The sequence below is a fragment of the Desmodus rotundus genome, chromosome 9 (assembly GCF_022682495.2).
Source record: "Desmodus rotundus isolate HL8 chromosome 9, HLdesRot8A.1, whole genome shotgun sequence".
NCBI classification, from domain to species: Eukaryota; Metazoa; Chordata; class Mammalia; order Chiroptera; family Phyllostomidae; genus Desmodus; species Desmodus rotundus.
The window spans coordinates 98455658-98527746 of NC_071395.1; positions in this window are offsets into that span (position 1 = coordinate 98455658).

The window sequence follows — 72089 nt, forward strand, 5'->3', positions numbered from 1 at the left end:
AGTTAATAGCTAGGAAATTTATTATAATTTTGTAGTGGGCATTGAAGGATCTTGGCATGGGCGAACTGGAATATTTTCAGGCCCCAGTGCATTCTAAAACTGCCTTCCACCTGACATCAGTAAATCACGCCATCTTCCTCCCCGAGCCTCCCACAGCCTCGTGCACAGAAACAGACATCGTTAACACTCGGTGGAAACTGAGCTTGTCTGGATCCAACGAAAACTTGAACTTTTTCTCTAAGTCAGTGGTTCTCCTACAATGTGGTCCTCAGACCAAGCAACACAGTAGCACCCGGGAACTTAGTTGAAGTTCCCAGAATTATGTGGGAACTCAGACATTTTGCCCCAGAATATCTGTGGGTGGGGCTCAACAGGCACCCCCAGGTGATTCTGGCGCTTGACAGAGGGTGAGAAGCACCATCTAGGGAACATGAGAGTAGGCAACAATGTAAAGGGAGAACACAATTCAGCATTTCCCACAGAGGCTCTGTTTAGGTCAGTGACCTTTGCAGCTCTCCAAACACTAATAACCATCATCTAAATAATGTACAACTCATCCGTGATTGTTTATGTCAATTGGATAATTGACGGTCATCTTTTCAGTATTCTTTTTTATAGGATCTGTAGACTCTTAGCCACGAACAATACAAAAGCACTCATTTAAGTCAGCTTCTTCCATTTCTACAGGTGTTTGCATCCCTTTGCATAGTAGCTCTCTCTAGGTGTCTTTAAAACTTACTTCACACAGACTTTCCTCCAAACAAGGAGCATTGCCATGTTTTCTGTTCATTTTTGGTGTTGAATCTACAAAGGAATATGGTTCTAAAGTCACTGTACAAGTCTTCAAGTTCATCCTGTAAGTTGAAGAACCAGAAGGTGCAGCACTGGAGTTCAAGAGTGCATCTCAACTGTGCCCAGCACTGGGGGAAATTTCTGCTTCTTCGGTTGGACATGGGATGATGCCTTTGGCTGGAGGATATATTGTACGAAAAATGCATATATTTCCATACAGTTAAACGCAGTGAGATGCTCACACTGTGAGTACAGGGAAATGGATCCTAACAAAGAAACTAGGATATTAGCATTTCCCTGCATGTTTGTTTCAGGAAATGTATTGATTGGCCTACTGGGAAGAATTTCCAGCACAATTCAAATTATTCTTTTTCTCTCTTTCCCATTTTAAACTGAGTGTGTGTAGTTTAATTCCGGTAAGTGAACTGCCCACGTGATGAATTATTCTGGCTATGGTATCTGACTGTGTGCTATATTATAATAAAATCTCTTATTAAGAATAGATTTTTTAAAATGTTAAACTGAGGGTAAGGAAAACTAGTTTGTTTTGACAGTTTGTTACTCATCTGGGGAAATATTTCAAAGTTATACCAGTACTGCATATAACATACACAATAGAAATATAAAAAGCAAAAAATTATATATTCTGGAAAATATAGTAAGATGCCTATTAGAACAGATTAAGAAAACATTTCTAAATGCAAAGAGAATAATTCAGATATAAAAAGACCAAGAGTTTTGAAAAAAATAAAGTTTAAAATTTCTATAAGATACCATAAAGAATGTGAAAATAAAAGTCAAAGATGACAACAATATTTGTTATGTGTTAATCATCAAAGCATAAGTATGAAAAATATACTAATAATTCTTAAAACATTAGGAAAAAAACAAAAAATGGGCAAAAGATGTGGCGAGAAAATGTGATTTTCCTACCCTCCACTCCCCCCTCTCCTCAGACAAAGACCTCAAAGAAAGAACAAGTGATTGAGTCCCATTGGAGTGACAAACGTAAGTGTTTGACTAAACCATTATTGGTAAAAATATGGCAGAACACAAACTCTATATACATTGCTAGTTAAAATAAACATTGTTACAATCACTTTGAAAAACAGTGTCACAGTATTTGTACACACATGTTGGTGCGTTCGGCAATCCTATAATGGAATACCAAAGAGAAGTAAAAATGGGCGAACGGGAACTGTCTGTACTAGCAAGGATGACGCTCGTGAGCGCTGAATGAAAACAAACCTGTGTTTGTTCAGAAACACATAACCCCGTAGTGAAAAAGTGAGGAAATCCACGGGAATAAAACAATCTAATGGGAGATGCCGTAAAGCCACCTGCTGTGAACCCCTCCTGGTCACGTCACCCTCCTCGGCTTTCCATCTCACAGCTCCCCAGACACAAATTTCCAAACACAACGGCCAGACTAATCTTCCTGAAACTGCTCTGTCTCCTTCTCAAAAACCTCCCACAATCCCTCCCAGCCCCAAATTAAAATAATGTCCAAACCACGGGACTGTAAACTCACTGTGGGCAAAGATGGTCAGTCTCTCTCTGTGTTTCCACGCCAGAGCAATTCCCTACAGAGACTCATACAAGAAATGCACTGGGATTAAATAGCCCTGAAAGGATTGGGTTTCACTAAAACTATTCAGTTTGTGAGTTATTTTAACAGCAAATCTCATTTTGATTTGTTCGCAAGTAATGTGAAATGATTGGGAGGAAAATTAAGGTTATATCTTAAATTTGGTGAAATTAGATACAGAACATGAAGCAGGAAGCCAGGCTAAATGTATGATAGAAATAATTCCATATGCTAGGGTGAGTAGTGGTTTAACACAATGTCTTCTACCAATGCTGTACTGGAAGAGTAATCAGAGAGTTGCCACAGGTATATAAACAGAATGAAATGATGTTTGAATAGCTGAAGCAGAAAAAAATACATTAATTATCGCCCATTAAAAATGTTCTTTCCTGGAAAGAATATTTGATGAACTTGGGATAAAAGGATTGTTCTCCTCCAACAGTAGAGAGTACAAAACCTTGAGTGAAATCATGTCCAGAATGAGACAGACTTGTTGAGAAGTAACCTTGGTCTTGAAGCTATGCGGAAATCGCATGCCCTGCCAGGAGCATCTTGGGTCTGCTCTCTTCAAATGATCTTGCAATTCAGACTCATGTTCCCTCACAATGATATATTCATTTGATGGCAAGATGCATACAAACCCCAGAAAAGCTACTTCTTGGTTGACAGAACAGCATAGTAGTTTAGCTGGTAAAAGTCTCAGATGTGGAAGACATAGAACTTTAAAAGGTTTGTTAGTATTGCAACCTCATTTTTAACTGCACGTCTCTATTCAGCTAGTTCTTTCTAAGAATGGCACTTCTTTCTGAAGTTTCTTCCTCCATTCCACAATTGTGCCAGAACTCTAGTGCCTTAACCATTTGTCCTGGGAGGATGGGGGAGAAGTATGAAAACTAGCTATTAACGCACCAGGTTGTGGCTTAGACATCTCGTCATGTTTATCTACCAGCTTTCAGCTCCCGAGAGCTGCTGCTTTGTGCTAAGCATGAGGTGCAGGGATCATTTGCCTTGTCACCGTTGATCTGGCCCAGCTGGTTGCCTAAAGCAGAGATGCCCCTCTTGAGTCTGCAGCACTCCCAGGAAAAAGGAGGGATGTCCGCTCAGCCACCCTCCCCCTGCCCCCCTCTTCAGAGACTTTTCTTCCTTTCTTGTCTAAACTTTGAAGATTCTCATTCTCTTTAGCCACTCTCACTATTGCCTGAATTTCCTTCTTGTTACTTCCTCTTAAACTCTCCTCAAAGCTCAGGTTTGGGGAAATTAGAATTCTAATGACTTGCAGGCTGTTTCAACTTCTTTCTCTGTCGTATCTTGCCCCTGAGGCAGTGAACCTAGAGCATTCTGTCTCCTTGAATGGGAGAAAGAAAATGTGGCAAAGTCAGAGAAAAATATCACAGATTCATATGTTAAAAGATTACCCTTTCAAAATAGAAAGAGCGTGAGACAGACATAGATTGGCCTATCCTTTCTAGTGATGTGGACAACTTGCCACAGGGCAGAAGTTCTCAAAAACTGCACTGCGTGTTAGAATCACCCAGGGAGCTTTGGGGGAAAAGAAAATACCATTGCCTGACCCAGACTAATTGAACCAGAATAGCTGGGAGAGTGGAACCCAGAAATTAAAGATACTAAAAATATCATGAGTGATTCTAACATGCAGACCAACTTAAGAATGACGGCCTTTGCACTGTGCTGCTAAAAATGTGGTCCCTGGTGGGGTGGGGGAAAGTGGTGGGGGGAAAAAAATGTGGTCCCCAGAGTTGCAGCTCCATCATGCATGGGAGCTTGTTAGAAATGCAGATCTGGTACCCTCAGACCTAGGGCACCGGAGTCTCTGTGTTTTCACAGGTTCTCCAGTTGATTCCTGTGCACACTCAAAACTGAGATGCTTAGCCATAGAGGAAGTTAGCAGAGATCAGACCTAGGGCCGTAACTTCCCTTGTGATGGGTTTAGAGCTGTGCATCAGAATAGGATCAAATTAGAAAAATAATCTTCTGTGGCTAGAGATTTTTGGGGGCACGAAAAATGTTCCAGAGTTAGGTAGACTTGAAGGGCTTTCTTGAATGCCACATTCCTCCTCACAGATATCTTTATGTTCTGAATCTAATGTTCTGTTATCTACCCACAAATTCTTAGGAATAAATGTTGACATGCACAGCATCTAGCGCTGAGATAAGATGGTTTGATATCCCAGTTGTCATTTAGCAGCTAGGCACTCTATCTTATAATAATGTTTTCCTTACATTTCATAGTACTCTGCAGTATAAATTGTTCTGCATACGGTCGTGCCTCTTGATCTAGAGGGCGATGCATTCCAAGACTTCCGGTGGATACCTGAAACCTCCAATAGTAGTGAACCCTAATCAGCTCCATCTCCGCTGGAAATGTCAGCAGCTTCTTCATCGGCAGACATAGCCTCTCCAGTAATTCTGTGTTTCCGTTCAAACCCATTCCCGAATCTGTGTAATCATCCCTTACTTGCAGGGAACGGCCTGGCGGCACTGTTTCAGGGGGTCTCTTCCCGAAGTCTTTGCATAGGCTCCTTGTTTTCTGGTGCAACATGTTGTCATCAATCGAAATACGTTTTCTGTTCGTGTCGTCCCCCCACTGATTTAATGCTGTTTCCATCGTAACTTCGCTGTTGTTATCACGCACGGTGGCTGTCGCTTTCGCAGTGCGTACGACGCCACAGCAAGGCTAGCACAGATTTCCTTTTTCTTCCTCCCCATTTAATGAAAAGAAGATTTGTCCTTATCATAGATCTTAGCACCCTTAACATAAAGATGTTTTCCTTTTCTTATTAAGGCAAGACCTTTCACATGTATGCTCAAAGGAAGCACTCTATGGCTTTTCTTTGGCATTTCCAAATTGGCAGCATCCCTACCCTTGTGCTTTGGGACCATTAGTAAGTAGAGTAAGAGTCACTTGGGACACAAGCGCTGAGATGCAACTACAGCCGACCTGATGGCTACTAAGCCACTAATGGGCAGGAGCTAATACAGGGTGGGCAGGCAGGAAAAAGGGACAATTCCCATCTGGGGTGAGGGTGGGGGACAAGGATTGCATTGCGTTACTTGGAACGGCACACAACTTAAAACTTATGGGTTATGTTTCTGGAATTTTCCATTTAATATTGGTTGATTGCAGGTAACTGACTGAAACTGTGAAAAGTGAAAGTGCAGATAAGGGGGTCTACCGGACATTATCTCATTTAAGCTGTAACATATCACTTAGTGGGTGATGGGACTGGAGTTATGAGAACCTCCGACTCGGGTTCTCTAAGACCGAGGAATCGGTAAGTGTCAAATGGGAATTACTATACCATGATTCTGAATCCAGTTACGGAACTTTACCCACCTCTCCCCCGCCTCCTGCCCAATAAACCAAAGGTGTTTTTGAGTTTGGCTAACTTCAGTTGGTTCGTCATATCTTGTTCCCTTTTTATGAAAGGAAAAAATCTTCAGTAAAGCAGTTTGGGGCTATAGGGCTCACCCAGTACACAGATACTTTTTGCAGCCGTGCTGTTGAAGGTAGTAAAAATAAATGAGCATCATTATATAATGAGTTCTATACGAGGCAGCTTTGTTTGCTTTTCAGATGGTGGGAGGTTGGAGGGGGAAGTTTTGTCAGGAAGAGAAAAAGGGACAGCATAAGATGGGCAAAATAATTTATACCCTAGACATATCTTTGAGATCCAGATGGTGAAGTGGACATCAGCATGTGGAAAGAAGACCTGAGGATATTTCAAATTGAGTATGAAACAGTGTCCTTTAATGTTAATACTATAGAACAATACCACTAGGACATAATTGACAATACAGCACAGGAGGACTTGAAGAGTTTTCGCAACAGTAGCATGCACTCGTATAAAAGCTACTTTTTCCAGGTTATAAAACCCAGCTCTGTGCATGCTTGAGAACAGAAAATGAAAGAAAAATGCATTTCCAGGTTGGGAAGCCATTAGAATACCATTTGCTAAACTACATTATATAAATTATTAACCTTAGGGAAAACTTTGAGCTGTTACCACACAAAATATTGTAGGGTGGATTTTTTTTTCAGTTCATTCATTCCAATTATATACATATTTTTTCTTTGTAAATTCACTGCCTTTGACAGCTTTATATATCACTTCATTATTAAACTAGTATAGAACATGCAGTAGGAAGATAATGTGTTCTGTATCATTTGTTAATTCCTACTGTGCAGCTTGAGTAAATTTAAATCCTCTTGGCCTGAGGAATCTTCTTGGTTCTCGGTGTTACATAGACACTTTAATAAAACTATAAAACCTTTTAGGTTTTAGGAAAGCAGGTGTGTCAGAAGATAATATGCTATCCCATCAGCTCAGTTTTTAAAAATATACTATATGTTTAATCACCAGGATATTTTATGATCTAAGAAAGCTACTTTAATATTTAAAATGTTACCTTCATTCTGGGAATTCTCATCCTGTGTGATATGCTACTTCTTAACTGTGGTGTTTCAAACTGCGTTTGCTCAGGGGACTAAATTTTTAGTTTTGATTTATCATCTCATGAGTCAAGTACTTTAATTGCTTTCCTATAAGATAAAGGTTTATTCAATTTAATTTTACAAATAATTCATGAGGGCTCATGAATATGCATATTCTACCTTACATAGCATAACATTATTAATCAACTTTTTCCTTAGAGTAATAGATTACATAAAATGGGATTTACAATGAATAATGGATTATAAACAAAATGATTTACAGAAAATAACTTCTATCTTTCTTGGTTGTTTTAGGAAATACATTCCAATTGTCAAAAGAGAAGGTCAGTTCTCTAACATTTGTTATTATCCATCATTTTCCAATAAACAGTATGAGGGGGACCCAAAAAACCCATAATTTTCCTCTGGAGGTCGGGCCCCTTGTAGTACAGGCTTTCCCCACTAGGTAAGTGTTCTGGGAACCCATCTGTATCCAGTGTACCAGATGGTGTTGTTGTGAGAGGCTGCGTTCGGCTTCAGTGAATTTTTTTGAAGGCTCCTTCAATGTGTTTGCACATTTTAGGATGGGTGGTTTACAAGTTCACCTGCCCACACCATGGTGAGTGTTCAGCAGTTTTTGTCCAAAAATGGCATGACCCCATACTCTACCCTCCCTATTCACCTGATCTTGACCCAAGCAATTTTTTTTGCTTCCCCAGATAAAAAAAGTCCGCAAAGAGAAATGTTTTGCCACTGTGAAAGAGGTGAAACAAAAAATGGCAGAAGCACTAAAAGGCATCAAAATTAATGAGTTCAAAAGCTGTTTTGAGTGGGGGAAAGAATGTCTCGATAGGTGTATTGCATCAAATGGAGAGTACTTTAAGGGTGACTTAAGTTTAAACATGTAAGAGCAAGTACATCATTTTTAATAAAATTTCACTCATATGTGGAATCTAATGAACAAGCTGAACTAACAGGCAAAACAGAGACAGACTCATAGATGGAGAGCAGAGGACAGCTAGTGGAGGGGAAAGAGGGAGTGGAGGGATCGAGCAAAAAGGAAAAAGGACTCATGGACGTGGACAACAGTGTGGTGATTGCTGGGGGGAGGGGTGTAAGGTGACTAAATGGTAATGGAAAAATATAATAAAGATTTTATTTTTTAAAAAGTAAAAACAATTCCAATTTTTTGCCCCTTCCTTGTCTATGTTGATTTGTATACATAATAGGGATAAAGATATAAAATGGACAAATATGTGAGCCTAGAAGAAAATTAACACACATTTAAAAGACTTTATTTATTTATTTTTAGAGAGAGGGAAGGGAGGGAGAAAGGGAGAGAAATATTGATGTGAGAGAGAAACATTAATCAGTTGCCTTTCACATTCCCCAACCTGGGACCTGGCTTGCAACCCAGGCATGTGCTCTGACAGGGAATCGAACCAGCAATCTTTCAGTTTGCAGGGTGATGCCCATTCCACTGAGCCATACCAGTCATGGCAAATACATTTATTAAATATAGTATCATTTAACCATCTATTTGTTTTATCTAAAACATCTCATTCCCCTTAAAAGCAACTGTATTCACTATCACATTTACATATGTATATGAGCATACTTCTAAAATGCATTTTTAGAGCTCAAAATTTACTTTTCACAGGTAAGAATTAAGTCTACACTGACACCTGTAATTACATCATCAAACTCAAATTCACTTAGGGTTAAAATCTGAATAACTTTTAGCAGAACGTGTAATCTGGTATTCCCTTCTACCCTCCCTGACTGTTCATAGGTAAGCAATAGAAGAAATTTTAAAAGTTATTTTGTTAGTCTTAGATACACCAACTCAAATGCACGCAATAACATACAAGCATGTTTATATAAGTGTCTGTTCAACAGCAGTGTTGCCCTATGCTATAGTATATTACACTTAGGTAAGTGGGAGAGTTTAAAAAATGTTTCAGTCTAATTTCCTGAGCTGATCATGGTGCAAATTTTATTTCATTTCTGTTGGTGACCCTGTCTGTTACCTTCTTTGAAGAACTCTGCATTCACATCTGCTCTTCTGTGGTAGGATAATGTAGTGGTGTTATTTATTTTAAAAAGTCCAGGACTAGTTTGCTTCTTAAGTTCTCCTGCCTTACTAATTGGCCAAAATAGAATTACGTGGCTCGGAAGAGCTGTCTCGTGTGTGGTTGTTCCAGCAACGAGAGAAATTCACCACCTAACGTCAACCATTTGGCAAAGAAAACTCTCCCAGTTTATAGCCCCTTTTCATGCAAGGGTTAATAAGTTTGAAGCAGAATCTCTCCTCTGTAAGGTTTTATGAGGTTAAAACTCTCAGGATCCTTTAAAGAGTAAGATAACTAGGAATATCTATTTTGTTTAATAATTAGGGAAATAATGACTTTTGGGAGATAAATGCACACACACAGTTTTCTCTCATTTTTCCCATCTTTGCTCTCTTCCTTTCTAACTTTTGTAAATTGCTCAAAAAAAAAAAAACTGTCAAAGGACTGACTACATGTAAAAAGTTATTGCTTAAGAAAGGTCTTTAGGATTTTTTAAAGCATGGATTTATTTTTTTCTGAACTTCACTGGAATTCTTCATGCTTTGAGACACAAGTAATGATTAGGTGAGTAGCTACCATTTTTTAAGAACTTTGTATAGTAATGGTCTGTCAGAGAATTTAAAAATCTGTGGTGATTTCCTGTTTAATATATATTAGACTCCTGGGTACGTATGTAAAAGTGGAAACAGACTTTGACAAATATATTCAGAATTCAAAAAGAAGGCACACAAAAACCTAGGGTAATAAATACTAAGGAGTTCATTTGGGAAAAGAAATAACAGTCACCATTGAACTGAGGAATGCACAAAAAGCAGAAATGAATTCTGATATTTAAAGAGAACAACCATATTATTAAATGAATATAATAGTAGTATTTTAGAACTAAAAGGGCTTTCAAGGATTATCTGATCCTTAATTCTTAATTCTGTTCCTTGAAACAATAGTTCTACAGGCTTCGATATTCACTTTGAAAAATAGTGTCTTAAGAAAAAGCTTCATAGAGAGAGGGAGAAAGAAGAAAAGAGAGAGAGAGAGAGAGAGGGAATGTGTGTGTGTTTGTCTTTAGGACTCTTTAGAATCTGTAATTTCCTTACAAGAATTGTGAATTAGCAAAGTAAATACCACATTAGTTGAGGATAGCCAAATCGTTTATAAAACATCTCAGAGGTCGTAGATTTTGTTCCCACAAAACACAACTTTTGTTATTGTTAACCAAGTATAAATTCTCTCTCTCTCTCTCTCTCTGTAGCTTTTGTCACTTTCTCAATTTATTCTTTCTCCCCTAACTTTCCAAATAATGTGAATGACCAATGTCTGGAAAAAATAAAACCAGATTGACCAAGGTAGTCTAATGTTCCCCTCAGGGTGACCAAATTTTAGTCAAATTTCTTCCAGATTATAAGCTGCTGACCTCCCTCTCCTTAGTGCATTTATTGGGTTGGCTAAAAAGTTCATTTGTTTTTTCCATAAGATGCTCTAGTAGCACTTAGTGGTCTTTAACTGCATTCGAACCAATTTTGTTAGATTGTGTTGTGACAGCTGTCATAGCAGCATGCATTTTAAGAAAATTTATCAAAATTGCTGAATTTTTGTTAGCCATTTTAGCACTGAAGATGAAAGAAAATAAGCAACATTTTTGGCATATGCTTTATAATTTCAAGAAAGTTAAAACACAGAAAAAGATTTGTGCAGTGTAAGGAGAAGGTGCTGTGACTGATTAAACGTGTCAAAAGTGGTTTGTGCAGTTTTGTGCTGGAGATTTCTCGCTGGACAACGCTCCACAGTTGGTAGACCAGCTGAAGTTGATAGTGATCAAATCGAGACATTCAGAACAATCGACCTTCTACCACATGGGAGACAGCCGACATACTCAAAATATCCAAATCAATAAAGTCATCGGTGAAAATGAAAAAAATGTGTCTTTTTGTAACAGTGTGTCACTGGAGAAGGCAGGGGACGAGAAGAAAAAACCCAAGGTGGAATTGAAGATTGAAAGCGTCTTGCCCTCCAGTGAACGGAGGGGCTCCCCGAGGAGGGAAATTGCTGGAGGCAACCGATCAGCTCCTGACTGGCAGAAGGGAGCTTGTACAGAGCGTGTGTGGGTCAAGACTTTGCCCTGTTGTTAAACGTGGCGGCTGGAAGTGGGGCAAAGATAAGTATGGCCAACACTTGCCCTCACTGGTTGAAAAGCTGGACATTCCCACAGGCTTCCGGAGTGCATGGGATTCTGGGAGAGGCCTTCTAATCAGAAGGCAGGCAGAAGCTTACACTCTCGGCTCTTGGCTCTTGCTCTTGTAGCTTCTTAGGCTCTCTTGCTTGCCCCGCCTGGACAGGAGCAGCGGAGACTGGGACCACTCAGGGCTTAGGTCTCACAAAGTTGGAAGCCAGCTCCCCAGAGGCAGGGTCCCACGCTGGGATGTGTGCCTGACCAAGCGCTAGCCTTTGGAAAGCTATGGCCCAGTGCAGCTCGGCACACGGGTCCTGGCCTGCTTCCTCTCTCTCACCCTGAGAGCAATGTATGGAGACTAAGAGCAACACATGGAGGCATGAGCTGGGAAGATCCTCATGCATGGTGCTTCCCCTGCACCACCATCTGGAGTGATCTAGCAGCACACCCCAGACCCTGAGAGAGAAAGAGAGAGCACTGCTGTGAGGCGATGACAACTCGGAAACCCACAGGTGCATACCCCAGAGAGGATGGAGACCTGTTTGCCTGGCCGACTGAAGCTACAAAAGGACAGATAAGCAATAGTGGGAAACTCTGGGCATGGCTTCAATATTTTGGTGAGCAAAGTGGCTGCTAGTTCTGTCTTGCAGAAGAGAAGGGTTCAGAGCAGGATGCTCCCAGCCTTCCAAACTGGAAACCCGGTTAATAAAAACCTATTTCCTTCCACACGAATCTTTATGTTACGTGTATATATGGAGACAAGGAGCCGAACCTCATACTGCCCGATTCAGTTTATTTTACAGAAAAAAACCATACAGACTTTTGGGCCAACCCAATACTTTAGAAAATTTGTAATTGTAATGTCTTTCTCTGCTGCTGTGAGATGTAAATCTTCCCACAGCCTCTTGTCAGTTGCATAGCTCAGGGATGTCTTTCTCAAGGACCTAATGACCATCCTTTTGAAATTTAATCATCAAGAAAGTACCCCTATTCCCAGTCTCGGGGAGAGGGTGGAAACCTAATTTGGACAAGAGGCAAACAGCACACACAGAGGGCCTGTTCACATTGACTAACCTCCCTCATACTCTCCTTTCCTTTTTCCACCGGCTCACCGTGGTGCCTGAAAACTCTTCCACTCTCTGGTCTACTGGAGTTGAGTTCAATCTCTCTCTCCCTTGTTGCAATAGTCTTGATGTCCATTATGGTAGTCTTATTTAAAGGTCGTCCTTCCTGTTTAACTTGCCCAACACAATTTTTCTTTGGCAGTCCTTAGACCACACTAAAATATACACATCCATGATGACATATTAATACTCCTGAATACCAACCACACGCTCATCTTATTACATGGGTTAATGTGTATGGTGTATCAGTTTGCTAAGAAAGAAACATTAAAGGTAGCAGTGGTTTGCCATCCCTCTGACTTGAGGACATTTCCTCTATTTAATCATTTTCTCTGGTAATTACCTGATTACCATATACTGTGTACCTGGATGTTTAATTCACATAATTACATTCTTCAGAACTATTTGTGAAACAGTTTTAGAGAGGTTCTTTCATGCCTCTTGTTTCATTTTATTTCCATATGGTCTGTTGGAAAACAGAAACAATTTTAAAGTAATTTTCCAATTAAAATTAGAAACAAACCCTGAAGGTATACACTCATACATTAAATTTCAATAAACGGTTTTCTCTGCTTTAACAAGCAACTTCAAATTTTCTGCAGCAATTTTCTTTCTATGACCTAATTTGTGTTGGACTATCAACTCAGATTTATTTTCCCTAAATCACAGTTTAAATACATGCCCTGTTTGGAGCCTACTAGAAACTTTCATTCACAGGCCTTGGGCTTCTTCTTGACTGTATTATTTTGTAACTTCTGAAGACCTAACATCTAAGGGTTATTCACTAGGTAGCTTATGATAAGTTACAGAGTAACTTGGAGATACTTAAAATTTAAAAATTTTATTGTTTCGCTTTTATTATTATTATGCTCTCACAAAACTCTGTTGATATTTGCCCTTAATTTTAAAAACTAAATTTGTTTTTAAATTGGCTGTTCACAGCAGAGAAATTAGAAATTGGATTTCTCTCCTTTATAACACACTACACACCTCATTTCTGCCTGTGTATTATCTGAAATTTGATGATCACATTATTTTACTTACCAAGTCGTGGTTTACTTGATACTTCCCATTTAGTGGAATGTGGAAGAATTCACAAGCTGTAAGATGGGGCGCAACTGTTTCCCCACTTTGGAACTGGAGACTAAGTCCTCCTAGAGTTGAACTTCCTACGATCACTCAGTCAGTACCATTACTGGGATGCCACCCTCTGACCGAGTCCTCGCCGTGCTGAACCACCTCCATGTGGAGCTCTGTGGCAATTTAATAACACAGTTCCATAAATTATTGAAATCTGCTAAGAATCTTCTTCAAATTGTAAGGCTGGGAAAATAACACCATAGATTACCTCACCTTCATTGCGTTGTCTGCTATAAATATGTTTATCTATCTGTTCACTTCATACGCTTTTGCTAACACTGATCGTTTTTGAATGTAAGTAAAAACAGTAAGGTAATGCACGGGGAAAAGTCAGAGGGAACTGGAAAAGTTTTAACGTGTGAATGGGGGAAGAGTATAATATAAATCTCCATGGAACCTGTTGCCGCTCTTCTTCCTTCCAGCTCCTGGAATGGTGTGCCCCGTCCGCTCTGCGCAGTTGCTGTGCTCAGTGAGGTCAGGCACACTGCAAAGGGGAGCAGAAGGTGTGTGTTTTCTGGGCGACGTTCAGTTCTGCCTGACTCATTCAGCTCTTCCCTTGCCCTGTACCCCCAATCAAGTTTGTTCATTGACTCTCTGTAAACCTGCTGGCAAGAGTTGTGGAAACAAAAACCAACCATCTGCATCCAATCGAATAATGAAACACTATCTGCTCTGGCAAGATAACTAGAGTTTGTAAGGGCCTTTAAAAAAGCCATACCTGCAATTGCAGTGAGTTTATTCACAGACCTAAGTTAATCATCCCTGGCAATTGAAACTGTCCATGAGTGTATGAATAGACCTCAGTTAATTGTATCCAGCGGCAGTCACGTACCAGTTGGTGTCTAGCAAAACCTTTGCATTCTTATTTTTAAAAATTACTTGAAATCTTAGTTTTTGAAAACTAACCTGGATTATCAGCCTTTCTCAGTCTTAGAAATTGATTTTATGTGACTGGCACTGACTGTCAGGGAATGTAATTTGATTGAAATGCAAAGGAGAGAATTAACATTTTTGAGTTCCTGCTCTGCGCCTATATTCTACTGAGCATTTCATACCCTTTACATCAATATCTTCTCAATTCTGATAGTTGCTATGTATTATTACCCTATTGTAAATTGGGAAAGGGAAAGTCTGAGACATTAAGTGACTTTCCAGGGCTCAACATCTTACATTTGGGATTCTTGCCTTCCACATAAATACTCCTATTACACCGTGATGCAGGTTCCTGCATTGTGGTTTATGAAATCTCTTTTGCATGAGTGGAGACTATCTTTTCTGGATCTTCCTAACTAGAAACATTTACAGTCCCATAAAAAGAAATCACAGTTAACAAAATCTTTCATTTTTTCCCTTTTTGGTTTCCCTCCTCTGTTCTCTCTCTCCTTCCTCTCATATCACTCCTCCCACAGATCTTAGAAAATACGTAATAACATCCTAATCATTTCCCTTCTAAATTTTTGTTTATATTTTTATGTTAATATACAAATGCAAATGATACATACACACATATGGAGATATTCTTTCTTTTAGTATGAGATTGCATGCAAACTCTGCGTTCTGCTTTTCTCCTAATGGAAATTCCTCCAAGGCAGTGGCTATAATCCTGATTTATTCCTTTTAATTGCTGCATAAGATGTCATAGCGTAGACATATCCCAGTTTTTCAGCCTTTCCCATTATGACAAATACTCTTACCAAGGACGTGTGCATTTATATTTGAATACTTGTGTTTTTGTTTCTGTAGATATAATCCTAGAGGGGGATTAAAAGCTCAAATGGTACATTGAGTTCTAATTTTAATAAATGCTACCTGATTGCTTTCTAGAACGTCTGTAAATAATTCCAGTTTTGTTTCCTCCACCAGGGCATCCTTATGAGCATCCCCACCGCCAAGAAATGTTACTGCTCTCTTCCGGGGCGAAATGATATGTCAGTGTTACTTCATTTGCGTGTCGGCCTATCAGTGAGTTTGAACATCTATTTCTTAACCTTGGGATTTTCTTTTGATGTATTTGTTTTTCCACATTTCTTGTCCATTTTTGCTGAACTGTTTTCCTTTGCTCTGTCCATACTTAAGAGCTTTGCATTTTGTTAAGGAACATACACGGATGTCAAAAGTTTGTTACATTAGATACATATACATAACAGTGACTCCCAAATTCTACTCAGTGTGGGTCTTTGGGGAATAATGTTTATGCAGGACAAGAAGAAAGAAGTAAGTTCTTCACCAGGTTGTAGGACTGTCTGTCTCTAATCCATCGAATGCTGTCTTGAACTCACTGACCGTGGACTTGTGCTCAGACCCTAAACACAGCTCACGTCCACAGGGCACTGTGGCTTCTCTGTTTAGGAGTTGTGAGTGAAGCATATAACACTAAGTATGGGGAATATTTTCCTCTTTGCAAAGTCTCAATGCATAGATAGGAAAACTTTTTGTGTCGAATATTTTATAATTTTCTTTCCAATCCCTTGTTTGTCTGTTGCCTTGGTTTTGAGATCCTTGGCCATACAAATACTTGAAATATTTTATAGGCAAAAACGGCTATCTTTCATTGGTAGATTCTGGTTTCCTATCTTAGTTAAGAAGGTTCCTTTCATCTTACCAACGAGATATGCAACATGTCTCTCAGATTATTTTTAACATTTAAATCTTTATTTTATGTGTGATTTAATTTTGCATATGGCCTAATATTAGGGTAGACTTTTATTTTTTCCCCAGATAAATAGCTAGTCTGACACAATCTTATCAATAATTAATTTTTTCCCATTAAACTGAAATATCAGTATTAATGTACAGGAGATTCTCATATATACTTGTGCTCATTTTTTTCTCCTACATCCTATTTCACCCATCCATGCATCCAATGAAATATTAACTTAATTTTAGGGAATTTTTTTATATTGTGTCTGTTAAGGGAATTCCCTCTTCACTATTTTCACTGTTTTTTTCCTTTTTCTTACTCTTGGATATATTTTTCCTTCCATATGAACTTTATGATCCATTTATAAAATGCAACTTAAACATCTGTTAGCATTCCAACTGAAATTGTATTAAATTTCTATTAATTTAGGGAGAATAGTGGTTTGTGATAGTAAATCCTCTCTCAAAGAGCATGATGTGTTTCCATTTGTTCAGATATAATTTTATATTCTACAATAAGATTTTACTGTTTTTCTTGTATAGTTCCTATTTCTTTCTTGCTACATTTGTTTCTGTTTTATAGTTTTCAGTACATAGTGAATGGAATATGTTTCCCATTTCCATTTTTAGATTTATATTTACTTTAGTTCTGATATATACATGTTTCTAGAGTGGGTTTATGGATATAATACATTTATGGATATGATACAGTTCCTCCTTGGCGAAACATATAAAAAAGGATTAAAGCAGAAACTAAAACGCACTTTTGCTTTTAAAACTAGATAGGGCCGTTTTTAGGAATATATCTTTATTTTTCCACTAAAGGACAAATCCCACAAATTTAACTTGCCAATATAAGTGTGACAATCTTTATGGTGTCTGTCCTACATATATTTTCTCTGTATGCTCCTATACATGTGCAGAAATATGCATAAACACACATCCACACTAACTATATAGCTCTTTATGAAGATTTTTAAGTGGTAGCCTCACTTGAAATTTTCAATAATATTTATAAAGCAGGCTGTAAATTAGATTCTTGAACATATATCTCTCTGCATACTTTTCTGCTATTTCTCAGGATAATCTCCAGCAGTAGAATTCCTGGGTCACTGGCAACACAGTGATATTAATAGCTGAATTTGCTGCATGATTCCTGTGTGTGAGGGAGAGATCCCTTGAATGTTGCCTAAAGCAACTGTGTAAAGTATCATTTCAGGTAATATTTTAAATCATATTGAACTTTTAATTAAAAGGCGTACCTACTAACCAATGGATAGAGGCTCAAGCTGAGATAAGAGCAGCTACAAGTTCCCCAGACATTTGAATGACAGATCCATAGGATGGGTACATGCATGAATGAATAAATGAATGAAGCTAAACATTCTCATTAAATTGGACAATGCAGAAAGTTTGAGCTAGGATGAGGGCAGAGAGAAAGTGGAATACAGAAAACTTTTCAGAGTTTGTGTAGCCTTTCTTCTGTCGTTTTCAACATCAAGCTTGTCTTTTTAATTTGCTCTTGTGCAGTTACGTCTTAGATCTCCCTGTCCAACGCTTGGGTCCTTAATCCAGGAATATCGGAAGTCTGTATGAGGAATCATAGGCACAATGCATATTGCACGTGAAAAACAATGAGGTGATTTGGGGCCCGCCTTCTTGTACTCAGCCTCATTAAGTTATGGCAGAAAAATGTTTCCCGAGGTTATTACTAATAAGTAGTTTCCTATGAGATCTCTCCAGTGTATATTTAGAAATCACTGTCTAGCACTTAAGATGATGTCCCTGTTAGATATTTTGAAATGTTACATTGCTCCCCGTTCTTAAATAAAGTGGCTTATCTAGTGGAGACAAACACTGAAATAACAAACACAGAAATTATCTCTGATCCCCAGTGAAATGCGGCAGTAATGCTCCTAATTGTTGACAGGAGATCAGAAGCTTCTGGATTATGAAACTTTCTTATGCCTCATGGGAGCAGACTGGCCACCCAAAATGCCACAGTTACTGATTGCATCTGGCTTGGAAAGCTACAGCATGAAGAACCAGCATGAATTAGGCAGAAACAAAGTAGGTCAGGGCTTCCTTTGGAGACCCGTGCGTTCTGCAGCATGCTCAACCATGTCTTGCAAATGTTTCTGCGACTCTGTAGGAAGAAATCTCCTGCTGGGATGTAGTGTTTTGCTTAATAAATGTAATTTGTTTTTGTTTTCTTTAGAACTGTTTTTGGAGATGGTTTCCCTTTTCCCCTCCCAAATACAACATATATTTTAAGGTATCAGGTAATTGGATCTCTGTATTAATTGTTCAGGGCATGGAGAGTTTGATCTTTTTCTTTTGACTTTAAAAATTCTACTTTAAGGACAATGGGTAGGGCAAGGAGAATGCAATTGCGAAGCCCCCATCTCCACACCAATGTCAGTCCGTCAGAACTGTGTAGTGAAACAGCCTGAGAGAAATGTCGTTAAAGCAAAAGGACCAGCATACACAGTGATGCTGATAGGAAATCAACGGTATAAAGGACATTGTGGTGGCCGATTACAGTGGGAGGGCAAAGTTGTTCCAGAAAACTACAAAACAAAGTTTCAATGATATCAGTACAACGGTTGCAGCAATTGGGTGACCTCTTTCAACAAGACACTGACATGGGGACACAACTGTTTGTGTGGCAGAAACACCAACAAAGTAATCTAAGGACCCAGGTCCATCACCTTTGGTTCTGTAGCCCAGGCATCTTCTCATTCTTAAGAGTTCAATTCCAAGAGTTCTGTTGTTTACCCTGTAATGGCTAAGATGCTGAATTAGGCGTTTGTTTAAGTTAACAAAGGAATTCACTCACACTGAAAACAGTAGTTAACAATAAAAAATCTTCTTTCTTTTTTCTACTCTACCTCCTGTTTTCTCCCTCCCTCCCTCCCTTCCTTCCTTCCTTCCTTCCTCCCTTCCTTCCTTCCTTCCTTCTTCTCCTTTTTTTCTTATACATTTTTAATAGGTAAAGCAGTTAATGCTCCAAAATTCAAGAAATGGTGATGTCACAGAAGATGGTAGAGTAGGAAGCTCCAGGAAATAGTCTCTCCACTAAAACTATTGAGTTGGTAAGGAATTCTCAGAATTAACTTTTTCAGAATGCTGGTTTCTAGTCATGTACTTGCAGCATCCAGAGTAGTGCTTGATGAAGAAAGAGGCTGGTGAATGCTGGTGAGTTTTGATGTTTAGCGTAGCGACAACAAGTCCCAGTAGGGGTGGCAAGTAGCCGTGAGGATACTGGCACACATTTCTGGTGTTGCTTGCTGGTGCCAGGGTGGGTGACAGAGACATTGGTCTCCAAAAATTAGGGTTTTCATCTGCCTGGCATATTCTATGGAGCACATTTGAATCTTCAAGTTGCTTTTATTTGTCCAGTACCAAGTCCACAAATCCCAACTATTCAGTAACAAATGTTTTGAGGCTATATGCAAGCTGAGCATGGTCAGTGTATGTTAGGACAGCAATTCTAAATTGAGAGATGAAGTAAAAAGTATTAGGAATAAGAAGGGCATGTGTGGCTTGAAAGAGAACATTCACTATTATAACATAATTTTGTATTTTAAAAATGGAACAGACACTCTTGCTTTTATAATGCAAATAACAAAGAGCAAATCTCTCTTGGGAATCATAGCTGGTAGGCATACTCAGAAGACAGAGTGGAAAAAAAATTCAGAGCGAGCTTTGTAAGATTCACGTCAGTTACCTGGAATGCCGTCCAGTGTATTTAGTGTCATTTATGCTGACATTTCTACTGAAAATCTTGCCTATGTAAATATGTTCTTTCTGAAACTTACGTTGATTTTATTTAAAAATCAGGTTCAAGTGTTGGCCATGAGTCAGAAGGAATAAGCACAGTCCATTCTGTGTGTGCCGATGAATACAGGTATAAACCCGGGACAGAAGGCATGGGGAAACTGTTTGATGACTTTGGAAAGTAAACAGTAGGATATGGATTGGGCATAAATGCCAGAATTCAAAGTCCTACCAAACTGGATGTGAATTTAACACTCGTTTTCCTTTGGGTCTCCCACTGCTTGTTCATAGGCAGAGTGCAGATGTGCATGGTGGGGCAGGCTAACCCCTGGCTGGAGAACAGAAAAGGACACCCCGGGGGAGTGGGAAGCACTGGAGAGAGGACAGAGAGGAAGAAACTTGAGAAAGGGATCCCAGAACATTGGCTATGAACTCCTGGGCGCATCTGAAGCTGCCGTGCCTACGCCTAATTCTAACCAGCATACCAAACACACTGAAAACCAGATGGAGCCCTTTCCAGGTCCCAGATGGAACCACTGAATGACACTGATGGGACAGACCCCAAGCGCAGTCCAAAGGCTTTGAAAGCTTTAAAAACCTAAGTGATAATAGAACCACAGCTCACAGAAGGGGGTCAGAGTTTACAACCTGAACTTGAATCAACCACATTAACTGATTGCGAAAACAAAAATACCAGTGTTTCTCATAAGACTGACATAAGACTCATAATCTCATAACATCATCAAAATGTCCAGGACATGATCTAATAGCACTTGGCATATGAGGAACCATGGTAATCTCAACTTACACAGGAAAAGACAATCGGTTAATACATAGCAAAGCCTAGACGTGAAAGATGTTGGGATTATCTGACAAAGACTTTAGATGCCTGTTGGGCAGGGGTGTCCAACCTTTGGCATCTCTGGGCCACAGTGGGAGAAGAAGAGTTGTCTTGGGCCACACATCAAATATATAAACACTAATGAAAACTGATGAGCAAAAAAGAAAAGTTTAAGTAAATTTATGATTTTGTGTTGGGCCACATTCATAGCCATCCTGGGCCACATGCAGCCCACAGGCCATGGGTTGGACACCTCTGTTAATAAAAATGTTCCAACAAGTAAGAACAAAAGCTCTCCAAAAGAACAGAAAGAAGGTTTCAGGAAAGAAATAGAAGGAAAGAAGAACCAAATGAAAATTTCAGAAATGAAAAAAAAATGATTATTAAAAAAAGAAATTCACTGGATATACTCTAGAGAAGATTAGAGATGAAAGAAGATAGCATCATTGACCTTGAAGCTAACTCAATAGAAATTAGTTTATGGGAATAATAGGAGAGAAATAATTTTAAAAATTGACAGATCCTGAGACACTATGGAGCAATATAAAAACAAATTCTAAGATTTGGGATCATTGGTTTTTTTTTGTGTGTGTGACTTCTCATATATTCTGACGCATGTTTAATGGTAGAATATGATAATGATTAAATTTTTTTTAAATTTTTATTGTAATAAGAAGAAAAAGAGTGTAGTGCTGAAAAAATGTTTGAAGAGATATGGCTAAAGACTTCCCCAATTTGGCAGAAGACTACACATTTGAGAAACTCATTGAAACCCAAAGGGGAGGGGTGTGGAATAAATTTATATTCAGACAATTAAACTGCTAAAACCTTAAAAAAAAGATAAAATATATGAGGCAAAGCCCCAGAATTGAATATGGATAGAGAAACCAGCCTTTAATGCTTCAGCCCCTTTGCCTATCCTGCTGGCCCATGGACTCCAAGCACACGGGACTCTTTCTAAGTGCCGTTTGCACAAGCCCAAGCACATTTGTGGAGAGGAGTTTCCACCTCTTACCAGGAAGTGGTTCATTATCACTGAAGGTGCCAGTGGACCCGAGGTCCTGCATGTGGCAAACAGCAAGATTGGCTGTGACTTCTGGCTGGTGGTGGTTGGCATGCCATTGTACAGGGGTAAAGAGCCTCCTGTAGTGCCAGGCAATTCCAGCGTGGAAAATGGGGCAGTAGAGCCTGGGACCAGTTACTGAGAGGATATAACATAGTAGCCACTTTGTGGCTTCTGTTACTCAGCTTAAAAAGACATGGCCTTGTAGGATTGAAGAAACTGCAGAGAAAGTGCTGATGTAAGCACGCATTCCAGCCGCGGGGCTCGGCCTCATCCTGTTAAGCTTGTTCATCTCAACAGAGCCCCAGGCTGGCTTTGCTGCTGGAGAGACGTCTGAGCAATGGGGCTGCTCTCAGTCCTGCCAAGATCAGTGATCTCTAGGGGCTGAACAGGTGCTCCCTGCCCGCCCACCTGCCTTGGGGCAGCCACCACCACTTCAGTGACATTTATTTCCCCTCTTCTTTTATTTCCTAAAGGTACAGGAGAAAAGTAGACTACAATGACTTAAAGAGGTAAAGGCTGAGCCAGTTCTCAATTGATTTGTAAAGAAAAGTACAGAAAGATGACAAATTCAGGTCCAATAACATACTGCACAGAAACCCCCAACTTGAGGGCTCTCTTCTTGTCACTAAATTGACTCAGAGCTTCCTGCAGCTTAGGACTTCTTCTGATGCTAGCTGCTCTTCACTTCTGAGAAGCTTATCTTGCTTTATTTTCCTCTAGGCAAATGCCAACCAGCCCGCAGTGCAGGAGGACCTAACAAAATTAGTCACATCCCTCTTTATCTTCCATTTCTTTTGAGTCACAATAGCGCTGACTCAGGAGACAAGGCCGGTTTGGTGGGTGAAACTCAAGCTTTGAATAGCTAGTGAGGAGAGGCCAGCATGGGGTCACTAATGTTCAGTGTTGGGGCTTGGGGGCAAGGGGGCAGCTCTCCATCCCCTAGTGGGGGTGGGAGGGTGGCACCCCACAGGACACAGGCCAAGAGGGGCATGACTCTCAGAAAGCGTGGAATTTTGCTCTCTCACCAAGGCCTGTTTGTATCATTCACCTCTAAGTTTTGGCTTCCAAAACAGCCCAGTAATTTGTAAGACATTAACCATATTATACGGGAGTCAGGTAAAAAGAAATACTTGCTACACATGAGATACTCGCCTTGCTTTATGAAGATTTGAATGCTATCATGATGTTATTTTGTGTCTTACTGAGTTTCCTCAATTGTCAAGGGGAGACAGCCTGGCTAAATTTATAAGTTGAAACATTTTTTTTCCTGCTTTCTCAAAATCAAACATAAGCCTGTATCAACCACCAAAAAAAAGTATAACTGTCAGTATAGCTTGGGGTAGTTGTCTGATATACTGAAGTTTTGAGTACATTTCATCACTGGCATTATTTCCCTTTATGGTTTATATCGAAGACACAGAGCCGGAATCTAGCTATGGATTCAGCAAATTTTCTCTTAAAATACCTCATCATTTTCTTGTCTTAATGAAGCTTATAAAGACAAGGCTCTCAAAAATTATTATCTCAGAAAATATCCAAATCCAATCTCCACAAGATGAATTCAGGCAATATTGTCTTGATCGTTGTTCCTGAAAATGCCGTCTAGAAGGTTCTGAGGAAGCCTTTGCAACAAATGTTGAGTCATTGCCAGATTTTAAGAGGGGTTTTAGAATGCATATTTGATGTAGCTGTCACAAAGAACATGTGGAACGTCACTTTGGAGATTTGGGGGACAACGTATCTCTCTGTTAGTCACAAGAGAAGAGAATTTGAGTGTCATCTATTTTCATTAGCATATATTTGCAAAGTTGCACTTTCTGTACTTTGGACTACGAAAGCAAAGTAGGAGGGTGGGCTCAGTGGTAGTCATTAGTGTCATTGTCAAATAGTTCTGGTTTCTGGTTTTTCTTTCCTTTTTTTTTTTTGGCATGTGGTAGGATTACACTTCCTGACCCCTTGTTATTGTGTGGGGCTGTGTGAGTAGTTTCGGCTAATGAATTATGAGTAGGGAGGAGGCGTGGCCATTCCAGGCTGCATATTTAATGCCACAGTGAGACATTCCAGAGCCCCCTTTCCCACTGCCTTGGTCTCCAGCTGTGTAAATGACCACAAATCGGGAGACATCAAACGGGAATTTATTATGTCGCAGCTTAGGACGTCAGAGGCACGCAGTCCGGGGTTAGTGAGGTTAGTTCCTTGTGAGGCCTCTAAGGGAGAAACCGTCCCTGCCTGTTTCTGAGCTGCCGGTGGTTGCTGGAATCCGCACTCCTTGCCTTACAGGTCCATTGTCCCCAGCTCTGCCTCCATCTTCACATGCCTTTCTCTGTGTCCATGTGTCCTCTCCTCTTGTTGTGAGGACACCAGTCACTGGACTTAGGGTCCAACCTAGATCCAGCATGATTTTTATCTCACTAGCCTTAATTAGGTATATCTGCAAAGACTCTATTTCCAAATATGATCACATTCTGTGAGGTTCCATGGGGTTATGAAGTTTGGGAGTTCGACCCACTATACCAGCCACGGTCCAGAAACTCGATGCTCCATCAACCTGGGATCCAGAATAAAGATAGCATGGAGCAGAGCCTCAGCCACCCTAAAATGGACCTATTTAATGAGTGAGAGAGAAACCTGGGCTACTGCAAGCGGCTGAGACTTTGAGGATGCTTGTTACCATACCATCCGCAGACAGACACAGGTTCGATGTGGAAAGTGACCCTTCCCTCATTCCTGGTATGAAAAACTCTGTCTGAAGCAAATGGACTCAGTGGTTACATCAACACTAAATGATTAAGGTAAAATTACATATTTTTTGGATTAAATATACATACACTTTTCTTTTTAAATGACCTTGGCTTTGATATTTTTGCCACGATGTTTATTTTGACATTGAAGCTTAAATACCATTTACTTTAAAATAGGTTGGTTTATCCAAAGGAGACTTGGGTTATAAAAAGCATCGAGTAGAACTAGTTTGAAGAAGATAATATTACTTTAGCATCAGGAAAGTTAAAAAGTACTTCAGCCCAATGAATTTATTATTAAATTACTCATTTTAATACAATGTCCATGAAATTTCAAGTTTTTTAAATATAAGAAAATGACACACAAGTTCATTAGACAAAATATAGTAGAACTGTGACAGTTTATTCTTTTAATTAATTTCTTTTTCATTTAATGCATGAATGTTATATTTAGGCTTTTTGAACCAGTCCTTTATATTAGTCTGTAGTTTTCGTTTTAGAATTCTCTTTTTGGATTCAGGTTTTGCTTTCCTTATTGAATAAATTGGATTTTTTTCCCCAGTGCCCTGATATAGTTTCAAATCACAAGAAATGTGTATTTTGTTGTTGTAACTTGTTTTGAGTTGGGAGAAATATTTTTTACTTCATCTGGATTTGGTCTTTATCAAAGAGAGAGTTATTTCACAAATTTCATCATTTATATTATATTATTAATCTACTTGGATTTCCTTTCTTTCTTTTGCTAATTTTGGTGATGTAGTATTTTCATTGAAAATAGAGCTTTTCATTAAGATCTTAACATGCCCATAGTTTATGTATATTATGTGTACATATTTGAATATGTACATAATCTCATAAAATTATATGGAATCTAATGAAAATATTTCACTTATTATACTTATATCCCCCTTTTTTTTACTCCTAATGATGTAGATTCTTATTTTCAATTATATTTTAATTTTATTTTTTATTTAATCTTTATTGTATCTTTTTCCATTACCATTTAGTCCCCTTATAAGCCCCTCCCCCCAGCAATCACCACACTATTGTATTTTAGTTTTTAATTTTATTATGGCTTCTTTTCTATCCCCATCCACTGCTCCCTATTTCTTCCTTCAGGTATATATGTGTATATGTCTATACATTTCTATCCATAATGATATTTCTATCTCTATCTCTAGCTATAAAACATCATGGATCTATACTCTGTGCCTCTTTGCCTCTTTCATTTTTTATCATATTTATCTTTTTATCGTTTGCCTCTGAGTTTTAGGATAAAGCCTCTAGATGGTCATCTAATTCATCTAATTCAGTGACATGGCCTTCTACAACATCCATAGGTTACCTCTGTGGGGTTTTTTGTTTTTTTGAGCAATTGTATATTTAATCCGCAAGCAATATTCTTGATTTCAATGCATTCACCATCTATTGCTTGAATCTATTACTATAGGTGTCCAGCTTCACCTCTAGCTCATTATCACGCTAATTCTGGTTGTTTGGCTGGTTTTCTCCTGGGGTCCTTCTTACACACATTCACTAGATCACTTTTCTGTTTGAACCCAGGGGCTTAGAGTTTAGAAATCTTTCTTTTTAATTCTGTTTTACTTCCACTAAAATTGTGCAGGGTTTTGACTTTTTCTGCTTTCTGGTGCTGACAAAATTTACTCATTGGAATGTACTGCAGACAAAGGGGACAGCCAAATGGTACACATAGGCAGAATTCACCACTTTAAATCGGAGCTCTCCCTCCCTAATTTCAAGTGATATTTTTGTCTTTCTTATAGTCCCAGCCAAGTGCCAGGTACGTAGTAAGCCTTTAACAAGTAGATATTGATTGACTTTTAATTTTTTTAATCCTCACCCGTGGACAATTTTTTTTCATTGCTTTCAGAGAGAGAGAGAGAGAGGAACATTGATGCAAGAGAGATTGGTTGCCTCCTATATGTGCTTGGCTGGAGAATTGAACCCACAACCTAGGTATGTGCCCTGCCTGGGAATCACACCTGCAACCTTTTGCTTACAGAACAATGCTCCAACCGACTGAGCCCCACTGGCCAAGGCGGTATTCATTGATTTTTAGCAAGTGGAACAAAATCACTTCTTACAACAGAGTGAATCTATTAGAATACAGCAATAAGATCAGAAATTTAAAAAGATTCTTCTATTTGAACGTTTACATTTTTTCTCATTTAGCCAATATGTATGAGGTGCACCTCATTTCAGCCAATACATGGAGCATGAAATAATGCGATGGCATTACTCCTGTCCCTGAGGTTCCTATAAGCTTTTAAGTCTACTTTGTATTCAGCTGCCGATGCTATTCTTCTTAACATAGTAAATGCTATTGTACATCCCTATACTTTACAATTATAAATCCCTCGATAGTTCCCAAGGCACCTTCTCAGATTATATCTCGTTTGGGTTACTCAGCAACCACCACAGGTTATTTGAGTTCTACCGGTTATCAAAAGGAGGCTCAGAAAGTTGAAAAAAGATGCCAGAGTTTACACAGGCAGCAAGATGTGATGATAAGGAATCTAAATTCAAGGTAGCCACAAAGTCCAAATATGTTGCTGTCTCCCTCATTAATCAAGATTAAAAGCACCAAAGATGTTATTAATTTGGGAAACTTACTGAGTGTTTAGAGCTTTGAACACAGATTATTTATTGGGCTGCTACACTTACACCCAAACTCACATGACAGGCTCTGAGTGATTGCCAACATTAATTATACATGGCGAGGCACATTACAGTTTATCAATTGCTCAGATCCCCATCTAACACAAATCCCGTGGCGAACGGAATATGAAACTCTGGCAGAACAGCAAGGAATGCTGTTATTCTGAAAAAAACAAACCCTGTGTACCCCAGTGGCGGCTATCACAGGTGAATTAGAAAGAAAATCAGATCACTGAAAGGGAAAAGATATCGCAAAAGAAGATCTAAACTGGAAGAAAAGTGAAAATTCAGCCACCCATTCAGCTCTGTGTGCATTCCTAGATGATTGCCATTTAGTAATTATCCAGATGGCCAGCTAAGGGGTTCCCCTGTCAACAGGCTTTTAGGCATTGTGTAGACAGTTGGCCACAAACTATTTTTTCAGGGAAGTTACATTCAAGCTGAGCCACTCCTAACTGCCGACATTATCAAGTAGTATGTGTCACCAGGCATCAACAAAGTGAAGTCCTTGAGGATTCTTTATTCAGTGACTCTATTTTTTTTTATTAAGAATGCAAAATGAATTGCTGAGAAGATGCTAAATGAGTCTGCAACTCTGTAAAAACGGACCACCCTCTACAAGAGATGATGAAGAGATGAATTGCCGGTGAGCTGAAAAGTTGGAACACCGGAGCTCTAGGCAACAAAGGAGCCTCCGTTGAATTCAGGTTAATTTGCAGTCCAATCTGAAGATGCTGGAAGCCAAATTGAAAGAAAAAAAGATTAATAATGTGGAATAAGGACTAATAGGGAGGATTGGACAATATTCTACTGCTCGCCCATTCTCTCCTGTGGAAAACAGGGACTACTGTGGTCTGATTGTGTAGATCGCGGATTTTAAAGGGGGTGCACAGGAGTGAAGTGAAAGGAATGGAAGAGCCTCTTGAAAAATGGCTTTCAAATCCCCACTTAGTGCTTTGTCATCAATGAGTAACAAAAACACTAAAATTAAATCGATGTCTTTTTTGAATCTACTCAGGAATTAAGACAGTCTAGATTCCAAATATGCACATTTTTTCAATGTGCCAAAACCAGACATATGGAGAGCTCCCATTATTAATCGAGTACTACTCGTTCACACGGGCTTCGAACCCGAGCAGTCTGTCTCCAGAACTAGTACTCTTGAGACCGACACTAAGTTGCTCGTAAGCTGCCAAGAAGGATTACTGCCAATATTCCTTCTCAAAATTATCCACTACTAGATCAAAGTGAGGGAAATAGTACTTGGCCTGATAACTCCGCCGAGCTCGGCCTCAGTCACACGATCCCTGGAACAGCAGCCTTGTTCTCAAAGCTCATTCACCGAACTCGCCCTGAGCTTCCACAGGTCTGCTCTCTGGCAGACGTGATGTGTCACAGGACAGTGTGTATTTGGCTTAGCTTTGAAGAAACTTCAGCCGGTTCACCCAAAGGGACAAAATAGCATTGCATTTTTTAAACAGCAAAATGAACACGTTTCCCCTTGATATTTATTTGTTTCTATATTTTTCTTTTTATTGAGATATAACACGCAGTAAAGTACACACATCTTAAGTGTACAGATTGACGACCCTTTGTGGTTGTATAGCTCGTGAAACCACTATTCAGGTCAAGATGAGAAACATTTTCAGTATTTCAGTGTTTCCTTCTGCCAGCCAACCAACCTCATTACCAATCAACCTCTCTTACCAGTAACCACTGTTCTGACGTCCACCACCCAAGGTGAAGTTTGCCTCTTATCAACATTTATATGACTTGAATCACACAGTATTTATACTTTTATATCTGGCTTGTTTCACTCAACATCATGTCTGCATGATTCCTTCCTGTTCATGTATCAATAGTTACTTTTTGAATTGTTGTGTGGTATATAATTGCACAAATACACCTAAATTTATCCATTTCCTGTTGATGACATTTGAGAGTAATTTTCAGTTTTGCCCATGATTTAAAAAGCTGTTATGAATTCTCTGGTACATGGCTTTTGTTGGACATGTATACTCATCTTATTTCTGTTGGATATATACCTAGGGGCAGGACTTGTGTCTTAGGGCTGCGTAGGTTCAGCCCTAGTAGTAGGTGCTGCTAAACCATTTTCTCGAGAGCCTAAACCAATTTGCTCTTGTATCACCAGTGGGTGAGAGTTCCAGTTCCTCCATGTCTTTGCAAAAGTTACTACTGTCATTATTTTACATTTTAGCCATTCCCTGGCTTGGTAGAGGCATCTTATTATGGTTTTAAAATGCATTTCTCTGATGACTAGTGGTGTGACGCAGCTTCTTATGTGTTTATTGATTATTTAAATGGATCAAGACAAACATCTGTCAGACTGGATTTTAAACAGATTTGATCAAATGCTGTTTAAAAGAAACACACTTGAAATAAAAATACAGATACATTAAAATTAAAGGAAGAAAAAGATATACTATGTAAATACAAAGCAAAAAATGCTGGTGTGGCTACAATAATATCTGACAAACCAGATCTTAAACAACATGTGTTATGAGAGGAAAAGAGAAATATTTTTCAAAGGAGTATGTAACAATCTTACATTTGTGGATACCTAATAGCGTAACTTCAAATACACAAAGAAAAGCTAACAGATCCAAAAGAGGAAATAAGGGATTACAGAACAAGCAGATCAATCAGCATAAAGCAGCTTTGAACAATATCATTAAACAGCTTGACCTTGTTGTCATTTGCAAGACACCACAATCAAAACTGAAAAATCAAAGCATTTTCAAGTGTTAGTTGATGTTTACCAAGAAAGATTGTACTCATACATTTTAAAAACTGTTTCAGAAATTAAGGAACTTCCAGCTAAAAAAAATTCTCGAACTCTAATAGTTGAAAGATCATTACATATTTATCTACTACCTTTTATTTACACTTATAAATACAGATATATGAATGTGTGTATATATGTGTACATTTGTGCATACATATATACCCATGTAAACTTAAAAGAAAGGCATAGTATTTATCTCTCTATATCTGCAACGTTGTGAATATTCTTTTATATTACTAAATACAGATCTTTTAAATAAATTGCCTTTCCATAGCACTTGCCAATGTTTCTGGAATTGTTTTATTTGTTATTGATCAATAGGAACTGTTTGTACATTATGGATATCTGTTCTTTGTGAATATCTGCAATTTTTAATCAATGGAGTATATATCTTTTATATTTCTTTATACTACCTTTTCTATAGAGAATTTTTTATTTTTATGTAATGAACTTTGTTCTCTCCATCTATAGCTTCTGAGTTTTGTGCTTCGCTTAAGAAATTCCACTCTCCAAGATTACCTAAATTGCTTTTTCATTTATTTCTCATAGTCTCTCTCTCACGCAAGATGAATTAGTGATGTCGCAGCAAAGGATGACCTGTAGATCTCAAAAGCTTGCCACAGTGTGTTTCAGTCACGTTACTGATACAGTACAGATCAGGAGGGGACCTCTGTTCATCATAGGATAATGAAGCTTTCAACCCCACATATATTATCACCATAATTTCTGTCTGCACAAGACTTACTCTCATAATAACTGACGTTGCAATCTGCTCCATTCCTATGCAACACCCACAATTCAATTCTCCTTACCTGTTTACCGTATTTTTCGGACTATAAGATGCACCAGCCCATAAGACAGCCCTAAGTTTCAGAGGAGGAAAATAGGGAAAAAAACCCACTCTACCGCCACCCACCACCCAGTGAACCAGGTATGCTACATTCGGACTATAAGATGCACCCCCACTTTCCTCCCAAATTTGGGGGGACAGTGCATCTTATAGTCCAAAAAATACGGTAATGTCATTTAGACAAATTTTTACTAATAGAAAGTATTATTATACCTACAACTTCCTTCCTTCCTTCTTCCTTCCTTCCTTCCTTCCTTCCTTCCTTCCTTCCTTCCTTCCTTCCTTCCTTCCTTCCTTCCTTCCTTCCTTTCTTCTTTCCTTCCTCTACATGTCCCTGAGACCAGGCAGTAACCACTGATAACATTTTACTGAATAGTCAGGCAGTGATAATAGAACAGCACAACACACAGTGTAACTAGCATACAGGTGCAGAGCCATCCTGGAATGTTTTTTAGGTTGGTTTGCTACATTTTTCTGGTATGTTTGGGTAAGACTTCATGCCACAGCTTGATGTGCTTTAGGGTTCTCTTTGGCCAAGAATCTAAGTCAGCTTGAACTCACACCCAAGGCTTATTTATTATCTACAGCTTCATTTCTTGATTCAATACTAACTTTTCACAAAGAAAATGTGTTTATTCATTTGACAAATAAATATTTATACCTTCTCCTAACATGTAGTTGGCACTGAGTTAAACAGAGGTCAAAGGGTTCTCAAATAAATTCTAGGTGGTAGAACCACAACAAAAAAGCCCTCATTTACTGTTATCCAGAGGGTTAGAATGGAAGTGAGATTCACCTCTCCTTTGGTTCTTTCAGAAGATACAGTCACTTAGGTTAGTTCTTGAGAAAAAAAATGGGGCAAGAAACAGGAAAATGTAGTGGGTCAAGGCCAGGATCATTTCAGTTCTCAGAAGTAGATCACCCAACAGTGAGAAAGTCCAGGGAAGTATGCTTAGTGGCTTATAGTTTAATGAGGGGGAAAAAAAGACAATATAAGCAAGCCAGGGAAAATATTTTAAGGTTTTGGGTTTAGTGTGTGTGTGCACATGGGCACACACAGACCCACAACGGTGTCCTTTAGGGTTGGGGCTTGAACTCTTGGTATAGAGTTTCAGAAAAGATCTTAACCCTTCACACAAACTAACTCTATGTTCTCACAGACTTGCATGCTATTGGGGATCAACAGCAGGAATTTCAGTACCGAGCGGTGGTCTGAACCTGGGATCCTGAAAAGAAAATTTCTAAATATTGTCACCTGGGTGCATTTCCCAAAGTTTCTATTACACCAGTCACTTCAATATACAAAGAAGTGACAGCACTGTAACAGATGCTGTTTAAAGGGCTATTGGATTCAGATGAGAGGGACTAAATCTGCCTGGAGAAGTCAAGATAGGGTTTGTAGAGGAATTGGAGCAGTTGACTTTACTCTTGCAAGATTGAGAAGACTTTCACTGGGCCAGGAAGGGAAGAGAGGCTATTTAAGAAGAGAAAAATGACAATATCAGATCTGTGTTTCAGAAAGTCAGTGCGAGGAATGATTTGGAAAAGGGAATGAAAGGATGTGGGAAGATAAATGAGATAGCTACCAGATCAGTCCAAGAAAAAAGAGGGGGGGGGGCTTTATGGAAAGCATTAGCAATGGAGATAGAGAGAAGCTAATAGATTTGAGTGACATTTCAGAGACAGACTTGATAGGTTTTAGTGTAAGGGGGGCCGAGGAAAAAGGAAAGAACCCAAGATGGCTCTGACATGTATTTGGGGATCAAAACTGAGAAGAAAGGTAGATTTAGATGTGTCAGGAGGAAAGAGTTCTGCTTTTAACACCCAGGCACCAGTGGGATCCCCGGGTGGGGAGATTCAGTGGGCTAGGATCAAGGGATGCGGAATCAAGGTTACAGATAAAGACTTAGGAGTCATTGACATAGAAGTAGTTGATGATACATCAGAAGATGATGTTGTGTAAGGATGGCTTACTGACTCAAAGGATAAGGAGAGTCAAGTGCAACAGGAGAAGAACCCTGAAGCGCATAAATGACAAAAAATGCAATGGCAGGGCAGACGAGAGCTTTTGAAGCGCGATTTGTCGAATGGCTCTTTCATCTCCTGTGGGTCAGTTCAGAGAAGCAGACTTGACGATTGCATCGAAATGCATCGGTTATTTCCGACTCTCGCAGCAGGATGCATCGGGCTCCCTGCCCTCTTGATATAGGACCTACCTGTGTTTGTCCATTAGCAACAGCCCATCACCATGTAATGAAGACTGGTAGCCCTGCCTTGATGGTATCCATCTGCCTGATGGTGCTGTCTTGTTTTTAAAAGGTGACTTTAATATACCAATGATTGCCAGGTAAACCCTGACCTGAATGTCTCCCCGACATTTAGCACATTTTCTAGAAAGAGAAAAAATATTTAAAGAATATGGAAAAAAGCAATGGGTTCTATTAACATGCAGTGGACAAGAACGTGTTATTAAAGTCCTTTTCCAATACATCCTCATTTCATGACAAATCACCATTTCCTTTCGGAGGACATCACACGTGGCTATTCAGTTAACACAAAATGAAAGGAAAGCCATAGGAGGTGAAACTGTACATTGATAGAGGTTTGAAAGTCTATATGAAGTCTATATTCCAGCACATTTTTAAATGCCTGTAATACTCTTTATAAAACAGTTTTGTTTTGTTTTTTTAAAGATTTTATTTATTTTCAGAGATAGGGGAAGGGAGGGAGAAAGAGAGGGAGAGAAACACTGATGAGAGAAAGAAACATCAGTTGGTTGCCTCTTGCAAGCTTCCAACCAGCGACCTGGCCTGCAATCCAGGCATGTGCCCTGAATGGGAATTGAACTGGCAGCCTTTGGGTCCACAGGCCAGTGCTCAGTCCACTGAGCCACACCAGCCAGGGCAAAACAGTTTTTCTTATTCAGCATTTAAATACTTCATGGTATACTCAAAATAGCAAATGAATAAATAAGCTCTAGAGTTTGACTCAGTAAATCTGGGACAAAATGTAAACGGAGGCACGTTGATGTTGGTAGCTGCTTCCTAACCAGAATGCACAAATCCCTCAAAGGTGTGCTTCCACTGTTTGATGCATATGAAATTCGTTTTTACCAACAATGTACACATTATCTCCTGGCAGTTAGGTTTTAACCCGGGTTTGTGTCCCTCCTATTGTCCACGTGTTTGCATCTCTTTCTGCCTTCGCTGTGGTATGGTAGATAAATACTGGAAATGGAGTCAGATTTGGGATTTTAGTCTGTTTCTGTCCTTTCCTTATTTTGTGACCTTGGAAAATAATTTCACAGCTCTCAGCCCACTTTCTCCATATGTGATACGGAGAGTGATGGCGATGAAATCTTTCTGGAGAAAATTTATAGTAAGCAAGCACTCTGAATTGGAAAAGTGCTCCGTCAAGGTGTTATTGCCTTTATAGGTCCGTGCTTCGGAGGCAGCCAATATTTCTTCAGAGTGACCCCACGACAGCAATGGTAACAGTGGTCAACACAGACACAGTGGCTCCTTTGTATTCAGCATCACTGTACAAGGTTTCTAGATATTCACTGATGTCATCCTCACGCTAACCCTACGATCTGAGTATTTTTTCCTACTGTACCAACTAATCATGGTAGACCAGGATTTGAACACCAACAATCAGCTGCCAAACGTTGTACTCTAGACCCTACTGCCTGTTGTAAATCTACATATGAGTAGTTGTAAGGATTTTATTGGTAATGTGTGGGCTCCATTCTTGGTGTGCATTCCACCCTGACATTCGTTTACAGCACTAAGGGTTTGCATTTGCTGATGTCAAAAGCAATGCATTGCTCCCAGAAATGCATACCTGAGACCCTCATGGTCCTATTAACCAATGTCACCACAATAAATTTAATTTAAAAAAGCAGTGCATTTCAAAGCCCTAAATCGTTTTCAACTGTAATTTCAGATGAAGCAAAGTTGATTTTAACCTGGTCTGGAATGCATGCCAGTTCTATGGAAACTTAAAAAAAATTAAAAAACAAAACAATGATAAGAAAAGAAAAGAAAAAAATCACTGTTATTTAAAGCGTGCTTGCCTCATTCTGTTGTTAAGTGATTTAAAAAGAAGATGGGAAAAGGCAATATAATTGAAAGCAAATGTTTCCTTAAGAAATGGTTGAGGTTAGTAGCATAATGACATGAAGTGGGGGAAGAACCGATAGGCACTGAATCAACACAGGCTATCAGGCTCTGGGGTAGGTGCTTTGCCCTCATCATACAACCTACACCTGAGGAGAAGGTGCAGTATTTCACCGACCAAGAATATGGGAAGTAGAGAGATTAAGTCTGAAAGGCTGACAGTTTATTTATTGTTGAGGAATGAAGGAACATGTAAATACCTTAACAGAAAAAAAGGGACCCTGCTTTAGTCCACATTCAGCTATTTATTCTTTATTCAACAAGTATTTATCATTCTCTTTGGGGGCCTTGCACTAAGTGTGGCAGCGTGACCATAACTCCAAAAACAGCTCACAGAGTCTTTCTTTTCAGGTGCGTATGGACAAATGGAAGAGACAGAAATAAAAAGGCCATACCATTTGAATAAGCCAGTGTGCTAGGTAACACATGGGGGGGGGGTGGGATTTATCCAGCCTTGGGCAATGCGGCAATTTCTGGAGGTTATAGGGCCTAATTTGGAGGGAAGGACACTCACTGGCCAGTGTGAGATCAAGGGTGTCTTCCCTTTTTTTCCTGATGAAAATTTATTATTAGTTTGCTATAACCTTATGATACGGAGAGGAATTGGATGGGAAAGGTTTTCAGTAAATCACGTGTGTCTGGGAAACTCTGACTTGTAAGTTCTGCTTCTGAGACCTGATGCTGATCGTGGAGCCCTGCCTTTTTATTTTTTGCATTTCTCTCTCTCTAGAAACCCATTATCTTATTTCTCTCCACCCCTCCTGCACACCATTTTCTTGTTCACCATGAGCTGTTTGGGTTCCAGCTGTGTTTTCTCTGGTTAGGTGATGGGCTCCCAATTAGGTAGTCCCCTGCTGGCGATAATAATGCAGCCTGTTCTTTCAAATCCACTAAACTATGCCCCAGATATTAAGTTGCTCATTTTAAAAATTAAAACTCTGGCACTTTTATGTAATATCTTTCTCCATGGAATTTATTTAGACAATATATTCTCCCAATTTTCCCTAGAGACTTTTTGACCCACTTTGCAAGTGGCTCAACATGTTTGAGCCAAATTCACTTATTCAGTTTCTATATTTTCTTTGGTGCTGTGTAGCAAGGAAGGCAACTGCCATTTATTGAGCAGCTCATCTGGACCAGGTCACTTTACCTACATTTTTCATTGACTTTATGAGGTAGGGAGTTTGATCCGAGAATAAGCAATTTGTCCAAGGCCACTCTCCTAAGAGTGTAGGGGCTGGGACTGGGACCCACACCTGTCTGTTCAAAACCATAGCTTTTTCCTTTGATTAATGAACACATGGGCCAACTGGTCACCTGGTCTTGTCGGTAAAGTTTTATTGGAACACAGTCGTGCCCATTTACTTATGGCTATTTCTAGGTACAATGCCAGAGTTGAGTAACTGCCAAGCCAGATATTTACTATTTGGCTCTTTATGTAACAGTGTGGTCAATCTCTGAACATGCAAAGCTAACTTAATAACTTCAGATACTCAATGAGAACTTTCTACTTTCAGGACCTTCTTGATTTTTGTACCATCCCCAAGCTGTTAGAGCTAAGAATTTCATGACTCATTTATAACATTAGGATAGTTTTGTATTTTTTAAAAAACCCACACAGCAAAAAACTCTTTGGTTGCATTAAGAGTTCCCAGAATTTTGGTTAAATTAGATTGTTTTCTTATGTTCTAATTGGTGTGCATTGTCTCACACATAATATATTCACAAAGATATATGCACCCCTATATTCATTGCAGTATTATTTACAGTGGCCAAGACATGGAAACAACTGAAGCGTCCTTTGACAAATAATTGGATAAAGAAGCTATGGTACATATATGGTACTGAGCCATAAGAAAAGATAAAATGCTGCCATTTGTGACCACATGCATGGATCTTGAGAATACCATGCTAAGTGAAATAAGTCAGAAAGACTTAAGAACCACATGATTTCACTCATATGTGGGATATTAAACTTAAAGTAACAAATAACCAAACAAGAAAAACAAACAAAAACTCATACACACAGACAACAGTATGGTGTTACTAGAGGGAAGAGGGTGGGTGGATAGTAAAGGGCAAAAGAGACCAAATTATGGTGACGGAAGGAGATTTGACTTTGGGTGGTGGGCACACAATGCAGAATACAGATCATGTATCACAGAAATGTACAGTTGAAACCTATGTAATCATATTAACCAATGTCACCTCAATATATTTAAAAATATAAAAATTAAAAAAAAACCTACGGGCTCATTTGTTCTTGCTTGCATATGAACATCCGTTGATATAAATAGTCTAACCCGGTATATATTCATTTGAGCTGGTAGGAATAAACAAAAGTATGCTAAAAATCTTTTATTTGCCTCTCTGCAAGTCCCCTGTCCATCCTTCTTTATCCTGCCCTCGCCCCAGGAGCTGATCTGTACCCATCTGCACTTCAACATCTTCCCTTGCTTTCTGGCTTCCAGGTGGGTTTGGCGACAGATTGGAGGAAAGCAGGGGAGTGAGGCAGGGACTTTATCACCCCAGATCCCTCTCAGCAGGCTTGTCAGGGTTTGGCTCTGTCTTTTAACAAGGTCTCAGGTGAGAGAAGGGAGCCCTCTACCTAAGCCCTCGTTGAGCAGTTCTGGAAACCACACCTTCTTGTCGCCTCTTCATGCCTAAGAGTACATGAGGGAGTTGAACTGCTACTAGCACTCTCCCCTGTGGTTCCTCTACCCTTTCTCTATGCCTTTTAAATAGTCCTATTAGTAAATTCTGCTTAAGCGACCCTGGTTTGAATGTGCCATCTGCTTCCTGCTGGGACTCAGCTCACTAATTGCTCACAGCAGTAACCCAAGGCTGAACTGAGGGAGACTATACCACACAGTTCGCTTGTCTGCGTGCTCCTTCTCTTTCTCCTTGACTGTGGTGTAACTTGAGAAATGTAGACACACAGGTCAGACGGATATAGAAGCATGGATGAGAGTTTAAGGAGACCAGGGACTTAAGAAAGTAAGAATTTCTTAGCTTTTATTTCCTGCCATAATGATTTACTGATGAGAATTTTCATATCCCCTGGGGCAGTCATATCCAGGACTGGAAAGATAACTCTCAGCACGAGATGTACTAGTATGATAATGATTCATTGTTCTTTCCAGAGATATTCATTGTGCATTGATTTTCAGCAAGAATAAGAGTTTAGACTAACATTAAATTTGGTGATTGAATTACTGTTTTTATTAAAACATTTTTATTATTTCCTACCTATAGTAAAAATCCCCTTAAAAGTGACTCTTAAAAGGCAAGTACTTGAGGCTCTATTGTTAAGAAGAAATCAATGGTCTTTCTTCTCACCTTTTTCCTCAAATAGTCTTACTCATGCAGATGTCTTAAGAAAGTATGTGCTTCTATATTAGGATGAAACTCAGAATTTCTAAGCTACAACTCAAAAAATATCAAATATTTTGATAACAGTACTAATCAAAGCGAGAGAATCAGAGGGGAATGTGAAATGTTGGGCCACAAGAGTCGGGGTCTTTTTCTGTTAAGGGGTCTTTTTCTGTTAAGAGAAACTGTGAATGTCCTGGGTTCATCTCAATAAAGGAAGAGTTGCCTCAGATAGCAAAGGCCTTTTCATAGGTGGAGAGAATGAATCTAATAAAATCTAGTAAATAGAAAAAATCTGAAGGAATTGGTATCTATACATACTTCATAGAGTGTCTACCTAAAAACCAAATCTGTCCATGTCCCCTTACAAAAGTTGTTCAAGGGACCTGCATCAGTAACAGCTTGTTAGATGCTACAGTGAAGACGATGACAAGCATAGACCTTGGAGCCATGCTAACCAGCTTCAAAGTCTGGCTTTCCTACCTTCTTACAATGTGAAGTTAAGCAAGTTAGAAACTGCAGTTGCTATGGAGATGTTCCATCCAGATCCCCCTTTGAGGAAGAAAGGAAGGACGTGATGCCCAGCAGCAGAGAGTGTGGTCTGAAGGTGGCCTCTGGCTCTCAGCTCCTTCAGGGTCAGCCTCAAGCTGAGAGATGCTGTTTCCCGAGGTCATGCCTTCTCCAGGTCAACCAGCACCTGGTGACTGAGCAAGGCATGCTTATAAAGGGCTGGCCATTTGCACACTGTGACGGGCATCATTAACTTCAGAACTCCCTGCCAAGTTGGCCAAGGTGTTGCCAAGCCTGCATCACTTCAACTTCTCCTTCTGTTCCATCCTGATTTCTCCCCACTCCCTCCACTGGTGTGGACTTCTAATAAGTGCCTGGCACTCCAAACTGGGTCTCAAACTCTGCTTCCAGAGAACTGACCTGTGTCAGTTCTGGAAGTGGTCTGAGGAAGCGAGTGAGATGATAATGAGTTTTGAAGCTGTACTGGTCAGTACTGGCTAAAAATAAGGACCCTACCCAACCAGAGGCGGTGAACAAAGAACAGAAGGGTCCTGGCTCAACGCAGTGGTCTGTTAACACATTTAACATTGGTGAATTGGGAGGGAATATGGTGAGTGGACATGCACTAGCAGCTGTAGTATATTAGGGAGTTGGAGACAATATTATATGGAGAATATAGTAGATATAAGCATACTGGAACTGGAGAGTTATTGCTAAGCACTGTGGATGAACTACTGCAATTGTTCTCACACTTTACCATGTATCAGAATCACTGAAAGAGCTTGTTAAAACATAGACTGCTTTGTATCAATATTAGATAGAGTTTCTGATTCAGTAGGTCTGGGGTGGAGCTCAAGGAATTGCATGTCCCCATCTGACTGATTTTACTTTACATAATGCCCTCTGGGTCTACCCACATTGGGGAAAAATGGTAAGATTTTGTTCTTTTTATGGCAGAGTAATATTCCATTATATAAATGCACCACCTCTTCTTTTATCCATTTGTCTATTGGTGGACGCTTGGGTTGCTTCTGCATATTGGCTGGTGTAAGTAATGCTGCAATGAATATAAGGATGCTTATATTTTCTTTGCATCAGTGTTCTTGATTTCTTTAAGTAAATGCCCACAAGAAGGATTTCTGGGTTGTATGATAGGCAAATACCATATGATTTCATTTATATACAGAATCTAAAAATATAATAATAATAAATGAACAAACAAAACAAAAAGTAAAAACCTCATAGTATCAGAGAAGAAATTGATCATTGCCAGATGGGAGGGGGCTGGGGGACTAGGTAAAAAGGTGACAGGATTAAGAAATACAAATTGGCATAACAAAATAGTCAAGGGATTGTAAAGTGCAGCTTAGGAAACATAATAACATTGTCATAATTATGTATGGTGCTAGGTGCGTAATAGACTTATAAGGGGGATCACTTCGTAAGGTATATAAATATCTAACCACTATGCTGTACACCTGGAACTAATATGATATTGAATGTCAACTGTATTTAAATTTTTTTAATTAAAAAGGAGAAATCGCCTTTTCAAGTTCCCAGGTAGTGCTAATTCTGCTGGCCCACAAACATTCTTTAAGAACCTTTGCTCACAAAAAGAGAATGAATAGCTAAGGATAAGTTCCAGGCTATCGAAAGCCCAAATGGAAAGCCAGAGGATTCTTTGGTTATAAAGAAGTCCTTATTCCCCTAACTCAAAAGGTAGAGAGAGCTAAGGACCAATCTCGAGACCTCACTGTCAGGGTAGCTGAACTTCCAAGATGGTTAAACACTCAAATAAGGCAGGTCTTTACTGTGTATCCGGGTGAGATCGCTCGTGGGAAAAACCTGAAATCTCTGTGTTGGGAATGGGGACTTCTGGTGGGTGCCCGGGAAGACTCGACTGTCTAGATCCTCTGAGACTTCTGAGCCTGCAGTCGTGCCCACCCCTCTCCTTTAAGAGCCAGCACTTCCCACCCCGTCATCAGTCCCACAGTAACACCCCTGCAGAGGCCTCTTCCCCAAGGCTACTTGTAGCCCTCAGCCCCTGTCCACACGTCCACATGTTATCAGAGTCTAGCCCTACTCAGGATCTTTGAGCTGTTTTGAACTTCTGTGAATTGTAGATAACTGATAAGAAGGCACCGTCTGATGGAGATTTAATTCACGTTTTCTCTTCCCCCACAACCAAATAAACCACAAACAAACAAAAACCAAAAATCCTACAATTTTGGTGTCTCTCTGGAAAATTCTGTTACTTGGCTCAAATTGTGAATCCTTTCCAAATTTTCAGTTCTTCCAATTTTCTTCAATACTGGCTGGATACAATCCTCCACACTTACTTTTCCAATTAATCACTCTACTGCCTAACTCAGCATCAGCAAAAACTATAACCCAGCTTGCCAGAACCCCGTTGGGACTCTAGGTTGCCTTGCAGCTGGTCCCTTTTCCCAGAATCCAGAAATTTTGTAATGTTTCATGATTGAGTTTTTACTCTGTGCCAGGTAATGCATGAAGGGGTGGATTATAGCTATTAATCAGATAGGAAGCCCAGTGGAGAAGACAGGCAAGTAAACATTAATTAGGGGTCAGGGTGACAAGTACTAAGAGATGAAGTGTGGGGTGCTGCTAGAGACTTCCTTCCCCTAGTGATGGGGGCCAGGATGAGGGAAAGATGGGTGGAGAGAATGAGTTAACCAAAGTGCTCCTCCTTTGCCCCAGCTGTCAGTTTTACTTGCTGTTAACTGCCTTCTGTGAGTTCCTAAGTTACTTTCCTTTCATACATGCACATTCTAAGCCTTCGATGAGTTCTCAAACCCCTAAGGTCACAGGACAAATTTCACCTTCAATTGCTGGTGGTCCTAAAGGCTCTGCCCAAGGTGGATGCTCAGTAAACATCATCAACCAGCTCTAGAAGGTGTTCCCAGAGCCTCGCCACACAACTAACCGGCTGGCATCCCCTGGTTTACATGCAAAGCTGACCAGGAGGGCTCTATGAAAACCATACCAGAGCTTCCCAGAAGATTAGCAGCCTAATTCCCATCATTGTTAATAAGATTTACAGAGGTAATCCATCTGGAAAGGTAGAAAAAGCCATTCTTAGAGAAAGGGCAGCACCTTCAGAACAGAATAAAGTCAACTGTTTTTACCTTCTAAGCCATTAACGCGATAATGTCACTGTTCCTCCACGGCGCCTGGCTTCTAATAAATACACAGATGCCATTTAGAAAGACACCAATGGGCAGACTATTAGGATGAAATGTTTAGATTCTGTTGCTTGAGAACAAAATGGGCTTTTTCCCTTGACTTTTTTTCCCTAGAGCTACAGTCTCATTGCTCTGTCTAAGGGCCAGGTCTCTGGAAGTTCAATCAGGCATGGAGACAACCATCAAGAGGTCGTAGTAACAGTGGGTAGCTGCAGAGAGACCTGGAATTAAATACCCGGAAAGGAGCAGTGAAGTGCTGTTGGCAATGAAAGTTTTGGCCACATCGAAGGAACTTGCCTAACTACCTTGCCAAAGGATTTTGATGTTTCTGTAGGTCATGTGTTTTCTGCAAGATTTTAAGCAGAGGGGAGTCATGGATAGAGATGGGCTTCAGGAAGGTTAAGCTAGAATGAATGTGTTGGAATAATTCTAGATCCTCGTTATTATTCTAATAATTTCTTCATTTGAACTTTTCTTTCTGAAACATTATTTATTCTACACACTGTAACTGTAAATTAGATCATATCGATCTCCTCAAAGTTCTTCCTCTCTCTATCAGAGGTGTGTGGTGGGGTGGCTGGAATGAGAAGGGATTCTAACATTAGCAGTAACAATGTGTTAAAAGAGAAGCTGAAAGATCAGACCTCAGAAGGATCGAGAGTAAGAAGGAGGCTCTGAAGACCTGAGAATCAGGACTTCTCTAGAGCTCTGCCTTCAAGCACCTCCGCCCCACTCACCGCCATTCTCCGTAAGGCTCTGCTCAAAATGCGACTTCCTAGAGCACCATGTCTTACCCTGAGTTGTATGGCCACACCTGGAGTTAGAGGAAGGGGGGCATGATTAAAAATCTCGCCAGAATCACAGTGCACAGGGGAAGGATGCTGAACCACAAGACGAACAGAAAACAATGAAACCCACTGGACAAAGCAAAGGCTTGTCCACTATAAGAACATCCCCACAAAAAGAAAATTGACACTTTTTAGCATGACAGTCAAGGCTCCCCCATGACAGGACTCTGTCCTACCTTTCAAATCTTATTTCCTAGAAGAGTCACCCCTGTGTAAAGTAATTTAGACCATCAACTACATACTCCTTCTTAAACACCCTGCACATTTTCCTGCAGCCTTGCATTTGCTTAAATATGGTCTCAGTCTTGATTGTCTACCTTTCCCTTCCCTGAAACCAAAATCTCACTCACCCTGACCAGCTCAATTTAAATATTATTTCCACACACCATCAGCTGTACTCAAACAACACTTAGTTGTATCTCTACTATGTCATTTGTTTTCTGTTGCCTTGTAATAATTTATTAATAATACTGTTGTTATGAACAACAATTTAGAATAATTATTACATTCCATTTCATTGGATCTCAGTAGTGCTGTCTTACTGTCCTCTATCTTTGATTGGTCAAGAAATGCTTCTCTAAGGTATTTGGATCTATGCCTCCTCAACTAGATGTCAAGTACTCTCCCATGGTGACTACTACATTTTCACAGTAGTAGGTAGTCAATAATGTGTCGAATAATAAATGAAAGGTGAAAGTTCATTATTAAATTATAAGTAGTTCTGGAGTCAGAAAAAGAGAGATCGATGAAGGCTAGGTAGTGAAAGGAGCCTTCCTCTTATAGGTAAGATTGTAGCTGAACCTTGAAATTAATATTAGGAAAGACAGGCAAATGGTTAATGGAAATCCTTGGTAGCACACATCTATGGGCTGAGCCTTTTTATGACCTGGAATGGTACATTTTCTTTGATGTTCAGCCTTCCAAAGACAAAGTCCTTTCAAATGGGATGCTGAGCCATTTAGGGGATGGGGACATAGAGGCAAGGATGCTCTAAACAGTGATATATCATCCACACCCCCACCTCCTTATCATGTTGGCTCCCCAGGAAGCTGTCAGGTTGTGATAGACTTTGAGCTTCAGGTTTCCTTGGGCAAAATTAAATTTGACATGCAATTTAAAATTTGGGATATAGTATGACCAATTCTAATTTTGAGTGTGATATAGCAATGGACCTTCTGTTTAACGTGGGTGTTTCCATAGCTTCCTGGACCTTATCCACAGTAAGAGAGCATTTCATTCATATTTCACAGATATTTACACTTTTAGACTAGAAGTCTTACAAATGCTTGAGGGCAAAGATTGTCCTGCAGCTCTTCTATTATTCGTAGCAACTAACATTTTACATACTGCGGGGAGCATGCATACAGCAGCCAGACTCCAGGATTCTGGGTCAAATTTCTGTTTCCTCTATAATTCTGCTACTGACTTCCTGGGTGAAGCTGGGCAGAAATACTTCCTGGGCAGTATTTGGCCTAAGTTTCAGATTCCCTGTCTCTAAAGTGAGAATGATACTTACCTCCTAAATTATAAAGCTTAACCAAGCTAGCATATATGAAACATGCAGCACACAGTAAGCCCTTAAAACATGAAGAGCCCACTCCATTTCTACATAGATGCTCAATGAACACTTAGTGTACTGGATTGAATGACTTGCCCAGTGGCATAGAAACATAGTCCTGAGCTAGTCCATCACTTGAGTCCTCCCAGAAGAGATCCTTGAGATGGAGTGTCAGAGGTTTACTGAGCAAGGAAAGCCTTACAATCATAAAGCAGATCTGAAACCTGTGAAAGAAGAGGAGAAAGAAAGTGAGTTTGGGAAGGGAGAGCCTCAGCTTCAAATGCAGACCTGGCCCTGTCCACCAACCCAGTTGACAGTTCTGGAACACAGATGGCCTGGTAGAGGATTCTGGCTGCGGAGGAATGGTGCTCGGAGATTGGCGGAGGGCTGCCTGGGAGGAGCGTGGGCTTGGTTCGAGAGCTGAGGCAGTTCCTGACGATGTTCATAGCTGAAGGCTGCCTGCTAACTGAACTCCTTGCAGCTGAGGACAAGTTTTTTCTTTAAGGGAGAGCTGAGTGGCATATCCCAGGACTGCCACAACTAGTCATACAATGTTCTATTAGATCAAAGAGCAGTTATGACCTTTAAAGATTTGTGTAACTCAAAGCTAAAAAAAAGATTTGGGAGCTAAAAGATAAAATTTTTTAAATGGCATGAAAGCTTTGATGTATAGGTTCAAACTGTATTCAGAACTGTGTGGGACTGAAAAAGAGAATTCCTGTATTTCAAGACTCAAATGGATCAAAAAATGTCAGTAAAAAAATAGATTAATATTGATAGATAGAGAGCAAGAGAGAAAAAATGAGAACATGGAAGTCAAAGAGAAGAAAAATACTTCTGTGTAATGGCAATGTCATATAAAGGCGACAGCATGATTTAGGATAGGTCATGAGTTTGCTTTTCCCAGTTCTGGTCATTGCTAGGTGCTCTTCTACCCTCGGCAAGTTATTCAGCCTCTCTGAGCAAGTTTAGTTTTTCAGCCCATTCAATTAGTCATTCACCAAACATTTACTGAATGTCTTCTATATTTGATACTATAGACACTAGAGTCTACTGTGTTTAATACAGCAAGTATGGTTCCTCGTATTAAACACAGAAGATTTTAATTATAACTTTTGATAATTATAAAGAAATAGAACAAATGAAAGAATAGAATTCAAATGGGATGAACTCAGAGGTGAGGAAATGCTCTATTTGTAGAAATGGCAATTAAATTGAAACTTAAAGGATGAAAATGTTTAAATACGATAAAAAATAGGGATAAGTTACATTTCCAGATTGAGGCAACAGTATGTTTGTAGACCTTAAAGGAATCAGGAGGAAGCCGTGTTTCAGGAATTGAAAGGAGGCAGGTGGAGCAGAATGACATGAGATGATACATGAGACATGTGGGAGAGAAGGTGTCAGAGTTCCTATCTGATAGGCTCTGTTGTCTCTGTGAAGTTCAAAGTAAGTTCATTAACTGAGGGGTTTACAATGACTAATGAAATTAGTAACAATGGGAGAATGAGCTTACTGGAGAAACATAGTAATGGGAGATGTTTTGAGGACACTGGAACTGACAATTACAAATTTGTACATAGTGATATCAATCTAGGCAGTTGTATGATTTTCTTCCTCTATACTGAGTTGCTTAGTTGAAGCAGGGAAAAATCCAGCAATTAAGTTCAATTAAATAGGAATGAAAATGAACGTACACCTCTGTTTCATGTTATTCAATTCTGGTATAAAAAATAAATTCCTGATTCTGTGCTAAACAGTTACTGGGAGCAGACTAAACCCAACATAAAGAAAACAAATAGCCCCGGCTGGTATGGCTCAGTGGATTGATTGAGTGCCAGCCTGTGAACCAAAGGGTCACCCATTTGATTCCCAGTCAGAACACATGCCTGGGCTGCGGGCCAGGTCCCCAGTAGGGGGCGAGCAAGAGGCAACCACGTGTGGATGTTTCTCTCCCTCTTTATCTCCCTCCCTTCCCCTTTGTCTAAAAATAAATAAAATCTTAAAAAAGAAGAAAAAAAAGAAAACAAACAAACAAACAAAAAGCCCCCAAACTAACTTAGCTGTTTGTTTCAAGAAGTACTTGCTCTTGGAAGATGTCGCTGTAAAACAGCAAAAAGGGTGATTCATCATGATCAACTCGTTTATCAATTCTCACTATAAGGTCCTCTCATCAGTTTCCCTGCCAATCCAAATTAGTGTGGCATAAATTCCACCATTCCCAACTATGTCCTTGTCATTTAACACTTGCCTTTAAATGATATAGTACCTAGAAACACCCCCATAAATACCTTTTCTGACTTCTTTTTTTATGACACATTTGCAATACTCTGCCAAGGTGGTATTCTTCTTTACCTCAGTGATCTAAGTAACCATAGTTTTGCTCAATCAATGGGTGTTTCTGGTGGTCTTTGCAGGGAGTCAACAGCCAACACAAGATTGGGAGTTTTCCAAAGAGTGGTGATGGAAGGTGTTAGGTACAAAAGAATTGAGGGTGTTTGCGAGGGTGGTGGTGTCAGGGATTGCTGAGTTCTAAATGGAAGGGGAGAAAATGAAAACTGTAGGAAACTAAATGCAGGGGTTCTCAGCTTTGGCACTGTTGATATTTGAGACTGGATGATTCCTCGTTGTGGGTGCCGTTCTGTGTGAGTCTCTCTACTCACTCAATAACAGTGGTATTTACATCTCCAGTGGTGAAAACCAAAAATGTCCCTGGACATTTTCACGTCAACTGGGGGGGATATTGTTCCCAGTTGAGAATCACTGGGCTAGACAGAGAATGCAGGGGTAAATTTATGGGTTACTTAAGTGATGTGAAAGGACTATTTTGGTAGGAATGCTTGGATAAACAAATGGTCAGGAGAGGTGAGTGTGATTTAGGAGAATGCTTAAGTTTTTTATTTCCAATTTCAGAGTGCAATGTCATCTTTCGGAGTGTGACCCTGGGGACTGAGTATTATGAAGCGGAGTAGAAGACTTGGTGGGAATGTTGAGAATGCTAATGTATATAAAGTAATTAGTTCAGATGTTGCCACAAGAGGAATAGTCAAAAAGTCTGGATTTCTTCCCTATTTGAATTTTTGGCAAAGGTGACTAAAATGTGGAAAAGAAACTGAAATTTTACATGTAAACAGGTCCCCAACTGAGTAAAAAACAATGCAAATGATGTTGACAAAATGAGTCTTTTTTAATAGAAATGTATTGTAATAGAACTGACGTGGCCCTGTTTATTAGATAGAATGTTTAGTAGGAGCAATTTGACTTCAATTCTAGGGCAGGATGAAAGAAAATAGCCCTGAACTTACTACCCTTGTTCATTATGCTGGGACCACACACACAGGCTTAAGCATGTATTTGTACGATAGGGTGAGGTTCTGGAATAAGCCTAATGAGTCTTACTTATTCATCACATTTTAGTAGTTGTTGTAACTTATCTTAAATTAATAATCAGATAAAGCAAAGACAAAAGTCGTGCAGCTGAGGAGAATAATGGATGGCTGGAACTTCAATGTGAATTATGATTAGAATGCAACCATTATTGGGGTAGGCTTTAGTGCATGCAGGCTATGACTTTATTCTTATAACATGCATTAACACAACAAATCAAAGATTACACCAAGTATGTTATTGGATGGTGTCACCACTAAGCTCAAATCTCATATTTTCTTATACATTCACTTGAAGCTCTGGAAGAATCTAGGTGTTCTTGACATCTGCAGAGATATCTTTCATCTCCTTCTTTTTATCTAGGCTCACCTCTGACTTCAGTCATCTTTTTTCTTCACTCCCAGACGCAGAGTTCTAGACTATATTATGCTGACTAGATCACCAGTGCACTTTGGCTTTTTAAAGACTTTTGAGGACACCCCCACTGTTATTTGGAAGGCACAATTTCAATTACAAAGGCAGATTTGAATAGAGATAATCTGGGTTTAGGCCATGGTGATTAAAAGCCAAGCTTACCACCCTCTATACCTTCCCTACAGACTAACTTTCTTCTTGGAAGGGATCAAACAAGCCGTTTAGTTAGGCTCTTCCACTGGACCCGCTGGAGGCTGCCTTCTTGCAGTTGGAGTAGAGGCTCAGGGAGGAATGTGCATTGCGTCCCTTGAAAGAGGGGACCCTTTCCTTTGAGCAAGAGCCCTTAGTAACGCCAGCAGAATTACACCATTTGGATTGTGATAGCACAGAGATAAGCACCTATGTTCTCCCACAATGTTTACATTGCATTTCAGAGGAAAAAAATTTTAGAGACTTGAATGGCACTTTTCCTTATACAGAATTCGAAAGAAAAAAAAAATTAGAAAAAAATTTTTGTGGTCTTACTATACTTAGTACACAAGTTCTCTGTCTTCTAAGAAGCACGATATTCTTTTCTTCAAAATCTACGTACTGATACAGTTTTTGTGTCTCTTTTTCTAAGAAAAGGGGAAAAAGGCCCTGAGAAGAGGCCCAACTTAGCAGGCATCAGTAAAATATATTCGGAGCCTCAATGTCAGGTCTGGAAGCTTGGAGAAAGTTAATTTTTTTTATAAATTCTTACCTGAAATGGATTTCTTGTTTACAGCCATAGCTTTCTCCAGGATTTAAAGTAAAGAGAATAAAAGAGACTCATTCCTCATACTTAAATCCCAGTTTGAAATATTCTCACTCCCAGATTCCTTCATGTACCCATGTACTACTTTGGGTTTTATGGAGAGGAAACAATTCAGGGAAGTATGAGGAGTGTAAGTTTGTTCCTGCAATGATACACATCTCAGACTCCAATCCCAAGTGTGTAAGAAATGTGACCTTTTATTTTTCTCATTTCTAGTTTAAGCCACCATTTCACCCAGTAGTTCACCTCCATCAATTTAGAGTAACCTCAATCATTTCAGGACTCTGGTTCTTCCCTTAGAAGTTGTGTTCAAGGTCTTATGGGACTCATGGAGCACCAAGGTATATGAGGTCTGTCGGTAAAAAGTACAGCTGTAGTTAATATAACGAGAACGGTTGGCAGGACATTGAGTAACCTGGCAGCCAAGGACAGTGGACTGGAATGCACACGTGTGAACAATGATCACTTCACTGTACTAGTCAGTGGGGACAGTAGATGATGTTGAAAGAGCATGTGTACTGTGTGGCTGTCATATTCAAAATGACTGAGCTAGTAGAGCAATGAATCTGCATCAAATTTTGCATTAAGCTTGCACATTCTTCCATGGAAACTATTCAGATGATTCAGAAGGCTTTTGACAATACAATGAGTTCAGTGCAAATAAAAGTGTCACACAAATGCTTCAAAGATGGCCGAGAATCTGTTGAAAGTGATGTACGTTCTGGAAGGCCTGCAACAAGCAGAACTCCTGAGAATGTTAAATGTGTTAAATGTGTACAGACGGCAATCACCAGAGATTGGTGACCCAGGTGACTCAGCCCCTACAGCCCAGTTTGATGCCCTGCAACATCTAGCTTTTCCAAAAACCAAAATCACCTTTGAAATGGAAAAGATTTCAGACCGTCATTGAGATTCAGGACCATATATGACAGGGCAGCTGATGATGATTCCAACAAAGGGTTTTTCAGTGTTTTGACCAGTGGAAGAGGGATTGGGAGAACTATATGAGGTCCCAGAGCACCTACTCTGAAGGGGGCTGAGGTGCCATTGTCCCGTGTACAGTGTTTCTTGTATCTTGTGTCTTCTTCGATAAAAGTCTCTATTTTTCACAGGATGTAGCTGGATACTTCCTGGACAGAGCTTGTAAGCATCGGCACTGGTTCTGTGCCACCATCATCTCACTGGCATCCATGGAGATGCCTTTATTCCCACTTGGCCTTCAGTATCAGACATGTCGCCTGCTTCAGACACAGCTGTTAGATTGCCAGGCCTCGGCGGGTCAGGGTCTCTCAGCTATTTCTATATTCCTACATTTTTATATAACAAAGTGAAGAGAAATATAATATTATTTGTATTACTACTGTTTTTAAATCAGAATATTTATTTATTACTTAAAAAGTAAAACAAAGACCTGAACTAATATTGCTTTATATATTGTCTTATTGAACATTCTAACTTAGAAATTATTGCGAACAGAGCAGGATTCATTCTCTGCCTTGCCCTTTCTTCTTTGGGTTAACCTCTCCCAATCATCATACCTGATTTGATATTTTTATGTATAAATACAGAAAAGTGACTTGTAATTATATGGAATAAACCATACTGTAGTCCCCCCCTCCAACCAAACTACTCTTAGAAAGTGAGAACCTGAATCAATACCTCATTTTGTGAATTCATTTTTGAACACTTAGTGAGCATCTCCTATTTGCAAGGCACTGGACATACCATGTTGAAAGTCTTCCTTCTTCCACTTTCATTGTGGGGTAGACTGCCTCTGAGGTGCACACCGATGATCCATACCTCTTTGTATCCACACCTTTGTTTAATCATCTCCCCTTGAGTGTGATCAGGATACAAAAAAAAAAAAAAAAAAAAAAGATGAGATATCACTCCTGAGAGTAGGTTATAAAAAGACTGTGGCCTTCACTTTGGACATTCTCTCTTGCTTTCTCTTGGATTCCTCACTCTGCAGGAAGACATGTTAAGAGGCAGCCCTGTGGAAAGGTGCAAGTGGTGAAGGACCAACACCTGCCAACAATCCTGTGAGTGAGATTGGTTGCAGATGTCCTTCCCACTCCCTGCTTAGCTGAGTCTCAGATGAGACCGCGGTCCCAGCCAACAGCTTGACTGAAACCTCTCGAGATAATGTTGAGCCAGCAGCACACAACTAAACTATGCCAGATTCTTGACACATAAACAAATCGTAGGATAACTATTTGCTAATCTAAACAGTCTTTCTCCTATACTCCTGAGATTACTTGTTCTCTAACCTAACCTCTACAAAGTCTTTAACAGAAATGATGTAGCTGACCATGTGGCAGACATTGTTTTAAGTACTTTGCATGTGTTATTACTTGATACTTTTATCAAAAGTATAAGACTTAGCGTATTGTTTCCTGAGGCTACCACAGTTGGGTGACTTAAAAGAACAAAAATATATTCTGTCATAGTTTTGGAAGCTAGAAGCCTGAAACCCGGTTGCTGGCAGAGTCATATTCTCTTTAAGACTCCAGGTAGAAACCCTCGTTGCATCCTTGTAGCTCCTAGTGGTGCCAGGGATCCTCAGCATTCCTTAGCTTGTGGCTGTACCAGTTCAGTCGTCCCCTGATATTCTCTCCTTGTATGTTTTCACACCCATATTCTTTCCTCTATGTGTGTGCTTGTCTCTGAGACCATATTTTATGAGACCCAGTCACACAGAATCAGGACTTACACTAGTGACCTAATTTAACTTGATTATCTCTGTAAAAACTATGTTTCCAAATAAGATCACATTCTGAAGTATTGGGAATTAGGACTTCCATATAACTTTTTTGTGGGATGTAATTCGGTCCATAATAGGTAGGTGGTATTATTATTATTATTATTATTATTATTATTATTATTATTATTTCCTTTTTAAATGGAGGGCTTAAGTTCTTTCCAACATCGCACAGGTAGTGGGTAACAGAGAAAACATTTTGAATCCAGGCAATCTGATGCCCAAATCCACCCACAGCCACTTCCTTACATCACCTATAATATATATTTGTTTATATTTTTGCCTTCTTTAAAGAACAGTGAGTTACCATCTAGCACAGTACCTGTTAGGTGCTCAAGAAATATTTGTTGAATTTACACTTCAGTGAACTTTGTGATGAGTTTTAAATCATAGTTGTTCTTTCTCTGATGGGAAAGGTAGAATGAAGTGTCCGTATTCAAGTTCTTACTCAGGTTGAATTTGAAGAGTAGCCTAGAGCTGAGATTATGCCAGTTACAGTAAAGATACCTTCAACTGGTTATGAAGAGTGTCTTCTGTTTCCTAATGTATTTTTGGTCAGCGCATTATACATTTGTCAGAGAAACAAATACAAATATAAGACAAGCTTAAAAGTGTCAAAACGAAATAACAAGGAGGGCATTTAAAAACCTAGGATAGTTTCTGCTCTGAGCCCTGGGTGATGGAGGGTCCTCCTGCATCAGGTGACTATGGATAAAGCGTTAAAATGAAGTTTTACGAGTTTCCCCAAGGGATGACCTCAAGCACAGAGAAGGAAAGCCAGTTCATGTTTCCCCAGCACAGCATTATTGTTTCTCAATTGTAGATGCATTAGCAAGTTCCCTTTAGAGCGCAGGTTATTAAACAATTAAATAAACGTTGCCCATCTGTGCTCCAGCCATTTCAGTGACTTATTGTACAGTTAATCAGTAATGCTTAATCAGCATGTCAGTGGTTACCCACTTGGCTTAGGGGCACAGCCATTTTATTTGTGCTGGGAATTGCAGAAATGAAGTTGGAGGAAATAATTTCACCATGGGAGCCCAGGCAGCCAGTGATTAAGGCATTTTGTGGTCTTGGTTAATGTGAAGAATATGCAGCTTTTTTTTGTTTGTTTGTTTTTGTTTTTATCTTGTAACATTTGCTTCCACCCGGGCCCTAGCATCAGAAAAGTGTATGACAAACAGCTGGTCATTTCCTCCAGGGTGTTGTCAGGTTCTCTCAGCATCCCATTTGGCCCCGTCTGTAAAAACACTTTGCATTTACATTAGACCTTTACCTAATGAGCAAGGAAGTAAAAATAATAATTATGTAAACCTGGGAAGGGTTGGAAATTTGTATGCACATCTGCTAGACTAAAAGGAATGTTTTGTTAATGTTGGTTGGTTGTCTGAAATTCCATTTTCATTGCGCTAATCACTTAAGGGATTTACTGACAGTAAGAACGTCTTGCAGCCGTGTTCATCTCAAAAGTGCCAGAATGTTGGAGCTTGAGTGCACCAATGGCGTACTAGGAGGCTGCATATTCTCCTCACTTTGCTCCAAGGACGAGCTGGAAGATAACCCAGGAGCTCTTTCCAAATGAGGAAACTCGTCAAAACAACCACTGCCCTTCATCAAAGACCTCATCATCAAGGCACTGATGTTAAAAACACAGTCATTTAAAAGAAAAAGAAAAGAGAAAATATGTAGTATGAGAAAATAGGAGGGAAGTAAAGTGAATGGCAGGACATGAGTTTGTTTGTAATAAAAGTAATATGTGGGTGTTACAATTAATTTTAAATGCATGTGCAGAAAGCTCATAATAACTTTGATTTAGACACCAAATAAGAGCTTATTTCTCTCTCAGGTAAAAGTTTGGAACTATGCGGTGTAGGGCTCATACACCCTCTCTGTTCTGCTAAGTTCTCACAGAGCCTGACTACTTCCAGGGTCTGCTTTCTCCGGGGTGTGGCTTTCATTTCTATGTTCCAAGGCAGCATCCATGTTTCAGGCACCAGGGAAAAGGAACATGTCATGAAAAGGAGAGAACGAAGTACCTACTGAATGCCTCTTAAAGACAGCTTCTGAAAACAGCCACACATTTCTGGGCATGAGCCTAGCAACAAGGCCACATTTCCATGCAAGGGAAACTGAAGCGTGTTGTTCACTTTGGATGGTCGTGCGTTCTCCAAAATTTCAGAGCATCTATGTCCATGGAAACACTATGAAAAAATACATCAGGGTAAACAATTTTGTACACCCCACGACTCTCATTCCACTCCACAAAGGTGATTACATTTGGCCATTTCTGTTGGGTTGTTCTAATAGTTGTTTGCATAACTCTAAACTGTTTGTAAATTCCTTTCTTCTTAAAGCATTAACCATAAACTCCTCCCTGAGTAGGAGGAAATATTGTAAACTCTGTTTTCTGGGTTAATTGCATTTTAAAATATTCAGATATGGAGAAGGCAGACAGTAGGAATATTTACCCAACTGCTGAAATGCGGAGGCCCTACTCCGCAGACCAGGGCTCTCCATGGGAACAGTGAGTTCAGGAGGTCTCCGCGGTGTCCACCCTCAGGTTCAATGACTTGCGGGGTCATGCTCACAGTTAGAGTTCATTACAGTGAAGGAATACAGACTGAAATTAGCAATGGAAAAGGCATCCGTGGCAGAGTCCTGGAGAGACCAGGTGTGGAGCTCACACATGTCCTCTTCCAGAGGAGTTAGAGGACACCACTGACTTCTCACAGTAATAGCATGCGAGTGACAATAGTCGTGGTGTGAACTGAGACAGTTCAGCTGAGCCTTGGAGGTTTTATTGGGACTTGGCCATATACATGGTTGACCACCCTTGTGGCTGACCTTAGTTAGCCTCTCGCCCCTAATAATAGGTGGGCCAAAGCACCCACCATAAATCATATAATTAGCATAGACTATCTGGTGGGGTCCAAAGCCCCCAGGTAAAGGAAGCCTGTTATTATGCTGGATATCCCAGGGCTTAGAGGTTATCTCCCAAAAGACAGGGACAAGGGCCAGCATTTCTACTGGGCAGGGTTACTTTACTGCACAGAACCTAAGGCTGCTAGACAGACCACTCAATTTCTTTAAAGAGCAGTGTGCCAGCTCATCCTGGAGACAAACGGGGCACCTATACATGCGGGATGGAGTGGGCCCCATCCAGGCTCTGCTCCCTGTTGCTCCTACTTTCCTGAACTTCCATGAGTGTGGAGGCTTCTGCAGACTCCACCCGCACTATCCCATACTGTTCTGTGCACTGACTCAATTTCTATTCGGTTTGTCAGCGGCTAGGATGTCATCCACGTTCCGTATTTCAGAAACACACCAGCTTCTATGTGCCTGGAATGATCTCTCTTCCGTTATCTGCACTTTTATGGGTGTATTTCCTTGTGAGCCTCGTCACATCGTTTTTATAGGGTTTAGGAAGGATTTGAGATAAATATATTCAGCTCAGTTCACTGTGCCAAACGGAGGGGTCACATGTGAAGGTTTGTACACTAACTTTGGAAGAGATTATTTAAAAACAACCTGGGCCAAGACAATTTATTGCTTGGAATTACATTTGTTTGTTTCTTTCTTTTTTTTTTATATTCTATAATAACTTAATTTTTTTCAACTACAGTTGACATAAACATTATATTAGTTTCTGGTATACAGTACAGTGGTTAGACACTTAATAACTTATGAAGTAATCCCCCCCATAAATCTAGTGCCCACCTGACACCAGACACAGCTCTGGAATTGTATTTCTGACTTTTTTTTTCTTGGGGAGGGGACAGGATGGTAGGGGCTTCCATGGAAGTGAAAACTTATAAGAAGTCATGTCACAGAATGTTACTAAGATCTTCCAGGTTCTGGTAAATCATCATGGTGAACAGAAGGTTCTAGAGCAGATCAATGATGCTCACACATTATTCGGCACTCCTCTCATCGAGAGAGGCACCTAAGTTCCCTTCCCTTGAATCTAGCCATACGGTTGACCGGTAAACTACAGTACAATTGTTGCTATGCTAGTTCCTTAGTCCAGACCTTAAAAGTATAGCCTCTTCCTCACCCTAACTCTTGGAAACATTCACCCTCAGAGAACAAAGCCACTGTGGAAGATGACCACCCTAAAATTGCACGCTATGAGGAAGACCAAGCTAACCACAGGAGAGGGTACATGGAACAAAGAAAGAGAGATGCCCATCCACTACCGGGCATGCAATTGACAAAGCCACCTTAGACATCTGATCCCCAGCAGATGCAACACAGAGAACTAAAGAAGAGAGTCGGCAGCCAGAACTGAAGTCCCACTGGTCACACTCTCCCAGAAACCTCCAGCCATGGAGGTCATCCCCTCTGAGGCCCCAGTTATCTCGGAGCAGGAGACAAGCTATCTTCTCCATGCCCTTCTCAAATACCTGACCTGCGAAATTGTGAAAGTTGTCTTTTTACTCCACAAATATTCGGGGTGGTTTGTTAGGCAGCAACAGACCGCTAGGACAGGTTTTTGGGAGATTTCCCAAAAAGCTGGGAATTTTCTCTTTTGATAAGCACTTTGTGCTATTAATGTTAAAATTTCCCCCCTATATCTCTAGGGAAAGAGCACTGGAGGGTGGAGCAAAAGAAGACATTTTCCAAATGTAGGACTTTGTTTCTTTGCGTACCCGGAAGCTTATTATATGTGTAGTCCAATAGATAGTTTATATTATGGGGTTTATATTCAGTTTATCAATTAGTGGATTGCGATATTACTTTATTTATAACATGTTGAATGATGCATAAATGTAATACAATACAAATGAAACGTGATAAATGTAGAAACGTATATACAAATTTGATTCAATATATTCGCAGTTTCTCCTGCCCTCTGTCAGTGTGATTGCTTTTGCATAATCCATGTCTCTAATTATCCTTTTCTCTACTTTGCATATAAATAGCTAATTAGAGAGTGTCCCTGTCAGCTATGAAGTACATAATATCCAAAGGCGCACTCATTTAGAAATTTTATTTGGGATAACAGATTGTGCTAACCAATTGAAAAACCACAAGATTCAAGTTTGGTGAATTGTTTGATGATTTAATTTGCAGTCAATAATGTCATATGTGAATCAAAATATTTGTCTAAATTAGCGATTTTGAACCTTTTTCATCTCAGGGCACATATAAACTAATTCTTAAAACTCCACAGCACACCAAAAATTATATTTTTTGCCAATCTGACAAAAAGTAGGCATTATTTTGATTCATTCACACCAAACGGCTATTGCCGTGTTGGCTATTACAATTTTTTTTTTTTTGACAATCTAATGGAAAAGAGGTCAGTGCCCCTGACAAAGTAGTCAGGTATTGCATGTTTTAAAAAATTTTGCAGCACACCAGTTGGAAATTGCTGGTCTCAGTAATGGACTTATTTTGAAAATGTACTTATTTTGTACTTTGTGCTTAACAGTTTCCATTTCTTCTTTTTGCTTTGTCCCAATTAATGTGTAGTAACAAAAACAACGAGGGTTAAGATTACATTTCTTTTCTTTAAGGAAATGGAATTTAAGAAAACTATCAAGTGGAGGGGAAAAGGAATAACTGAGACCCACTTGTCAGGTGTAAGGACCAGCAGGTCTGTTTGTTAACAGTATTGAAAAAGCACTTGTGATATGTGAAGCTTTCACCAAATGCTATTTTTTATAAACACAATTCCATCCCAAAATTGCTACTTTTAAAAAATGCTGCTGCAACATGAATGGAGTAATCGGAGTGTGGGATAGAAGAAAATGTCAGGCTATCAGTAAACTCCGTCAGAAGCCCTGCCATGGGAAAGCTTCAAGAGTTCTAAAAATAGGAATGCACACCGCCCTTCCTTGTGAAAAGGACCAGCGTGAGATGCTTTAGTAAAAGCGCACGAGCTTGGAAGCCAGCTGGATCTTGTTCCTACCCAGGGGTTCTAGGTGCATTCTTGGCTGCCAACATCAGAACTGTAGCTGGGTTTATTTAAGGAGAAATGAGATTTTCATAAGAAGAGTTTGTGGGAAGTGCTCATATTGGAAGTTTGGTGAGTGCCGCTTAAGTGAGACCCAAGGGACCCCAAACACAACTCAACCTTTTCTGAGTTGACAGAATCAACTCAGGAAACTGCTGTAGGTCCTGTCAACACTGGTCACCTGCTGCCCTGTCAAAACTGACTGTCTTGAACATGCATTGCCATACTCTTCATGTTGTGGGTGAATTTCATTTGACCACGAACCTTGGCATCGCTATTCCACTGTTCAAAGTCCCTGGTGAGAGTGTCCAGAGGCTGTACTTAGGTCACTTGGCCCAATTCTAGGTACCAGGCGGGGAGGAAATCGGCCTCTCTTCAGATTTCTTAGTTTGACTCAGAGCATTCACAGTTATTAGAAGTCCTCCATTCCTCACACAGAGCTCAAGCAGTGGTCCTGGGCACTCAGGTTAATGGGTCCTATACTATGCTTGGTCAAGAGCCCCCAAAGCCCCTCCTCACTCCCCCCACTTTTGATGGGGATAGTAACACCTGGCTTTTTCCAGGAAAACTCTGTTCCTTCACCTTGGTTAAGGAGGAGCACCAAGCTTCAAGTGTATTTTGTTCATCTCAGACAGGCACTGGGACTAACAACCCATTCTCTGAAGACACTCAGTTCAGCACTGACAGGGGTCGTGAGAGATCCCACAACCATCATTCCCATCTTGCTGTAGTTTTAGCCTTATTAACACTATCATCCTGAGGATACCAGACATCATCCCTTTTTGTCCTTTCCCCTTTATTGTCATCATATGCCATCACAGCCTCAGAAAACCTCATCCCCTATACTTTGAACTCTGTGTGATCTGCACATGTGCTTGTCTCCCATCTTCCACTCGTCCTCAAGACCTCACCCTCTTCACTGAGACCGACGGTATGTGCTGTGCATCACCCAGAAATCCTCTAGGTCTTCCATCTTTTCTTGGATCGTTATCTTGCTCTTCTTGCTCCAACCTGAACCTGGATCTCCCTGAGGACATTGCTTTCCCTGCAGCGCCCCCTCCCCAGCCCCCAGCAGTAGCTGCATTCCTTCTATTCCTCTTACCACTGATTCTAGATATCGGCAGTGTTACCTACATTTCTGGAGCCTTCTCCCTCTTTCTTCCTTAAAAACCTTCGGCTTAAAATTTCAATCCCTTTAGATTATGTTACCCATGATGCTTCATTAGTGGTGTAATTACCTACCGGGTGTCACATCCCCTTCTCCATATTTTAGCTCCGCTCCTATAGTTGGCCCATCTGAATTCATGCTTATTTCAATATGTGCATAGATGACCTTGGCAATACCAGTACTTCTCAATTACTTCATTTCCGTTTTCTGGTTATCTTGTCCACGACTCTTAAGTCACTACTCCATAGCCATGCTCAGATCTTGTCATTCCTCAAAATTTCAACTGATCCATAATTTCAATTTTGGGTACAGTCTCGCTTTTCAACTCATTAGCCCAATTTCAACAATCCCTCCATTCGAATGAGACCGTCAATCACTTTGTCTTACCAATTCATCTCTGTCCCCTGATGTATTTCTTGATGCCCTTTCTTTCCATGACCAAACACTTATTTTATTCATTCACATGAATATATTTTTTACTCCATTGCCCTTTCTCTCAATGTAAAAACTCACTGGACACATTACAACTCTAGTGAATCCAACTTTGCCAGCTCTGCACCTGTACCAATGAAAATGAATGTGACTATTTCAAAATACTAAATCATGCCGGTGAGTCTCATTTTAAATTTATGACCACAAATGCCAGGTGGACTCCGTCATAAAATATCCCCCTGGACCATTCACTTCCCAGTTCTTTAGAAGCTCATTCATACCTGTTCTTCCCCAAACCACCAATACCAGGCACACTCTCTAGCACTTCTCTTTGTTTATTCTTAGACTGATGTTTTTGTTATTTTTAACAGTTAACGTAGCAATAGATGGTGTCATTTTTTTGAAAAAAGTATTTTCTACTTATTTCTGTGTGTTTATTTTTTTTTTTGTTCTAGTTGAACTCAAGTACTTTACTGTATTGTCTATATTTTAATAGCTGTTTAGCTGGCAATTTGGAAATTTATAGAAAAATAATTACATCACTTGCAATGTGAGTAACATTCTTTCCTTTTCAATAATATCATTCCTATTTATATTTTTAGTATTTTGGTTGGAAGATTTCAAAAATTTTTGATGTTTGTTGTAGAATCCTGGTAGGTACCCTTTAAGAAGGCCAGAGATTTTTCATCTATTCCTACATTGATAATTTTTTTTAAACAAAAGAATTTCATATCTAAGAGAACACATTTTAAAAGCTGATTGGAAGCTCTAAGCAGGAGACTGCGATTTTTCTACTTGTGGGCTCAGCTTTATGTTGAAGTTACAATTTGTTCATTTTGCTGCAGAATCCCCAAATGCTATTGTGTTGTGCTTTTTTTCCTGGGGTTATTCAAATAAGGAGGGAAAATCAATAATTCACCTGCATCTGGGATGTGAATGCCCAGTTGCTGGCATTTTGTGTATTATGGGGAATTTGAAGTCTCACTGCATATTGTATAGATGTTTAATCATTTCTAATTTTCAGGGTGTTTTAGAGTCCTGGGTCTTTGCTAGTCAATTTCTCTTGAGAAGAAACCTCTAATTTTATACCTAAAAAGAGAGCTGGGGTGTGAAAGGGTTAGACTGTGTTGTGTACTAAATGTAAATGAACCCCCATGAATTCAGCCTGTCACTAAATGTCAGCCTTCTACTACATAGAATTCTGGATTCTAAAATAGGGGAATGTGCAAGCTTGCAATGATAAGTTATTTTCTTAGCATATCCTCCACCACACACACGCTAGTCACAGCTTCCTCTGCCATTATAAATCAATTTCTATTCCTCCATTTAGTTTCTGGCTTCAAAAAATCTGTTAAAATCTGCAATATGTAGATGTCCCTGTTTCTATTCTCTTTTTCTTGTATATTGATGTCTTTTATATTTATTTATTATACTTTCAGTGAGTTATCTGGAGAAATGAGAGAGAAATGTTTGGTAAATCTATCATTTTAAAACTGAAGTTATTTCTATTTTATGAATTTCATAAATGAATTATTTATAGAGTTAATTATGTGTTTTACTATCAATATGTTTTTCTGTCTTCCTTCTTGGATTCAGCTTTTGTTTTCCTGGAGAAAATATATTAATAATTAATTGAGGAGAAGAAATTTATATTTTTATCCTCTTTTTAAAAAATTTATTGAATGTATTGGGATGACATTGGTAAAGGGGGAATAAATAGTGATGGAAAGAGATTTGACTTTGGGTGGTGAACACACAATAAAATATACAAATGATGTATCATAGAATCGTACACCTGAAACCTATATAATTTTATTAACTAATGTTATCCCAATAAAGTCAATCAATTATTTTTAAAGAAGAAATAATTTTAAGCTTCCTGATTTCTCAAATTTCTAAAACTATATTTTGCCTTTTACTTTTATATTTTAATATAATTTAGATGAGCTTAAAATATTTCCCATGAACACTTTGTGGGCATCTTTGAATATTTTCTGTAATACTAGAAATATTTCTTTTTCTCTCACTATCTCTATGTTTAGCTTATGGAATTTTCTGTTTGTTCTTGGGTATTAATAAATTTCAGCACTGGGGGAAATAAAAGAAAAATAAAAAAAGAAATTTCATCACTAGATGTCTTTTTAAATAATAATTTAAGCACTCTTAAATTGACTCCCTCTATAGCAAGACTCAGAGCTTTCTTTAGGTTAAGAATTTTAAAAATTATTTTTCTTTATTATTACTTTCCTATCCATTCATTTCTTAGTTCTGGTCTCCACATCTCTTAAATACATCTATGTTAAATATGAATATTAAGTATATATTTAACTATTAAATATTAAATAAATATACTTTTTTCTTACTGTTCTTTTGTCTTGTGTTATAAGAAAATGTCTGTTTTGACCTTTGGTTCCTTAATTGGATTATTAATAGGGGCATTCTACTATATGGCCTTCAGTGAAATCTCCTACTGCCTGTTCCACACCCCATCCACCTATATGATTTATCATTTGCTTCGCAACCAAGTGCTCCAAAATCTAGGGGCTTGAAAAAGCAAACACGATATCAGAGTTTCTGTGTATTTGGAATCCAGGCCTGGCTTAACTGGTGTTGGGAATCACCCTGCCTGGTTTCAGAAGCTGTAACCCCTCATGTCTAAGGCTGAGTAAAAAGACCTTGGGGCCATAAGCCATTAAGGAGACAAAGATTATCTTCCTTGTAGGGGCACCACCTCTGCCCCCGTTCACTTCATCCTGCTTGGCCCTGGGCAGATGACTGGTTAGCCAATGTCTGGTAAGATTCCTCAAAGGAGGGACAACCTAAGATAGGCAAGGTTGTGAAGCCTCGATCTATAGCCCCCCAAGTCCTCAGGGAAGGACTTGGGGGGCTATAGAAAAAGGGGGTGATAGACCCTCACCCCTCCGCTTTGACATAACCTGAGTTCTCATTCCATCTGCGATAAATCTCCTAATCTCTTGACTGCCTTACTTCCCCTGCCTGATTTAAGCCTGAAACAATGACAGAGGCTAGTGCAGCCCTGTGCTGGGAAGGACGAGTTCCCTAGGGCGTTCCCTAGGGCGATCAGGCCAAGAAGGAATGTATAAAATCCTGGGAAACCTGCTTTGCTAATACCCTCAATTTAAGTGATAAGGATCCAAGCCTGAAATAAGTTAGTTTCCCCAAAGTTTTAAGGCCCTTCAGCTATCTGATCCTGACTTAGAATAAGCCCTGGTAGTTCTTTGAATGTTATCTATTGTTTGATCATTACTGCCTGACAATGATTGATGAGCTTTACGTATATACACCCTGTATTCCTATGCAAATAAACCCAATAAAAGCCCATTAAGAAATAAGCTCCTGGCCCTTCTCCTTTGAAAGATGGGCTACCTTTCCTCCTCAAGCAGATCAGGTCTTGAAAGACTTATTCTCACCCTGTGGTTGGGGAGGGGAGGGGGCCCTGTGGGTGGAGTCCCCCCCCACAAACTGGGTTGGTGCTTCTGCTTCCAGGTCTCTCACATCACTGCAGTCAAGATGTTGGCCAGGGCTGAAATCTCATCTGAAGGCTCAGTTCAGGGACTGTCTACTTTCAAGCTCACTCCCATGTTGGCAAGCCTCAAGGATGTGGGACGGAGTTGTCTCAGTTCCTTGCTGACTGCTGCCTGGAAGACTTCCACTGTGCCTTGTGGTGGGGGGGACTTTTCCATAGGGCAGCCCATAGCATGACAGCTAACTTCCATCTGAGTGCACCAGCAAGAGAACAAATGACGAAGAGTAAGATGGAAGCCGCAGTTTCTTTGAAACTCCATCTTTGTAGTACTATTGACCAACTTTGTCATATTCTATCTGTGAGAAGAGAATCACTAGGTTCAGCCTGTGCAAAAAGGTGAGGCATTACGCAAAGGCATGAATACCAGGAGATAGGGTCCCTGAGAGCCATCTTAAAGGTTACCTACCCCATACCCCCACCCGCTGCATTGATTTTAATAGCTAAAAATTCTTATTGCTTTTTGAATAGTGATCAGTTAATTTTCAATAAATGTGAAATCTTTCTGAATCTCTCATGCGATGATGATTGTAATTATGTGAGCATCTCCTCTGATTCCTGCAACAACTGTTTTGTTCTGTGTTAAGTTCTTCTAATTCTTTAGTCTGTTCAATGATTAGTGAATAGCTTTTCACATTTATAATTAAAAGATTAGTTTGATCAGTATTGCATGTCCTCAAAATGAGAAAAAAAAAGTCTGTATTCTACTGGTAGTGAATACAAATTCTGATCTGAAGGCTCTGGCTTGTGTGGACACGCAGAGAGGGGCTGAGTGGGAACAGAGCTCTGCAGGACCATAAAGCATTTTTGTCTCTTGAGCACAGCTGAAAAGTTACTTGAGAAACTCCTCTTTTTTCTCTCTGAAGAAGCCAAAGCCCATGCTGGGTCTTTCTGCTTTTCAACAAAGAGCACGATTTGAGATTTATCCTGAGGGCAGTTACTTTGAGAGGATCCTCATGCAGCTATTTCTGTGGTCTTGAATTAATTACACCAGAACTTGCCCCATGGCTCACTGCATTTTTCAACCCTGGCTGGCTTTGATTTGAAGTTAGGACATGCCTTTTCCAGGAAAAACTTTCTTTATGAGGTTTTCTCTCTCTTTCCGTTAGAGATTCTCTATTTGTGGAGTTATCTATCTCAGTCTATCTCCTTTTGTGATCCAGAATTTCTTTAAATTGTGGTCTTTTGATAAAATACTTTCTGGATTTCCGGTGACCAAGATGATTTTAACATTTCCCTCAGTTTGACTAAGCTTTACACAGGCTTCTTACCGACTGTAAGCCCTACATCTCCCTTTCCTTAGAGTACTTACTTTAGAATAGAACTCAGTAACTTTCTCTTGCCACCCTCCCCAAGCTACACACCCAGCATTTGTGTGTGTGGTGAGCACCACTGAGGATTTGGGGCAATAGGAGGGTTTTCCATTAAAGCAAAATAGACATTAAATATTATTGTCTGATATTTATTTACTCATCTGAAGTCTTTAGATGCCTCACCAGCTAGAATTCCCTAAGAGACTTTAACCTGCAGACTTCAGCTTTCTGTCATTTTGCTCCAGCTCAATCTGTCTCTCAATGCCCTTCATGTAATTTTTTGTCTTTCTCAGTTTGCATTCTTTCTAGGTCCTCCTCAATCCCCTTTCCTGGGAGATTTAGCTCTCAACTCATGCAGTTCAGAACTAGTTTGGAATAGCCAAGGCCCTATGATCTCAAGACAGAGGACTACTGGCTCTGAGGCTTCCTCTTTGGTTGGTCCAGAAGAACTAATTAAGGCCTAGAAATTCCGGTTTCCCATTCAACTTTTGAAAACAAGACACTATGGTCACTGTGCTACAATTAAATTGTCTAACCATTTTTTTTAATAAAATCATATTTTAAATGTCTGGGACTGTAACTAAAAACCAGAGAATATTTCAGCTTTAGTTTTCTTGCCAATTATTCTGTTATCGAATATGTTGGGTCATGATAGAATCCATATAACAGAATGGTTTACTAACTCTCCTTTTTCTCTCTTATGGACATTTTTGTTGTTGTTGTTTTTATTTTTACATGGACATGTCCAGTGTGCTTGGCCAAGTTATTTCTATATATTGTTAAAAGTGGAAATATGTATTAAATACATTTGGAAATAATTTGAAAGAATTTGAAAATAACTTTCTAAACTGATTCTTTGGGAAAATAAAATTGATAAATGGTCATTATTTTAATCGAAAAAAGGGAGAAAATACAGAAACACAAAATAAGAAATTGGAAAGAGAATTTAATTAAGATGCTATTTTGCTCAAATATAAGTAAAGTAAATATTATTTACTTAATATCATTTACTATTTACTGTTATAAGTAAATTGAAAATGTGCATGAAACAGATGATTTAATAGAAAAAACATAAATTATTTTATACTTTTGGAATGAGAAGAATCTTCCTCAGCAAGAAATAAACCTCTAAAGCTAGGAAAAATATCGATATACTTATCTACTTAAAAGTTTTTAAACAGTAAAACAAATTGGGTAAAGAAATTCAAAAGACTAATAACCAACTTGGGAAAAAAAATACTTGAAACAAGGGGTAAAAACTATTTGCTTTAATATTGGATTGGCCAAAGAGTCTGGATGTTTTTTTCCATAAAATAGAGACATGTGTTTTCATTTTCACCAATCACTTTACTGATTTGGGTATTTTGATTATGTGGGCTATCTCCCACCATTTGCTTCTAATGGGCAGAGGCCAGAGGTGCTGCTAAACATCCTCCAGTGCGTATGACAGCTCCACAGCAAAGAATTAGCTGGTTAAAGTGGCAACAGTACCAAGAAACTTTGCAAACTACTTTTGACATGTTCGATCAGTCACAGCACCTTCTCCATACACTGCAAAAATATTTTTTTTGCCCTTCAGTTGCATTTTTACCTCTCTTGAAATAATAAAGCATAATACACGGAAAATGTTGCATATTTTCTTCCATTTCAGTATTAAAATGGCTGCACAAAAATTCTCCAATGTTGGTGTTTTTTTTTAAATGCACACTGGTATGACAACTGTCACAATACAATCCAACAAAATTGTTTTGAATGAAGTTAAAGACAACTCAGTGCTTGTTGAGTTGTCTAGTAATCTTATGGAAAAAACTAAACAAAGTTTTGGCCAAACCAATATATAAAAAATAATCTAATCAGTGGAAAAAGAATGTCAACTCTATAAAAATGAACAAAAACACAAGTACAGTACACAAAAAATAAATAGCTATGTAAAAATAAAATCAATCTCCCTATGAATTAAATAAATGTAATCCATTCTTCATCTATCAGACTGACAAGTAAAAAAAAATACTTGATAAGGTACAATTTGGAGAGAGTTTGGGAAACAGAAACTTTAGTGAAATATATATGAGACTGTAAATTCTCAACTCTCATTGCAATTCCCAGTATTTATCAATATCAAAAAGACATATCCTTTGATGTAAACAACTGTACTTTAATGAGCTATTTGATCTTCAGAGATATTGACACATTTGCGCAAAAGTGTATGTACAAAGAAGTTTGTGGCAGAGTAACAGAGGACTTCTAACAGTTTAAATGTCCATCATTGTGAAATTGATTAAATAAAGAATGATATATTCATAGAATAAAATATTGTACAGTAATTTAACATAGTGTGCTAATGTAGAATCACACTTAAGATATAATTTTTAAAAGATATAATTAAATAAAAATGCAAATTAATGCTTGTTCTAATTCTCTGATACATGGGGGACATATGCCTACAAAAACATACATTCTTGTATAAATAGAATATTTCTGGAAGGATGCAGAAGAGATTGGCAATACCAGGCACTTCTAGGGAGGGCGATTGAAGGGTGTTTAATGGAGGCAGTAAGACTTAATTTTCACTATAATTCCCTTGGTTCTTGATGAAATTTTTCTAATGACACACAGAAATGAATAAAATAGTATAAAACACATGGAATATATTTTATATCATAGTATTGTGCAGTGTTTAACACTATGTTTCCTTAAAAAATTAGCTAAGAAGTTGTTTTTCAGCCTTTATTCCTGTATTTACCAGTTCTACTCAATAAAAATCCAATTATATTCCCCTTAATCCAGCTCAGGAGGTCAAATCCTTGAGTGTTTGGAAAGAGAAATCTTGTCATTTGTCATTTAGTTTTATCATTTAGGATTTATCTTCATAATTCATTATGCTTAGGCAATGTACTAGGGCTGGTATGTCATTATATTTTAAGTCAGATTCATTTTATGTGGTCATATTTATTAAGTCAAATGAAATTCTAAGTCTTGTTAGAATCCAGCATGTGTTAAATTTATGAAAATATAATAGTTCACATGAAATTTCCTAATAAGGGACTTGAATACTTGACTTCACCACTTTGACTATGTTGCTGGTTATATCCTTGTGCTACATATGTTAATAATTTCAATGTATATGAGTTCTAAGTGCACTCTGAATTGGCCTTAAGCAAAATTGTAAAATATAGAATTTATCCTCATTGCGTTGCTCTTTTGAGCTTCACATTTACACTCATACAGTTAGTGAAACTAACCAACTGTCCTAGATATTCTTCCAAATTCTATCCTTCCACCAAGTCAAAGTGCTAGAAAAATAGCTCATTTTTAGCTCACTGTAACAGTCATATTTAACATTATTTGAGTACTTTAATACATGCCAAGGGCCACACTAAGCACATGGCCCATTGCCTTATTTAACTATAAAAATATTTCACTGCTGAGAGAATATAAATTGGTATGGGCATTTTGGCACTGTATATTAAAAATCAAAATTATCTTTAGCTTACATTGCAGCAACCTCTTTATTTTTTCTTTAGAAAAACATATTTGCATACTGAGAAATGTACAAGGAAGTTCATTCAAGCATATTTACTATAGACAAAAGTAAAAAAGAATATTAATGTACACAATAGAGCATTGATAGACATGAAAATATTAGAAAACAATTAAACAGAATTACATCACTCTATGTGTCCTAACCTGGATATAATTCAGGAAATATGCTGAATGAAAAAGCAAGTTAAATAACTTTAGTACTTGAATGAGAGACTTCCAGTCAAGATGGTGGCATAAGTAAGCACAACTCATCTCCTCACACAACCACATCGAAATTACAACTAAAATATAGAACAACCATCACTCAGAACCATCAGAAATTAAGCTGAATGGAAGTCTGATAACTATGAAATTAAAGAAACTACATCTATCCAGACTGGTAGGAGGAGTGGAGATGTGGAATGGGCTGGTCCCACATCCATGTGCAGTGGATAAAAATTTGAGAGGGGTATCACAAGAGTGATGAGTACTAGCCCAACACCAGGTGCCCCAGCCCAGGGTTCCAGTGCCAGGAAGATAAGTCCCCATAACTTCTGGATACAAAAAACAGCAGGGATTAAGTCAGTGGAAGAAACTTTTGGAGTCCCAAGCAGTTCCTCTTAAAGAACCCATACAAGGACTTACTAAGACTCACTCCCTCTGAGCTCCAGCACTGGGGTAGCAGCTTGAAAGGCACCAGTGGCATACAAGGAAAAACTAAAGTGTCAGGCATCAAAGCAAGAGCTGGGGGATAGCTTTCTCTGAGACAGAAAGGTGGGCAGAGGCCATTGTCCCTTTCTGAACTTGCCCCCAAGAGAGCTACACAGCTGCAGACTGGAGCCATATCTGAGACTCCACAAACCTGGCTAACACTGTATGCCCCACCCTGGAGATCCCTAGAGACTACATACCACCCAATTTATGGGCCCACCCAAGCTGCTTTTACACATGAATTGCAGGTCTTGGCTCATGCTCCACAACTTCCTAAATCCTATCAAACAAGCAAAAGCCACCCTCAGTGAGCCCCCAGCCCCTGTACCTCTTGCTAAGTGGTCCCAGGCCCAGCACTAGCAGCAAACAGCTTGGCTTTGCCGGGGAATCTCTAAGCCCAGCCTTAAGCAAAATTGTAAAATATAGAATTTGTCCTTATCACATTGCTCATTTGAGTTTCACATTCACACTCATACATTTAGTGAAACTAACCAACTGTCCTAGATATTCTTGGACATAAAATGACAAAGGTTAAGTTACAGTCATCTCAGACTGCTTTATACCTCATGTAGGGTGGCCTCAGGCAAAACACAGGTCGAGGCTGATCTTGGCCTGCACCACCCTAGAAACCCCAGAGCCTGTGCACCCAGTGGACAGCTACAGACCACATCAGAGCACCACAACCCTGCCCCTGCACAGCTGATTCTCCATGGAGGGTGGAGGTTGGTGGTCAGTGGTCACAGCCAGTCCTGGCAGCTGACTGGCCTGAATAAATCCCTCCCATTGGCCTGCCAACAGCAATCAAGCTTCAACTACAAGAAGAGAGTGTACTCAGCCCACACAAAGGGCACATCTCGAGTACCCAGGTTGGGTAACAAGGGAGGCTATGCTGGTGGGCCCTACAGGACCATGCGTGGCTTAATGTAGTAGATACTACAGGACAGGGAGTCATAGCAGTTCTACCTAATACATAGAAAGAAACAGTGCCAGAAAGGGAGCCTGCCAAAATGAAGATACTGTAAGCAGCCTGTAGGACAACTTCAAGTGTTCCAACATTCGCATCATAGGTGTGCCAGAAGGAGAAGAAAAAGAGCAAGAAATTGGAAATCTATCTGAAAAAATAATGAAAGAAAACATCCCTAATTTGGTGAAGGAAATAGACATGCAAACCAGGAGGCACAGAGAATACCAAACAAGATGTATGTAAAGAGGCCCACCCACTCCAAGACACATCGTAATTAAAATGCCAAAGGTTAAAGATGCCAAAGATTAAAATGACAGAGGTTAAGAGAGAATCTTAAAAGCAGCAAGAGAGAAGTTAGTTACCTACAGGAGAGTTCCCATAAGACTTTCAGCTGGTTTTTCAAAAGATACTTTGCAGTCTAGAAGGGACTGGTAAGACATATTCAAAGTCATGAAAAGCAGGGACATACAGCCAAGATTGTTCTACACAGCAAAGAGATTTAGAATTGAAGGGCAGATAAAGAGTCTCCCAGACAAGAAAAAAACTAAAGAAGTTCATCATTACCAAACCATTATTCTATAAAATGTTAGAGGGACTTATTTAAGAAAAAGAAGATCAAAACTATGAACAATTAAATGGCAATAAACACATATCTGTCAACAATTGAATCTAAAAAACAAACTAAGCAAAGAAGAACAGAGACAGAATCATGAATACAGAGAGCATTTTGATGGTTGCCAGATGGGAGGGGATTATGGGGGAATGAGTGAAGAGGTGAGGGGATTAGGAAGTACAGATAGGTAGTTACAGAATAACCATGGGGATATAAAGTACCGTATAGGAAATGGAGTAGCCAAAGAACCTATATGCATGACCCATGGACATGAACAATGGTGTGGGGATTGCCTGAGGGATTGGGTCCTGGGTGAGGAGGACAAAGGAGAAAAACTGAGACAACTCTGATAGCATAACCAATAAAATATAATTAAAAAATAAATAACTTTAGTTCCTTTATTATAGAGTATAATAAAATCAATTAATTAATCATCTATTTACCTATGAAATACATAAGACCAAATGATCTGTAACATTACTTATAACTGTATAGTTAAAAGTTTTGAAGAGAAAGGTAGAAAAAACAATCAATGAAAGTAGTTACCACAATTAAAACTAGATCTACAGGAGATGGTCAAAGGGAATTGGTATTTGTGATGTTTGAAATGTTGTGACATTAACATATTTCAAATGTTAGAAAAGGTATTTGGAGGGTTGCTGTCACTGAATTATGGAAGAATTATAATAGAGAAACTTGAAAAAACTATTGTTAAAGGCAACATAATGTTCTCCTTTTGTCTCAGTTGCTTGGGATCTTCTGGGTAAATGTAGGGTTTCATGTGCAGAAGGAAGTGGCCCAGTACAGAGAGCAAGGCCCAAGTCCACACACCAGGTCTTTTTTATCTGTAAGAGTTATTTAATCTGGATCCAAACTTGTCAATAAGGTGTGATTATTAGTAATTTTACAGATCAGTAAACTAGGGATTGTATATATATGTATATACACACATGTATAATTATTTTATATATAATAAATTATATATATATATGTAATTTGCCCCAAATTCTATTGCTTGTTAGTGTGAGTGCATAACAGTGAAATGTTGGTGTGGGATACATAGTCTAGTCTCATGCTGTCAGCAGAAGCCTCTAGATTTCGGAGAATCAGGCAGACCTGTTGCTGATTTCTCTTTCTCAAGTATTCTTGCTGTTCATTCTTCATTGTCCAAAGTGATTATTCTTTCCTTTAATTTTTTGATTCATGTTTAAAAGCACACATGCTCACACACACACACAGTGAACAACAAAAAAGTAGTGCATTTGCTTAGAAAAGTTTTCTCTTAAAGGCATCGTTTTTATGTGGTGGACAAACTCTAAGGTGCTCCCCAGGGACCCTAGCCTCCTAGGGTTTGTGCTTTTGTGTAACTCCCTCCCTGAGTTTGGGCAGAACCTATCACCTTCTTCTGACTAATAGGATATGACAAGGAAGAAGGGCTGTCAGTGCCACAGTGATGCTACCTTATATAAGGGTCCATCTTGCTGGCTGACTTACTCTAGTCATCTTTCTGATGAAATAAGCAGCTATGTCAGGAAAGTCTGCTTGACAAGAAACTCTAGGTAGCCTCTAGGAGCTCCGGACAGCTGCTGACCAACAGCTAGCCCAAAACTGAAAGCTCTTAATCCTGTAGCTGCAAAGAAATACTACCAACCACCTGAATGAGCTTAGCAGCCGACTCTTCCCCAAACAAGAAGGTAGCCTGGCCAACCTGCTGCAGCCTTATGAGACCCTCAGCAAAGGACCCAGGGAAACCTGATGTCCAGATGCTGTGAGATAATAAATGTGGGTTGTTTTGAGCCACTATATTTGTGGCAGTTTGTTACGCAGCAACAGGTAACTCATATAAACAATGAGGTGTAAATAACCATGAATGAGTTTCAAATCTCCTGCAGGTTAGACTTAGTAATCTTAGAGGAGGGGAGAAAGGGGGAACTGGATTCACTGGGTATCTAAGGGTGTGAACAGAGCTTCCACTAAAACAGGGTAACGTGTGGAAAGCAAATAATGACTAAGTTTTCTGGTGATGATATTTGTTAGTTGCACAGTGTTGTCCAAAGCCAAGTAGAGAATATGTATTGATTAGATTTCCTGATTCTT